This window comes from Canis lupus, chromosome 35 (assembly GCF_011100685.1).
Source record: "Canis lupus familiaris isolate Mischka breed German Shepherd chromosome 35, alternate assembly UU_Cfam_GSD_1.0, whole genome shotgun sequence".
Taxonomy (NCBI): domain Eukaryota; kingdom Metazoa; phylum Chordata; class Mammalia; order Carnivora; family Canidae; genus Canis; species Canis lupus.
The window spans coordinates 26665098-26737186 of NC_049256.1; the positions used below are offsets into that span (position 1 = coordinate 26665098).

General features: G+C 39.1%; 3 protein-coding genes and 4 pseudogenes across 3 annotated transcripts; 6 read left to right on the forward strand and 1 right to left on the reverse strand.

The window, feature by feature from the left end:
• Window positions 66-480, forward strand: OR2W2P (olfactory receptor family 2 subfamily W member 2, pseudogene; annotated as a pseudogene).
• On the forward strand, window positions 12568-13545 carry OR2B7 (olfactory receptor family 2 subfamily B member 7). The gene has a single exon (NM_001388772.1). The coding sequence runs from the start codon at window positions 12568-12570 to the stop codon at window positions 13543-13545; it is 978 nt and encodes a 325-aa protein (NP_001375701.1).
• Window positions 13546-16939: 3394 nt separating this feature from the next.
• On the forward strand, window positions 16940-17057 carry LOC119877888 (annotated as a pseudogene).
• A 14405-nt stretch (window positions 17058-31462) lies between these two features.
• On the forward strand, window positions 31463-32960 carry LOC119877868 (annotated as a pseudogene).
• A 638-nt stretch (window positions 32961-33598) lies between these two features.
• Window positions 33599-34573, reverse strand: OR2B8 (olfactory receptor family 2 subfamily B member 8). Its single transcript, XM_038583980.1, has one exon. The coding sequence runs from the start codon at window positions 34571-34573 to the stop codon at window positions 33599-33601; it is 975 nt and encodes a 324-aa protein (XP_038439908.1).
• Window positions 34574-55497: 20924 nt separating this feature from the next.
• Window positions 55498-57059, forward strand: OR1F41P (annotated as a pseudogene).
• A 6848-nt stretch (window positions 57060-63907) lies between these two features.
• On the forward strand, window positions 63908-72018 carry ZNF165 (zinc finger protein 165). The gene is given in 5 exon segments (XM_038583981.1): window positions 63908-64628; window positions 64978-64995; window positions 69106-69234; window positions 70656-70816; window positions 70818-72018. Coding segments are annotated over 5 exon segments (1773 nt in total). The 3' UTR covers window positions 71562-72018.
• The last annotated feature ends 71 nt before the right edge of the window (window positions 72019-72089 follow it).

The window sequence follows — 72089 nt, forward strand, 5'->3', positions numbered from 1 at the left end:
TCTAAAATTACTTCAAAGTAATGTAAATGTTTCTTTAAAATGGACATAGACTTTATCCAAAGGATAAAGTGGGAGATAGTAAGGTGAAACATTTCCTATGTGAAATTGCCTGTGTGGACACCGTGGCTGTGGAAAGCACTGTTTTCATCTTATCAGTAATGATTGTCCTGCAGCCCCTGGCACTCATCCTGGTCTCCTATGGCTACATTGTCCTGGTGGTGCTGAGCATGAAGTCAGCTATGGGAAGAAGGAAAACTTTCAACACATGTGGGTCCCACTTCACTGTGATCTTGTTTTATGGGAATATTATCTATAAGTATATGCAGCCAGAAAATAATTCTTCTCAGAACCAAAGAAATTTCTCAGAAATTCCTTACCCTCTTCTACAACTTGGTCACCCCCATGTTGAACCCTGTCATTTACACACTGAGAAACAAGGATGTAAAGGGTACCCTGAGGAGGTTCATGTCCAGAAAGTGAGCTGACCATGACTTTTTCTAAGTCTCCTTCTTTTACTTAGTTACCAGAAATAAATAATGCTTGAAATGTAATTCTAGAGTTCGTTTAAACCTTCCAACCTCATTGAGTGTTATATGCAAATGATAAGTTACTGAACACTACATCTGAAACTAAGTATAGTAATACATTAGTTAATTGAATTTAAATAAAATTAAATAAAAAACAAACCCTCCAACCTACTCAATAAAAATTTCCAGGGATGGAGTTTGGGAATATATATTATAAAGCCCCAATATGATGCTGATGATAAACTAGGTTGGACATAAATTTTAATTTGCATAATACCTTATGTCCCCTTCAAATCATTTTTCCTCCTCCTTTCCAAGTGGTCACATCTAATTAAAATCCAACAAAACTATGAATCAATGCTTTAGTACTGTGGGCTGAGAGTGGACTGGCTTAAGTTATACCCAAATAAAATTGTATAAGGATCTTTCCTCTCATTGGTACTTTGTGTAATTATCATTTTTATCACAGAATTAGGCCAATGTAGTGCCAAAATACAATACTTTTTGTATTCTAATAGCTTTAAATTTCACTGTCTGGAGAAGATAGCACCATTACCCTAAACACAGCCCCTGATATTTAAATTATTTGAACTCAGCTTTGTTTCACTGATCAGCTATATTACAATGATCTGGACAGATATTTTGTTTGATTTAAATACAGATTCTCAAGGCTCAGTCACTGAAGCTCTCATTTTAGTAAGTCTAGAAATATTTGTGTTGAAAACTGTCTTGTTTTAACATGGATTTAAGTTTGAAAACAAATAATCCATTCCAGATCCTTCCATTTGACAGATTAGGAAACTGAGGCATGGTGAAACATATTTATAATCAAACAGACACATGAATAATGGAGCCAAAATTTTTTATTGTTATGTGACATATTTTTATTATATTATGAAGTATAGTTGACAATTAATTAATTAATTAATACAATGTATTAATTTCAGGTGTAAAACATTAGGATTCAACAATTCTATACATTACTCAATGCTCTCACCATAAGTATAGTCACCATACAACATTATTATAATATTGCTAATTATATTCCCTATGCTGTACTTCCCATTTTTGTGACTTATTTATTTTATGACTGGAAGTTTGTATCTCTTAATCCCCTTCACCTATTTGGCCCATGCTCCCACCCTCTTCCCCTGTGGTAACCACTAGTTGTCTGTATTTATAAGTCTGTTTCTAGTTTGTTTGTTCATTCATTTGCTTTGTCTTTTAGATTCCACATTTATGTGAAATCATATGGTATTTGTCTCTCTATGTCTGATTTATTTTACTTAGCATGATACCCTCTAGGTCCATCCATGTTGCTGTAAATGGCAAGTTCTCATTCTTTTTTAAGTCACAAGGATGAAAGGTACAGCATAGGGAATATAGTCAATGATATTGTAATAACGTTGTATGGTGACAGATGGTAGCTACACTTGTGGTGAGCATAGCATAATGTGCAGATAAATTGAATCACTATGTTGTACATCTGAAACTAATATAACATCATGTGTCAACTATACTTACATTTAAAAATATTTTTTAAAAATTTCTCATTCTTTTTTATAGCTGAGAAATATAGTAGAGCTAAAATTTTAACATAAGAATCTGAATTATCAGAATGAGTGTAAATGTCCACACTTTTTAAATCCAAATTTTATTGAAAGGCTTATAAAAAGTCGCAATGATAAAAACAAATATGGAAACCATGTATGTGCCACCACATGTTTAGATCTTTATACACACACAAGGCTTAGGAAAGTTTTACAAAGTTATAAGTGACTAATTTTTCCTTAGAAATAAATTCAAGGGGCACCTGGGTGGCACTGTTGGTTGAGCATTCAACTCTCGGTTTCAGCTCAGGTCATGACCTCAGGGCTCTGAGATCGAGCCCCTGGGCCAGGATCCATGCTCAGCCTGGTGTCTAGTTGAGATTCTCCCTCTCTCTCTGCTTCCACTCCTTCACCTCACTAGCACTCTAAATAAATAAATAAATAAATAAATAAATAAATAAATAAATATTTTTTTAAAAAAAAAGAAAGAAATTCAAAAGTGTCTTCTCACTCTGATTCAGCTTAAGAATAAGGGTCTTATCCTAGGGAGCTCTTTAAATAGGTACTTTGTGAATTAAAAATTTCAAGTAGTCAGTGCTAGACATAGCTTTGGAGCAAGCATAAAATAAAAGTTAACCAAATAATTGTATTGTTTTGTTTTCTTTTTACTGGAGATGTTTATTTATATCAATTTTCTTAAAAATTATATTAAGTAGGATTATGGGCTAGATACCACATTAAGTAGCATCCTTTTGTATCCATGCAGAAAAATAGTAAAGGTTATTTTAAAAAATGCCAAAGGAGACATTTCCTGGAGTAAAACCAGATAAAGACAACTTTACTTTTCAATTAAGAAGGGGTTTCTGTAACTGGAGACCCTTACTTTCCTGTCCACAGTCACTCCCACCAGACAGTTCACATTGCTTCATTTTTCCCTCTTAGGCCAACAACCCACAAATCCAAATTCCATGCTAAAAGTTGATTCCAGGGCAGCCCGGGTGGCTCAGCAGTTTAGGGCCGCCTTTAGCCCAGGGCTTGATCCTGGATACCCAGGATCGAGTCCCACGTCAGGCTCCCTGCATGGAGCCTGCTTCTCCCTCTGCCTGTGTCTCTGCCTCTCTCTCTCTCATTCTCTCTCTCTCTCTGTCTTTCATGAATAAATAAATAAAATATTTTTAAAAAATAAAAATAAAAGTTGATTCCAAACACCAGCCATTATATTTCCGATTATTTTCTGGCCTAAATCATACCTGTGTGAACAAATTTAACTTTTATAAATCAAACTCATCCTTCATAAAGCAAAATATTTCTTTGTCTCAATTCATCTCTTTCCTCCAACAGACAGAATGTTTACAAAGATTAAAAACATTAGCCACATTCTTGGCTTCTATCTCTGCCTTCATTTGAAATCCTCAGTGATCAAAATCACTCTGGTCTTAGCATGTAAAAGACATTATACAAATATTTGCTGGTTGAATGAATAAAAAAGTTTATTACCCTGTGTTTTTCTTATGAAAATGATCATGGGGCAGCCCAGGTGTCTCAGCGGTTTAGCGCTGCCTTCAGCCCAGGGCCTCATCCTGGAGACCTGGGATCAAGTCCCACGTCGGGCTCCCTGCATGAAGCCTGCTTCTTTGCCTGTCTCTCTGCCTCTCTCTGTGTGTCTCTCATGATTAATTAAATAAAATCTTTAAAAAAAAAAAAAGAAAATGATCATGTAATGTGTAAGTAATATGACATGTATCTCCTTCTAGAAATCCCTCTATACCTACTTGGCCCACAAAGGTAGGGGAATTCTGACAAGAGACCATCACACAGAGCTGGGGCCTCAAAAGCCTACCACCTTGGGGTAAGGGTGCATAAGAAATGCATCCATATTGCAGAAGACAGAAAAGAAACTTGCTCCTCTTGACTTTGAAGAATAATGGAGTGGCTGGTGGGTGAGGAAAAGGCTTTATCCTGAAAATTTATAACTTCAAGAGTGCCAATGTGTATATCTGCAACCAAAATCCATGCTGTGGTCTGAGAAAACTTGAGAATTGCTCTTTCTCTCAGAGTGCTTTTATAATTTTCTCTGTCTCTGATAGCCTTTTAAAAATAACTGTCTTGGTTTTTTTATTGAGATATAATTGGCATAACATTGTATTAGTTTTAGGTGTACAGAAATGATTTGATGTTTGTATATATTGTGAAATGATCATCACATTAAATCTAGTTAACATATATATATAGTTAAATTATTTTTGTGATGAGAAATTTTAACATTTATTCTCTTAGCAACTTCGAAATATCCAATAAAGTATTATAAACTATTGTCATCTTGCTGTACATTAGACACTCATGACATTTATTTTATAACTGGAAGTTTGTATCTTTTGATCCCTTTCACCCACCCCCTACCCTCCCCACCTGGCAACCACCAATCTGTTAAATCTGTTTTCCATATCTATGAGCTCATTTTTGTTTGTTTTTAAGTTCTTCATATAAGTGAGATCATACAGTATTTGCCTGTCTTTGCCTGTCTTTTTCCACTTAGCAAAATACCTTTAAAGTTTATCCATGTTGTTGTAGATGGCAAAATTTCCTTTCTTATGGCTAAATAATATCCCATTATATATACATACCACAGCTTCTTTATCTATTCATGCATCAATGGACATACCTGTTAGAATGGCTATTCTCAAAAAGACAAGAGACAGTAACTAGTGACCAGGATGTGGAGAAAGGAAACCCTTGTGCCCTGTTGGTGGGAACATAAATTGGTACAGACACTATGGGAAATAGTATGGAAGTTCCTCAAAAAATTAAAAATATAACTACCTTATGATCTAGAAATCCCACTTCTGGGTATTTATCCAAAGGAAATGACTCATTATCTCAAAGAGATATCTGTACTCCCATGTTCATAGTAGTATTATTCACAGTCCCAAGGTATGGAAACAATCTAAGTGTTCACCAATGGACGAATGCATAAAAAAATTGTGGTATAGGGCGCCTGGGTGGCTCGTGAGTTAAGCATCTGACTCTTGGTTTCAGCTCATGTCATGATCTCAAGACTGTGAGATTGAGCTCTGTGTTGGGCTCCCTACTTGGTGAGGAGTCTGTTTGATATTCCTTTCTCCCTCTTCTTCTGCCCCGCTCCCCTCAAAAATAAATAAATAAACCATTTTAAAAACAGAAATTGTGGTATATACATACCATGGAATATTATTCAGCCTTTAAAAAGGAGGAAATCCTTTTTATGACATTTATGACAACATGGGTATACCTGGAGGATGTTATGCTAAGAGAAATAAGCCAGACCAAGAAAGGCAAATACTGCATGGTATCCCTCACAGGTGGCCAGGGGGGAGTACAATTCATAAAAACAGAGTAAAAAAGTGTTTGCTAGGGATTGGAGAATTGCTAGTGGGGAGTGAGGTGGAAATGAAGAGAAGTTGGTAAAAGGGTACAAACTTTCTGTTATTATGTGAGTAAGTTCTGAGTATCTAACATATAGCACAGTGACTATCATTAATAACACTATTGTATAATTGAAATTTGTTAAGAGAACAGAACTTAAATGTTCACACACACACACACAAAGATAAATATGTGAGATGACAGATGTGTTAACTCCATGGGGAAATCCTTTCATAAGGTATATGTATAACATCATGTTGAAGACTTTAAAAATCTTAGTCTTAAAAAAAAATCTTAGTTTTATTTGTCAACTGTACCTCAATAAAGTTGAGGGAGCAGAAAGGATTGCATTGGGACACCTGAAAATGAAGTTTTTATTAACAAAGAGTGAATGTAGTCCCCATGTTTAAGAACTATTATAACAAAAATTTATATACTGGGTATGTGAAATTTTTTGCATAATAAAAACCACTAATTCAAAAATAAAATTTAAAAAAGGACTATAATCTTTGAGCAAAATCTTGAATTAGTAATGGAATATGGTGTATGGGAAAATAGAATAAGATAATACCTTTAAAATGAAGCAAAATAGTAGAATAATAAATGTGTAATGGAATGTTTGCTCCAGTGTTGTTCTCACACATACAGGGTCCATGGAATAAACACAGCTTTATATATTGAAGGTGTGCTTTTTATTAATCTTGTAGACAGTGGTTACCAAGACTATTTTTAGAAAGTAATGATGTGGTTGTGTCAGTTTTAGAAAAAATAATTCAGATAATGCTATAGAAGCTTAGGGTTGGTGTGGTTGGAGGATCTCTTAGGAGATTAATTTAATGGGTTAGACAAGGGTAAAAAGAGCTTAAGTAAACCTTGATAACAAATAGAAAATGTGCACTGCACAGTGAATCTATTCTAAAACTATGTCAGAAAGAATAAGCAAGGCATAGGTTCAGTGGTTGAACAAAAACAGAGGGAAGAATCAGGAATAATTCAGGGGAGTCTTACTGAGGTTGTTAAGGGTTTGGTATTGAGATTCTGAAAGTCTGACATGCAAAACAGCAGCTGCTTTTAGAATATGATACATCAGGTTGTAAAACCATGGAAATTTTAGAGTTCACAAATAATTTTCATACATAGCCAAGATTCCATTTGCTTTTAGTATGGAACTCAAGAAGGGTCTAAATTATGGATGTGGGGATCCCTGGGTGGCGCAGCGGTTTGGCGGCTGCCTTTGGCCCAGGGCGCGATCCTGGAGACCCGGGATCGAATCCCACGTCAGGCTCCCGGTGCATGGAGCCTGCTTCTCCCTCTGCCTGTCTCTCTCTCTCCTTCTCTCTCTCTGTGTCTCTATGAATAAATAAATAAAATCTTTTAAAAAAATAAAATAAATTATGGATGTGGTTTAGAGATTTACCTGATAGATAGATGGCAATTCATACCAAGAAATGACAAAGTATCTCACTGGAGAGAGAAGAGCCAAGGATGGAATCTTGGGAAATTGGAACATTGAAATTTGTGCCCAGTGAGAAAGAAGAAAGAACTGAGAATCAATAACCCAGGAAATAATAGAAAACAGAGAAAAGCTGATCGATAGCATAATTTCGTGAAGGAGGGAAACGTCATCAATGCCATATTACACCAACTAAGATAATGATGAGCCCATCTACTTTGTGTAATGGAAGACTATTAAATGTTTTACAGAAAGCAGCCTCACCAGAGTGGTAGGGGAAGATGTCAAAAGAGCATTTGGAAGTGTTGATGGGAGAAGAAAGAACATGAATAGTCAAAAAGATGAAATTAACAACGAGGATATCTAGAAAACAGTAGGGCAGAAGGAGAGTCTCATTCTAACTTTATTTTTCTGATAAGAGAGAGGAGCGTATTTTTAGACTATGAACAAACAGATAATGGGCTATAAAAAGCTGAAGAAAGAACAGATTAAAGATAACTGAGTAATAAGTTCTCAAAAAAGTTGGAAGTTTCAATAGAGTTGATTTCCAGTGTATCGTGTTGTTCCCACACCTACAGGGTCCATAAAATAAACACAGCTTTATATATTAAAGGTGTGCTTTAACAAAGAAAGGATATGACTAACAGGAGAGGGGAAAGGCATAGAAATGTCCTTTTTCAAGTAGGAAAAGATGACAGTTCTGAAAATAAGGATGGAAAATCTAGAGACTGGCCCAGGGGATGTAACTTACAGCATGGAAACTATACTTAATAACACTATATTGTATGTTTGAAGATTGCTGAGACAATAGATCCTAAAAGTTCTCCTCACAAGAAAATAATGGGAAGAATGTGCAGCATAAATGGTAACTAGACTTACAGTGTTGATCACTTCACAATATATACAAGAATTGAATCCTTACATTGTATGATTAAAACTAACACAATGTTATATGATGACAATTGTATCTCAATATTAAAAAGGAATTTGAGACTAGCAAAAAATATTCTAATACTATTAAATAGGATTGGTAAATGGAAGTTAAGATAGTTTCACTCCAGTCAATTTGGCAGGAAGACATAGACTACCTGTTGATGTCACCTCTCCAGAGCCTTCCTCTTTGGCTGCCTCTGGGGAACCAAACTGACTATTTCAACTGAGGCTAATGAGTTGTATGGAGCAGGACACTCCTGGGGCTACTAAAAATAAACACATCCTCAGTCCCTAAAGCACGTACTTTGACTTTGATGACTTATAAAAATATCCTTCAGACATCATAGTAGCCCTTCTATTCAAGGGCAGATTCCATAGAATTCACAGATTCCAATTTCTGTTTTGCTGTGACTCATTTGTCCACTCTAATTTGTCTTTCCTCTTCTGTGCTGAAACACTTAAATGAGTGGACAGTCTTCCTGGGTAAACCCTGAGGATGAGACAATTTATGCTAACATTAGTTGTAAAGAGATTTGGTACTACCATTAACAGAATTTGAGGGAGAAGTAATTTTTACTTCCCTTGACTTTTAGATTCACCATTTTCAAAGATTATCCTCTCCAAGGATGGCATACTTTAAATACATGAATCTGTATTTATTCTAAGAATTCTGTTCTCCTTCATCCCCTAACACATTTCTACAACTCCATGACCATAAACATCTTGGCAATCACTGTATGCATTAGCAATCCTGGGGGACGAGCAGTCATGCACTTTCATCTGCAGACATTCACTTTGCCATCAATATGCTAATCTCCTCATTTCATTCAACTGTACTGATCCTTCAAAGATCATCTTTCTTCTTCCGAGAGGCAGTTGGATATCCGTAATCTTTGTTATTCTTCCTAGGAAGAAGATGTTATATTCTTATCCTCACATCCATTCAAATGCTCCTACAATGAGATGAAGTTGTTCCTTTTGCTCCTAAGAACTTAGACCCAAAAAGGTGGTGATGTTATCTGCAGAAGTAGTGTCTATGGGTGAGTTTGCTGTTTCCTTAGAGTCACTTGCAGACAGAAATCTGAACTCTAGATTAGCTGAATACCACTTCACTAGTGAAATTATAGAATGTAGTTTCTCTTCCAGCTCAAACCAAATGCTAGGTGGTAGGACTTACAAGCATGCAATCTGTGTTTTTGTTTCAGATCTGTAAAGTGTAACAAATGTATAGGAGAAAAGTCTTCATTGATTATTCACACCACGCAAGGCAGATCTGTTTTTCCTATTACTGTAGGCTTCTGCAATATGAATAAGAGAATAAGAGAACTTGGCATAGGATAGAACTAATACCCTGCATCTTGGTCTTAGCATTGCATGCAGGCATTTATTTATAATAAAGATTTGTTGTCATTTGAAGGGCATAATTGCATTATACTATTGCTATAGGGTTGAATTGCGTCTGCCCACAACCTCCCTGCCCCCCTAAAAAAAGTATGTTGAGATACTAACCCCAGTTTAGGTTAACTGGATTTTATGTGAAAACAGAATTTTTACAGATGTATTCAAATTAGGATGATGGTACACTCAATAGGGTGTGCTCTAATCCAATACAACTGGTATTTCTTATAAGAACAAGAGATGACAGGCAGTAGAGACTGTCATATGCCTATGGAGGCAGTAGATGAAGTGCTATAGCTGCTAGCCAACGAACCCCCAAAACTGCCAGTAAACAAACCTCCAGAAGCTACAAAGGCCCAAGGATGTATTCTCCATATGGCCTAAGAGGCCCTGCTAATGTCTTCATTTAGGATTTCTATTCTCCTGAGCTATGAGACAGTAAGGCTTGTTCTCTCAAACCACCTACTTTGCGGGACTCTGTTATGGAAGTCTAGGAAAATAATACTACATATTGAAATTTATACTAAAATTTCCATGGCCATTTAATTCTCCTTTTCTAGTTACAATGAATTTTAGATGTTCCTTATCAGAATATATGCTTTCTTGGTTCCAATCAGTTTCTGTGCATCACTGACAAGAACAAAATCTTTTAAAATCGTATTCTCGACTGAGTTATGAGATATGTCAGTGATTCCTGAGAAAAAACAACTGACTTGAAAGCCCTGTAAGAGACTTCCACTGGAGACCATGATGGACTGGAGACACCCTTCTCTGACTCTTAAAGCACAAAGAGAGAGGGAAGTACCAGAGCTAAGCCTCAATAACATCTGGTAAGACAAATTCCACTGACTAATGCCTGTTGTTTGATTCTGGATATTTCGGATCAAGGCCTGATAATGTGGAAGATACAGAAATTTAAAACCCATGTTTTCACTTAAGAGCATGCAAGGAGTGACAGGTGCTTCTTTGAAACAGACAACGGATCTATTGAACCATAAATCTACCAGGTTTCAGTAAAGAGCTAAAAACATTATATCTTACATTTCTTACTAAAAGCTAGTAATATCACCTCATTTATTTGGAAGGAGGAAAGGAGTTGAGGAGCAGCCTTCAATATGTCAAAGCTTATTAATAGCGGTAGATTTGTACTTCAAATCCAAGTATCCTGATTCCCATTAATTGCATTTTGAAACATATTATTCCAAATTAATTCTACACTTTGGCAACACCGTAACAACAGCCAACAAAATAATCACCAAAAGGATTTAGGAATAAAAGGAGAAGGGGACTGACAATCCAACAGAAAAGGCAGAAGAGAGAGGTGGTCGAATATCCTCTTGCTGGGTCATGGATTTTGCTGATAGAAAAGTGACATTTACAGAAGATAGATCAAGTCCTGCAAAGTTCTAGACAACACAGGTTTAAAAAAAACACACACACAGTTTGAATATTCAAGGCTATTTATTATCTATTGTTCAAGATTTCCTTTGCTTTGGTATTCTCTCTGAATTTCTGATACCCCTTAGGCTCACTTTCAATAAATTGTTACAGGTCTTAATCTTCCATATTTTCATTTATTCCACAAACATTTTTTGTGATTCTACTACATGCCAGACTCTTTTCGAGGCTATGGTGATACTATGAGATATTACTCTTAAGTTGTATTCACTATCAGACTTATATCATAGGTTGTGGGGATGAGAAGGAGGTTATTTCTAAGAACAAGCCTGATGTTTTATAGAAAACAAAATGATTTCTGTGAGGCTGGTATTTATAGAAATAGAGATTGGGATTTTGAAAAAATATTTTGCTCCAAGCAATGGCCACGATAGCCAAACTGTGGAAGGAGCCTCGGTGTCCAACGAAAGAAGAATGGATAAAGAAGATGTGGTTTATGTATACAATGGAATATTACTCAGCTATTAGAAATGACAAATACCCACCATTTGCTTCAACGTGGATGGAACTGGAGGGTATTATGCTGAGTGAAGTAAGTCAGTCGGAGAAGGACAAACATTATATGTTCTCATTCATTTGGGGAATATAAATAATAGTGAAAGGGAAAATAAGGGAAGGGAGAAGAAATGTGTGGGAAATATCAGAAAGGGAGACAGAACGTAAAGACTGCTAACTCTGGGAAACGAACTAGGGGTGGTAGAAGGGGAGGAGGGCGGGGGGTGGGAGTGAATGGGTGACGGGCACTGGGTGTTATTCTGTATGTTAGTAAATTGAACACCAATAAAAAAAAATATTTTGCTCCATTACATCTAATACGAAAATTTTATTTTTTTGTTTTGTATTAGATTTATTTATTTATTGATTGATTTATTGATTGATTTATTTTACAGAGAGAGTGAGAGAGCAAGCAGGGGAAGGCCCAGGGAGAGGGAGAGAGATAATGCTGAAGAAGACTCCATGCTGATTGTGGAGCCATGACAATCCCAGAACCTGAGATCATGAACTGAGCCACTTAACCTACTAAGCCATCCAGGCACCCTACATTGAAAAAATTTTAAATGGAATTGTAATGTGAGAGAGAAGGAAAGACTAAACATTGGATTGGTGATTTTCTCAGATTTTACTGAAATTAGTGTCAGTAATGATTACTCCGCATTAGTCCTCCTGTAACACAAAGTTTGGACACAATGAATTCTTCAATCATTTCCAATAGGCACTTCCCAGTCAATAATTATAATTTCAGGCTCCATTCCCAAATGTTTCATTAGATTATACATAAAAATACATTGTTCTCTTTGAATAAAATTAGTAATGGAAAATTTTGCTACCTATGCATTTATAGAAAAAATGTATTTTTCTCTACACAAAGCAGAAGTAGGGGAGCCAGTCTGATGTATTTCAATTCTTGATGGAAAATAGAGAAAGGAATAGAGGCAGTACAAATGGGCAACTGATTCAGAACAAATTGATTTAATTTTTGGAGAAACTACAGTGAGCCTCAGAATTCATACAATGATGAAAATACAATATCCCTAGTGGTTAAGAGCTCATGGATTGGGGAGTGCTGTCTGAACCCTGGTGAGTCTCCCTTGGAAAATGATTGAATCTCCTTCATCCTCCATTCCCTCATCTATTCAACGGAGATCATGTACATGCCAACCTCACCGACTCGCTGAGAGAAGAGCCTGAAACACGGAAGAGGATTCTGTCCAGTGGCTATTTATCACCCCCTTCCTCACAAGGAAGGAAGGCACAAGGAAGGCACTGTGCAAACTTAGGCTCACAACCAGACTCCAGCCACCTGCTGTAGGAAAACAGAGGTGGATGGAACACACAATATAAAACAATGGAGTCCTCCTTCTTGCACAGGCAGAGTGCAAGAGAAAGAGCTAATGACAGCACCTTCTCAGGATTCCTTCTTCTAGGATTCTCCAACAGGCCTCAGTTGGAGACGCCTCTCTTTGTGCTCATCCTGATCGTTTACTTCTTGAGCTTTCTTGGCAATGGCACCATCATCCTTCTGTCTTGGATGGACCCTCGCCTGCACACCCCCATGTATTTCTTCCTGTCCAACCTCTCTTTCATGGATCTTTGTTTGACCACCTGCACGGTGCCTCAGACGCTGGCCAACCTCCAGGGGCGGGTCAAGACCATCACGTATGGTGGCTGTGTGACCCAGCTCTTCATCGCCCTGGGGCTTGGGGGCGTGGAGTGTGTGCTCCTGGCCGTCATGGCCTATGACCGCTATGCCGCCGTGTGCCGCCCACTGCACTACCTGGCCATCGTGCACCCGCAGCTTTGCCTGTGGCTGGTGCTAACTGCTTGGTTCACAGGATTCGGCAACTCTGTGCTACAAACGGCTCTGACCATGATTCTTCCCCTGTGTGGGAGAAACCAGCTGGACCATTTCTTCTGTGAAGTTCCGGTGATGCTGAAGCTCTCCTGTGCCGACACCTCCTTCAACCAGGCTGAACTCTTCACGGTCAGCGTCTTCTTCCTCGTTGTGCCCCTGTCTCTCATCTTACTGTCCTATGGCCACATCACCCGGGCAGTCCTGAAGATAAAGTCAGCCCAGGGGAGGCAGAAGGCCTTTGGAACCTGTGGTTCCCACCTCATGGTGGTGGTCATCTTCTTTGGCACACTCATCTCAATGTACCTCCAGCCTCCCTCCAGTTATTCACAGGATGTGAACAAGAGCATTGCACTCTTCTACACACTGGTCACTCCCCTGCTGAATCCCCTCATTTATACTCTGAGAAACAAAGAGGTCAAAGGGGCACTGAGGAGACTGCTGAGGGTGACCATGGACTCCAGAAGGAGCTAATGCAGGCTCGCAGGCTTGACAGTTGGTGCTCGAGGGGACTTCTGGGTGACTCCAAGTGGGTTCTCTCATAATTCAGCAGATCTTCATACAGCATCTGTTCTGGATGAGGTGGTAAACTAGGACTTGAGATGTGTCAGCAACCACAGCAAACACCACTGTCCCCATGGAGCTAAATCTTCCAGTGGAAAGAATATGGGTTTTAAGATTATGTAGAAAAAGAAAGGAAGAAAGGAAGAAAAGAAAAGAAGAAAAGAAAAGAAAGAAAAGAAAAGAAAAGAAGAAAAGAAAAAAAAGAAAAGAAAAGAAAAGAAAAGAAAAGAAAAGAAAAGAAAAGAAAAGAAAAGAAAAGAAAAGAAAAGAAAAAAAGAAAGAGAAAGAAGACAAAACCATGAGAATATCATGTCTTGGAAAACTTTACAAAAATGAGAATACACAAATTATAAGTACAAACAACAACATGAATGATTCTCAAAAACACAATGTTGAAAGAAATAAGATATAAAATGGTCTCCCTCTCTGATTTCATCTTCCTTTATTTTTCCCTCTGTTCCCCTAGGATCCTCTGTTTCTTGCATTTCACATATGAGTGAAGTCATATGAAAACTGTCTTTTCTGATTGACTTATTTAACTTAGTATAATTCCCTTGGAGTTCCTTCCAAGTTGTTGCAAATAGCAAGATTTCATTTTTATGGTAATATTCCATTGTGTGTGTGTGCGAGCACGTGCATCACATCTTCTTTATTCATTCATCTTTTGGTAAACACTTGGGCTCTTTCTATAGTTTGGCCATTGTGGACATTGCTGCTATAAACATTGGGGTGCAGGTGCCCCTTTGGATCACTACATTTGTATCTTTGGGGTAAATAGTAATGCAATTGCTGGGTTGTAGGGTAGCTCTAGTTTCAACTTTTTGGGGAATTCCCATACTGTCTTCCAGAGTGGCTGCACCACCTTACATTCCCATCAACAATGTAAGAGGGTTCCCCTTTCTCTACATCCTTGCAAACATCTTTCATTTCCTGACTTTTTCATTGTAGCCATTCTGACCAGTTTGAGGTGGTATCTTATTGTGGTTTTGATTGTATTTCCCTGATGCCAAGAGATGCTGAGCATTTTTTCTCATCTGTTGGCCATCTGTATGTCTTCTTTGGAGAAATATCTGTTCATGTCTTCTTCCCATTTATTGACTGGATTATTTGTTCTCTGGGTGTGAGTTTGACCAGTTCTTTATAGATCTTGGATACTAGCCCTTTATCTGATCTGTCATTTGCAAATATCTTCTCTCATCCAGTCAGGTGTCTATTGGTTTTGTCAATTGTTTCTTTGGCTATGCAAAAGTTTTGCATCATGATGAAGTTCCCATAGTTCATTTTAACCTTTGTTTCCCGGGCCTTTGGAGACTTGTCTAGCAAGAAGTTGCTGTGGCCAAGGTCACTAAGGTGGCTGCCTGTGTTCTTCTCTAAAATTTTTATGGATTCTTGCCTCCCATTTAGGTCTCAAATCCATTTGAGTTTATTTTTGTGTGTGGTGTGAGGAAATGGTCTAGTTTCATTCTTCTGCATGTGACTGTCAAATTTTCTCAACATCATTTATTGTCTTTTTTCTCATTGGATTGTCTTTCCTGCTTTGTCTTTTTTTCCATTGGATATTCGTCCCTGCTTTGCCAAAGATAGTTGACTATAGAGTTGAGGGTCTATTTCTGGGTTCTTTTGTTCCATTGATCTATGTGTCTTTTTTTGTGCCAGAACCATACTGTCTTTATGATCACAGCTTTGCAATACAGCTTGAAAGTCAGGCATTATGATACTCCCATCTTTAGTTTTCTTTTTCAACATTCCTCTGGCTATTTGGGGTCTTTTCTGGCTCCAAACAAATCTTAGGATTATTTGTTCCAACCTTGTGAAGAAAGGGCATGGTATTTTGATAGGGGTTGCATTGAATGTGTAAATAGCTCTGGGTAGCATAGACATTTTCACAATATTTGTTCTTCCAATCCATGTGCATGGAATATTTTTCCATTTCTTGTGTCTTCCTCAATTTCTTTCATAAGTGTTCTGTATTTTTTAGAGCACAGATCTTTTGCATCTTTGGTTAGGTGTATTCCTAGGTATCTTATGGATTTTGATGCAATTGTAAATGGGATTGACTCCTTAATTTCTCTTTCTCCAGCCTCATTGTTAGCGTATAGAAATACAATTAATTTCTGTGCATTGACTTTGCATCTTGCCATATTGCTGAATTTCTGGATGAGTTCTAGCATTTTGGGGTGGAGTCTCTGGATTCTTTAGAGGCTAAGACTTTTAGTACTATGTTGAACAACAATGATGGAAGAGGACATCCCTGCTTGTTCCTGACCTTAGGGGAAAAGCTCTCAGTTTTTCCCCATTGAGAATGATATTTACTGTAGGCTTTTCATAGATACCTTTTATAATATTGAAGTATGTTCCCTCTATCCCTACGCTATGCAGAGTTTTAGGCAAGAAAGGATGCTCTATTTTGTTAAATGCTTTTTCTTCATCAATTGAGAGGATCATATGGTTCTTATCCTTTGTTTTATTAATGTGATCTATCATGTTGATTGTTTTATGGATGTTGAACCATCCTTGCATCCCAGGAATAAATTCCACTTGGTCATGGTGAATAATCCTTTTGGATTCCATTAACTAGTATCTTGGTCAGTATTTTGACATCCATGTTTATCAGGGATGTTGGCCTATAATTCTCTTTTCATGGGGTTTTGTTCAGGTTTGGGGTCAAGGTAATGCTGACCTCATAGAAATAATTTGAAAGTTTTATTTCCCTTTCTATTTTTTTTTAAACCACTTCAGTAGAATAAGTATTCTTTCTTCTTTTAATGTTTGGTACAATTCCCCTGGAAAGCCATCTAGCCCGGGACTCTTGTTTCTTGGGAAGTTTTTGATGACAGCTTCAATTTCCTTCTTGGTTTTGATCTGTTCACATTTTCTATTTCTTCCTGTTTTAGTTTTGGTAATTTCCAGGAATGTGTCCATTCTTCCAGCTTACCTAATTTGTTGGTATATAATACGTTCTTAGAATCATTCTCATTTCCTTAGTATTGGTATGATCTCTTCTCCTTAATTCTTGATTTTATTAATTTGAGTCGTTTTTCTTTTAATAAGTCTGACTAGGGGTTTATCTATTGTATTAATTCTTTCAAAGAACCAGGTCCTCATTTTGTTTATCTGTCCTACTATTCTTCTGGTCTCTATTTCATTGATTTCTGCTGTAATCTTTTTTATTTCTTTTCTCCTGATTGGTGTAGGTTTTATTTGCTGTTCTTTCTCAGCTCCTTTAGGTGTAAGGTTAGCTTGTGTATTTGAGATTTTTCTAGTTTTTTGTGGGAGGCTTGTATTGCAATGTACTTCCCTCCTAAAGACTATACTTTCAGGAATCATTTCTATAGTTAGTACTTCCCTCCTAGGACAACCTTTTCTGTAATCCAAAGGTTTTGAACAGTTGTGCTTTCATTTTTATAGTTTGCATGAGCCTTTTTAATTCTTCTCTAATTTCCTGTTTGATGTATTCATCTTTTAGTAGGATGTTTTTTCATCTCCAAGTGTTTGAGTTCCTTCCAAATTTCTTCTTGTGATTAAGGTCTTTCAAAGTATTGTGGTCTGAAAATATGCAGGGAATAATCCCAATCTTTTGGTATCAGTTGAGACCTGATTTGTGACCCAGTATGTGGTCTAATCCAGAAAAAGTTCCATGGAAGTTGAGAAGAACATATTCCCTTGCATTAGGATGGAATGTTCTTAATATATCTATGAAGTCCATCTGGTCCAGTGTGTCATTCAAGCCCTTGTTTCTTTGTTGATCTTCTGCTTAGAAGATCTGTCTTTTACTGAGAGTGGATTATTTTTTTTAAGATTTTATGTATTTATTCATGAGAGACACAGAGAGAGAAGAGGCAGAGACACAGGCAGAGGGAGAAGCAGGCTCCATGCAGGGAGCCCGACGATCCTGGGTCTCCAGGATCAGGCCCTGGACTGAAGGCGGCACTAAACCACTGAGCCACCCGGGTTGCCCTGAGAGTGGAGTATTGAAGTCTCCTCCTATTAATGTATTATTATCTATATGTTTCTTTACCTTGGTTATTAATTGATTGATATAATTGGCTGCTCCAACATTAAGGGCAAATAATATTCATAATTGTTAGATCTTCTTGTTGGATAGATCCTCTAAGTATGATATAGTGTTCCTCTTCTCTCAGTGTTTGGTTCAAAACCTAATTTATCTGATATGAGGATCACTACCCCAGCTTTCTTTTGAGGTCGATTTGCATAGTAAATTGTTCTCCACCACCTCACTTTCAGTATGAAGGTGTCTTAGTTCCAAATGAGTCTCTTGCAGACAACATATGGTTGGGTCTTGCTTTTTTATCCAGTCTGATACCCTGTGTCTTTTGATTGGAGCATTTAGCCCATTCACTTTCAGAGTAACTATTGAAAAATATGAATTTAGTGTTACTGTATTACTTGTATGGTCCCTGTTTCTGCATATTGTCTCTGTTTCTTTGGGCTCTCTCTTTACTTACAGGATCCTCCTTAATATTTCTTGCAGAACTGGTTTGGTAGTCACATATTCTTTTAGTTTGTGTCTATCCTGGAAGTTCTTTATCTCTCCCTCCATTCTAAATGACAGTCTTGCTGGATAAAGTATTACTGGCTGCATGTTTTTCTCATTTAGTACCCTGAATATATCATGCCAACCCTTTCTATCCTGACAAGTCTCTGTGGATAGGTCTGCTGTTAGTCTGATATTTCTTCCATTGTATGCCAGGAATCTTTTGTCTCTCACTGCTTTCAGGATTTTCTCTTTATCTCTGATATTTGAAAACTTCACTATTATATGTTTGAGTTTAACTGTTTTTGTTGACTATGGGAGGGGTCCTCTCTATTTCTTGGATATGAATGCCTGTTTTCTTCCCCAGATTAGGGAGGTTCTCAGCTATGATTTGCTCTAATATACCTCCTGGTTCTCTCTCTCTTTTTCTCTCTCTCTCTCTCCACCCTCAGGAGTTCTAATACTATATAGCTTACTTTTTTTTTTCAAACTATCACTTAATTCTCAGAGACTCTCCTCATGGGCTCTTAGTTGTTTTTCTTTTCTTCAGCTTCTTTCCTTTCCATCAACTTGTCTTCTGTCTCACTTATTCTCTCTTCTGCCTCATTTACCCTACTTATTAGAGCATTCAGTTTAGACTGCATCTCAGAGTATTTTTAATTTTGGCCTGATTAGATCTCATTTCTGCAGGAAGAGATTCTCTAGAGTCTTTTATGTTTTTTTCAAGCCGAACTAGTAACTTTTTAATTGTAGCCCTGAATTCCAACATTTTACTTAAATCCATTTCCATTAGATCTGTGGTAGTGTTACCTCTGTTTCTTCTTTTGTGTTGAATTTGTCCTTCTAGTCATTTTGTTGAGTGCAAAATGGCTGTATGAGTGAGCAGAGTCAAAAATATCAAACATGACCCATGCAAAATACACACTAGAAAAATTCCAGAGATGTCAGAAACCAGAAAATAAAAGAAAAAAAAGGAAAACAAATTTAAAAAATAGAAACAAAAAAAGGGGGGCAATGGGATAGGAGAGAGAATATAATCTCAAAGACTGGACAAAACAGGGTGATCCATTTGGTTCTGAGTGTATTTTGGACTGTGTGTTAGAAGATACCAAATTCCAAAATTATAAAATAGCAAAACTTACATATATACAAAAATAAAATTCAATACAGTGAAAGAAAGCCATAACTGAAGAATGTATCTAATACATGTAATTGTAAAAAAATAAAAGTTAAGAAAAAACTTAAAAATGAGGAGTTGATAAAATAAACTAGTTGGTATGGGAATAAAGAACTCTGCTAGTTGATATGATATTGGAATTTTTTTAAGATTTTATTTATTTATTCATGAGAGGCACAGAGAGAGAGAGAGAGAGGGAGAGAGAGAGGCAGAGACACAGGCAGAGGGAGAAGCAGGCTCCATGCAGGGAACCTGAGTGGGACTCGATCCCAGGACTCCATCCTGGGACTCCATCCCAGGACTCCAGTATCACGCCCTGAGCCAAAGACAGATGCCCAACCACTGAGCCATCCAGTGATCCCCGATATTGGAATATTTTAACCTGAAAGATAAATCGTAAGAGAGAAAACTTGGGTTCTATATACTATTTACTCTCAGTCCTGGAGTTATGCAGTCCTGTTTGGTAAGTAAACTTGCAGTCCCCCTGTTATTCCAGCTGATCTGGGGGAGGGGACTGCTGTGCTGATTCTTGTAAGTCTCTACCTGGGGGAACTGTACTGCCCCTCGCCAGGGGGCAGGGTTCAATGTAAGCTGTTTGCTGTGTGAGGTCTTTGTTCCCTGAAGGCTTTCTGCACCTCTTTTGAGGGTGAGTGGGTGGGGGGGGGGGCAGGAATGGCTGTGATGGCTGTGCCCAGATCTCAATCCCCAGAGCTGAGAGATGGTGGTATTTGCCAAACTCTGCAGACTCCTATGGTACATGCTCACTCAGAACCCTCCAGGGGCAGGCGAGGAGGACACTGATTTGTGTAATTTGTAGGATTTTGACAGGAAGAGCCTTTGCCTGCTGGTCCACCCACTTCACCCTTCCTGGAGGAGGCAGAGCATTGCCCCATTTCTGTCCCTTACAGAACCCTGGCGCAGAGAGTGGTCGCCTGGTGGAGTGTCCACCTGCTCATCTTTCCCAGAGAAAGGTGGAAGTTTACTGCATTCTAGTCCTTTGTAGGGACCCACCACAGAGAGTGATCACCAGATCCTGCTGAGGTTTGTGGTTTATAGCATGACAAACTGAGCCTCCTTCCAGGCTCACTGACCTAAACCTGTTTCCCTTGCTCCAATGCTTGGGAACTTTGGAGGCTCAGGCGCCCCTCTTCTTTCTATGCCTCTAGGAATATTGAGACCACACCACCACGCCACCCTCTTGGGATTTTGCCCTGCTTCATCATTGAGCACCTTTCAGGCAGGGAGGTCTGTCATAGGAGCAGATTTCTAAAGGTCCCAATTTTGAGTTCAGGGCTGTATCATTTTCCTGCAGCCAGCTTACAAATGCTCCCTCTCCCTGCTGTTTCTCTTCTCCACACTCCTACCTTGCAAAAAGTGGTCATTTTTCTATTTGCAGAGTTCCAGCCTTTTTTCTTTAAATCTCAGGTTGAATTCATATGTGTTCAGGATGGCTTGATAGTTATTGAGCCAAATTTAGGGGGCCAGATGAAACCAGAACCTCTACTCTTCTGCCATCTTGCCTCTCTTCCCCTTCATGAATTTTTAAAATTCTTAATTTCCTGATTGACCCATTCATTCTTTAGTAGGATGCTCTTTAGCTCCCATGTATTTGAGTTCTTTCCAAATTTCCTCCTGTGACTGAGTTCAAGTTTCAATACATTGTAGTCTCAAAATAGGCAGGGAATGATCCCAATCTTTGATGCTGGTTGAGACCTGACTTGTGACCCAGTATATGATCTATTTTGGAGACTGTTCCATGTGCACTTGAGAAAAATGTGTATTCTGTTGCTTTAGGATGGAATATCTGAATATATCTATGAAGTCCATCTGGTCCAATGTGTCATGCAAAGCCCTTGCTTCCTTGTTGATCTGCTGCTTAGATAACCTGTCCATTGCAGTGAGTGGGATGTTAAAGTCCCCTACCATTATTGTATTATTATCGATGCATTTCTTTAATTTGGTTATTGGTTGGTTTATAGAATTGGCTGTTCCCAAGTTAGGAGCATAAATATTTACAGTTGTTAGATCTTCCCATTGGACAGACCCTTTAATTATGATATAGTGTCCTTCCTCATATCTTATTACAGTCTTGGTTTAAAATCTAATTTATCTGACATGAGGATTGTTACTCCAGCTTTCTTTTGAGGTCAATTTGCATGGTAAATTGTTCTCCACCCCCTCATTTTCAGTCTCCAGGTGTCTTAGGTCTAAAATAAGTCTCTTATAGACAGCATATGGTTGGGTCTTGCTTTTATATTCAGTCTCATACTCTCTGTCTTTTGATCGGGCATTTAGCCCACTTGCATTCAGAGTAACTATTGAAAAATATGAACTTAGTGCCATTGTATTACCTGTAAAGTCACTCTTTCTGTAAATTGTCTCCATTCCTTTTTGGTCTATGTTAGTTTTGGGGTCTTTTTTCTTTTAAAGTTCCACTTCAAAAAATAAATAAATAAAGTTCCACTTCAATATATCTTGCAGGGCTGCTTTAGTGATCACAAATTCTTTTCATTTCTGTTTCTCCTGGAAGCTTTTCATCTCTCCATTTTGAATGACATCCTAGCTGGATAAAGTGTTTTTAACTGCGTATTTTTTCTCATTTAACACCCTGAATATATCACACCAGTCTTTTCTGGCCTGCCAGATCTCTGCAGATAGGTCTGCTGCTAGTCTACTGTTTCTACCTTTGTAGGTTATGGGCCTCTTCCCACCCCTCCACCTCCCCCACCCCCTAGCTGCTTTCACAATTTTCTCTTTGAGATTCGCAAGTTTCACTATTATATGTCAAGGTATTGACCTATTTTTATTGATTTTGAGGGAGGTTTTCTGTGCCTCCTAGACTTGGATGCCTGATTCCTTCCCTACATTAGAGAAGTTCTCTGCTATAATTTGCTCTGATATACTTTCTGCCCCCTTCTTTACTTTTCTTCTGGAATTCTAATTACTTTAATATTGTTTCACTTTATGAGATCACTTATCTCTCAAATTCTCCCCTTCATGATTCAGTAGTTATCTCTCTTCTTCTCAGCTTCTTTATTCTCCATAATTTTGTCTTCTATATCACTAATTCCCTCTTCTGTATCATTTATCCTAGCAGTTAGAGCCTCCATTTTTTATTGCATCTCATTAATAGCCTTTTTTATGTTTACTTGACTAGATTTTAGTTCTTTTATTTCTCCAGAAAGGGATTCCCTAGTGTCTTCTATGCTTTTTTCAAGCCCAGTTAGTATCTTTATAATTATTATTCTGAATTCTAGTTCTGACATCTTACTTATATCCATACAAATTAGATCCCTTGTAGTCAGATCGACTCTTGTTCATTTTTTAAGGTTTTTTCATCTTGTCATTATTGCAGAAGGTGGTTACTTTTCTATTTGTAGAGTTGCAGCTATTTTCTTAGATCTCCAGTTGAGTTCACAAGTGTTCAGAATAATTTAATAGCTATCTATCTGAATTCCTGGCACCAGACAAAACTAAGTCTCCTACTCCTCCACCATCTTGGGCTATCAATACTGTTCACATTTAATTGTATAAAATTTACCCCTTATTTGTGTAAAACTCAAAACCAGGCACAAAGAACCTGTGGTATTGGGAGTCAGAATAGTGGAATCACAAGGGATTTTTTTTATTAGAAGGAGAAATGAGGGAGGGGAACTCTGGGGTTCTGCTTATATTCGATTCTGGGTCTGGTCACTGTTTATGGAAGGTATACAATACTGGAAAATTCATCAAACTTGACGCTGACTCTAGTTCCACCCTCTGTATGTTGTATGTCAAACCATTTACTTTTAAAACATTTGAAATAAACTAGATATTAATATATATTATGATACTAAACACTCACAGTAAGATTTGTGTTCCTTTCAAACTCGATCTGGCTTTCTATTCCAAATGATCCATCTGATTTCTTTCCAATGTGCTGAACTAATAGAATCGAAACTGTTTGATATCCATAATATTTAACCAATGAGAATGAACTTTACCTGGCTTTCCTTTGAAGACCTCAAAGATCATTTGTTCAGTGAGTTATGGTCTCTTCTTCCTTCCAGGTTGATTCGCTATTGTTTTTCTGATCTCATTTATTTCCATTCTGATCATTGTTCTTTCCTTCCTCCTGATAACTTGGAGCTTTTTTTTTTTTTTTTTTTTTACTACCCTACAGGAGTGAAGGTAGGTTATTTATTTGAGAATTTTTTCCTAATTTGGGTTTTATTGCGGTATACTTTCCCCTGAGATTGCAGTATCCCATAAATTTTAGTACTTGGTGTTGTATACACAATCTTTAAAGATATTTTGATTTCTCTCTGATGTTCTTTGATCCATTGGTTTTGGGGTGGAGGATTTTATTTAATTTTTATGTATTTTGAAGTTTTTCAGCTTTTGTTTTGTTATGCTTCTTCATCTTGTATCACTGTGATCACAAAAAGATGAGTTCAATCTTCTTAAATTTGCTAAGACTTGGGACGCCTGGTGAAGCCGAGGTGGCTCAGGGGTTTAGCGCCTCCTTCAGTTCAGGGCCTGATCCTGGAGACCCAGGATCGAGTCCCACATCAGGCTCCCTGCATGGAGCCTGCTTCTCCGTGTCTCTGCCTCTCTCTCTCTCTCTCTCTCTCTCTCTCTCTGTCTCTCATGAATAAATAAATAAAATATATATATATAAAAAAAAGACTTGAGACGCCTGAGTGGCTCAGTGGTTGAGCATCTGCCTTCTGCTCAGGGTGTGACCCCGGGTCGGGGGATCAAGTTCCACATTAGGCCCCCTGCGAGGAGCCTGCTTCTCTCTCTGCCTGTGTCTCTGCCTCTCTCTCTCTCTAATGAATAAATAAATAAATCTTTAAAAAACATTTGCTAAGACTTGTTTTGTAAATTATCTTGTGATCTATCCCAGATAATGTGCTTGGCAAGAATGTGTATCCTGCTGTTGTTGGATGAAATGATCTATATATCTTTATTAAATTTTTTAGTCTAAAGTCTGACTCAAATCCAATATTTTCCTATTGATTTTGTCAGAATGATTTATCCACTGTTAATATTAGAATATTGAAGTCACTATGATTATTATATTGTTGTCTGTTTCCCCCTTCATATCTGTTAGCATTTGCTTAATAAGTTTATGTGATTGAATCTTGAGTTCTAAATATTTACCAGTTATATCTTCTTGATTAATTGACCCCTTCATATAATGATGTATTTTTTTCTCTTGTTACCACTTTTGTTTTAAGATCTATTTTGTCTAATTTATGTTTAGCTACCCCTCCACTCTCAAACATTTACCAAAAAAAATCAGCACCAATTCTTCTTAAATCCTTCAAAAAATTAGGAAGGACATTCCAAACTCATTTTACAAGATTATCATTATCCTGACACTAAACACTGATAAATACTACAAAGAAAAAAAGAATAAATGAAATCTATAGACCTATATCCCTGGTGAATATAGATGCAAAATTTCTCAGCAAAGTATCAGCAAACCAAATTCAAAAGCACATTAAAAGGTTCACACACCATGATCAAAAGGAATATATAGCAGGGATACAGGAAGAGACAAGTACACAGATCAGCATATATGATACACCACACAGTAGAATGAAAGATAAAAATCATACAATTATCTCAATAGATGCAGAAAGGCAGTTAACAAAATATGACATATTTTTATGGTAAACATACTCAACAACATAGATGTAGAAGGAATGTACCTCAACATAATAGAGGCCATATCTGAGAAACCCATGGCTAACATTCAATGACAAAATGTTGAAAGCTTTTCTTCTAAGATTAGAAACAAGACAATGATGCGTGCCTTCACTACTCATACAGAACACAGAACTGTAAGTCCCAGCCTGAGTAATGAGGTAAGAAAAAAAATAAATGGTATCCAAACATTAAAAAAAGAAGTATAATTGTCTTTGCTTAGAAATTATATATATGATTATTTAGAGAAGATCCTAGGTGCCACCAAAAAACTATTAGAAGCCATCAACAAAGTAAAGTTGCAAAACAGAAAATCAACATAAAGAAATTAGTTACCTTTCTATACCATAAGAAAAAACATGTGAAAAGACTTTTTAAATCCCATCCACAATAGCATCAAAACCAAAACACTTAAGAATAAATTGAACAAAGGAGCCAAATGTTCACTATACTTTAAACTATAATGTATTTATGAAAGAATTTGAAGAATTAAGATATCTTATTTTCATGAGTCAAAAGAGTTAATTCTGCTAAGATGTCCACACCACTCAACCATTGATTCAATGCAATCACTATCAAATTTGAGTATTATTTTTTACAGATAGAAAAAAAAGCAATCCTATAATCTATATGTATAGACAAAAGTCTCCAATTATAAAAGTCAATCTGACAAAGAAGAACAAAGCCTGAGGCATCCTGCTTCCTGATTCAAACTATATTATAAAGAAGTAATCAAAACAATATAGTACTGGCTGAAGACACACACACCAAAGGAATTGAATGAAGAGCCCAAACATAAACCCACCCATATACAGACAACTAATATTTGACAAGAGTTCAGAATATTCATGGGGAAACACAGTCTTTTTAATAAATAGTCCCAAGAAAACTGGGTAAGTACATGCAGGGAAGTGAAATTGGAGTTATTACACATCTCACAAAAAATAACTTGAAATGGATTGAGTTGTAAATATAAGACCTGAAACTTTACAACTCCTAGAAGGCAACAGAGAGGAAAAGATTCATGATATTGGACACGTTGACAGCTACCTACCAAATGAGGGTGGTCTAAGCATTATCCTATCTACTAATACAGCCTAGTCTTTATAATCCAAATTTTAATCCAAAGCCAGAATATGTCACCAAACGCACCAGCAACAAAAGCAAAAAATCAAGAAGTGGGACTACATTGAACAAAAAGCTTCTGTACAGCAAAAGCAGCAATCAACAAAATGAAAGATCAACCTATAGAATGTAAGAAAATACACATTTTATACCTGATAAGAGGCTAATATCCAAAATATATAAGGAATTCATGCAATGCAGGAGCAGAAAAACCAGTAATTCCATTGTTTTCAAAAGGACAGAGGAACTGAATAGATATTTTCACAGAGAAGACATACAAAGGGCCAATAGATATATGAAAGGTATCTGACATCACTAGTCATCAGGAAATGCAAACCAAAACAAATGCAAAAGATATCACCTCCCACCTGTTAGCCTGGCTATCATCAAAATGACAAAAGATAACAAGAGTCGGTGAGGGGACACTGACTGTGGGAATGTAAACTGGTATAGCCTCTATGGAAAGCAGTATGGAGGTTTCTCAAAAAATTAATGATAGAACTACTACTTGGATACCCAGCAACCAACTTCTAGGCACACATCCAAAGGAAATGAAGTCAGGATATTGAAGAGATATATACCCTCCCATATTCACTGCAGCATTGTTCACAATAGCCAAGATATGGAAATGACCTAAGTATCCAAACAGATGAATGGATAAAGAGGATGTGGCATACATATCTAAAGGAATATTATTCAGCCAGGAGAAGAAAGGAAATCCTGCCTTTTAGGACAACATGAATGGACCTTGAGGACATTATGCTAGGTGAAATAAGTCAGAAGAGAAAGACAAATACTATGTGATCTCATGTAACTGTGGAGTCCAGAAAACCTGAACCTGTAGATACAGACAGTAGAATGGTGATTACCAGGGACTAAGGAGTAGGAGAAGTGGGAGATGTAGGGCAAAAGGCACCAATTACCAGTCATAAAATGAATAAGTCCTGAAGACCTAATGTATAGCATGGTAGTTATAGTTCATATTATAATATTACAGACTTGAAAGTTGCTAAGGAAGCAGATCTTAAATGTTCTCACCACAAAGAAGAAATGGTAATTATGTCACATGATTGAGGTGTTGGCTGACACTACAATGGCAATCGTTTCATTATGCATATATTCATATTTGTACTCCTACAACTTGCTCAATGTTATATGTCAATTACATCTCAGTATATCTGGCAAAAATAAATAAATACTAAAGATATCATTCATTTCTTTCATCCCACTATTCTTCCTCTCCTGAGACCATATTTTTACTGCTGTTTAATACAAAATTCTCTTTACCAAGTTACTAAATGAGAATGTTGTAGAAATGCCCTATATATAAACACAGCCCACTCTTTCCGATCCAAATTTCAATCCAGAGAATGAAAGAATAGCATTTCCAAACTTTGAAAAAATAGCATTTCTTCAACATATGTGTATCTACTATGACAGCAAAAGGGTTATAGTTTGTTTTATTCAACTCTTTAGTGATGTAAGATTCTACCAAGAGCAGATACCTCCACCACCTCCTGGTTAAGAGTTTGTTTTTTTCTATTCAATGTGACCTGCAGAAATAAACTGTTACCATACACACTTGGGTATACTTGTACACATTTCAAAAATTTTGAAATCATTTATCATTTATAATCACATCATTTATAATTCTGTCACTTCAAAGTAGGATAAGCTAAAGGAAACATATTCTCTTCTACTATTCATCTTCATAAATGGGATAAGAAGTCTGAAGAACTACAAGAGATTGCAGGAGGAGTACATTATTTGTGCATGTGCATATCTTATATATGTGTAATATTATACTACTATATATGTTACTTCAATCTAAATGCAAGCCAAAATGACATGTTCTGTAGAATTTGAGAAACATTTTTCAGTATAAAACGGTCTTTCCCAAAAAAAGCAGTGAATCAAGAGAGAGTTTGAATTCATGCTAAAATGACACATTATACCATGATATTTCCTTTAAATACATTAAAACAAAAAAATAATAATAAATAAATAAATTTTAAAAATAAATAAATACATTAAAACAGAGTTCTCATTTCCATAGATAAATTAATAAAGAAGTTTTCCAAAAAGAATCTTGCAAAACTGTTTCGCTGTTTATAAATACTTGAAAAAGGAATTAATTTTTTTATAGATTTTATTTATTTATTCATAAGAGACACAGAGAGAAAGGCACAGAGACACAGGCAGAGGGAGAAGCAGGTTCCATGCAAGGAGCCAGATGTGGGACTCGATCCTCGGTCTCCAGGATCACACCCGGGGCTGCAGGCGGTGCTAAACCGCTGCGCCACCAGGGCTGCCCGAAAAAGGAATTTAAAAATACATATAAAGCACTATTTGCAATCTGCCACCACAAAATCAGGGGAGCTCCTGAGCAAGGTTTTGACAACTGAACATGGCATCCTATTGATCACGAGGATCCAAAATAACTCAATCATTAGAAATGTCCAGGATGCTCCACTGAGACTAAAGAAATAGATACAATATTGAACAATTTCACTCTCAAAAAGAGATTAAAACTGTCCTCAGAAATGGTTGACTAATCACAAGAATCTTTATACTTCTTAAAGATCAGAGATTTCATTCAGTTCAAATGGTTAAAATAAATCCATACAACAATGGAAATCAATACAATTAAATTTTTTAAACAGAGCAAGTATAGGTGCCCAGGGCAAATCCCAAAATGTTCAGCACGATGCAGAGGGTCTGGAGAGAACGCAGGAAACCTACATTATACACACTGCAGATATGCTAATAAATGACAGTCCTAGAGCCAGAACAGGGCTATGAAGGCAGGGACACATAAATCGAGAATCCCCCAAGCCTATTTGTGCTGACTTGTACCACACAAGTTAGTGCCCACATTCCATTGCAGTGAAGGGGACTCCAAAGCTGTGTTTGAAGGGTCAGAGGCCTCCTGCTCTTGCTATTTGGTATCCTTTGCTAATTGGTAATAAGTCTTCTGCTGGTTAAGAATTGTGTTTCAGGGGCATCTGGGTGGCTCAGTCAGTTAAATGTCTGCCTTTGGCTCAGGTCATGATCCCACAGTCCTGAGATTAAGTCTCACATTGGGCTTCCTGCTCAGGGGGGCGTCTGCTTGTCCCTCTCCCTCTGCTCCTTCCTGTGCTTTCTCTCTCTCACGCTGCTCTCTCTCTCTCTCTCTCTCTCTCTCAAATAAATAAAAATCTTTAAAACAAACAAACAAAAAAAGAACTGTGTTTCACATGAATGACTGACATTTTGTGGTCTACATCACTCACTATCCGAGCTGATGATGTGTCCCTATGTTCCTCAGAAAGCAAAAAAGCTGGAAGAATCCATGAATTGCTCTAGAGCATAATGGTCGTCATGACCTGCAGGTGCTAAAGATGGAATAAAATAATTTAGCCAAGTCTTGGGTACAACTCCTACAGCCATGCAGAGTTATTGGTGAAAATATAAAAGGAAATGATCCAAATAATATTGGTGACAATTTACACAACTATGGAGTCTGTTACAAAGCATTGAGAACATGGGAAACGGATTCTTAACATTAGAAAAATGTTACAGAACAATTCTGAACTTGCGTTTGGTGATTTCTTTTAGCATGGATTTCACAGATTTTTAGTAGTCATAATTTATTGCCATATAACACAAACATGCAAATGCCATTCAAACATTCACTTAAGGAAATAAATCTGTTTCACCCCAGGGCTCTGTATATCTGTAAAAGTAGAGAAGTAGTTGCTCACCCAGAACAATAGGTTGTAACTTCATGAGACCTCGAGGGTTTTTTGCATCAAAGACAGTTCATTTGAGGGATTTTGGAGTAACCATTTGGATATAACTGTTAGGATGTGGTTGAAACATAATGGACAGCCCTGGTGGCGCAGCGGTTTGGTGCACCGCCTGGGGTGTGATCCTGGAGACCTGGGATCGAGTCCCACATCGGGCTCCCTGCTCGGAGCCTGCTTCTCCCTCTCCCTCTGCCTGTGTCTCTGCCTCTCTCTCTGTGTCTATGAATAAATGAATAAATAAATAAATAAATCTTTAAAAAAAAAGAAACATAATGGACAGTGGAGGGGCACCTGCATGGCTCAGTAAGTTAAATATTCAACTCTTGATTTCAATCAGATCATAGCTCATGATCTTGATTTCATAAGATCGAGCCCTACATCGGGCTTCATGCTCAGTGCAGAGTCTCCCTATCCTGCCTGGTCTCTCTCTCTCTCTCTCTTAATTAATTAACTAATTAATTAATTAAATCTTTAAAACAAAAAAAGAGAAATACAATGGAGAATGTAAATTTGTCACCATTGGATATAAACAGTATTACAAAACTGTTTTCCTACTGGTTTACATGAAACATCACTATGGTATCAAGATATATCCCAGGTGTTGATCTCAAGTGAGAATACTGTGATGTTGTCAGTGACACAGGTAGAACCTGACCATGTGCATGATCTCTCCTGGTTGTCATTTCCAGCCTCCAAATGCTGTCTCTGTAGCAAGATCATTTGTCATGAGCATGACCATCTCAGGGGTTCAAGGCACTAGAGGATGCTGGTTAGTTGTCCGAATAGGGAAGAGTACAGTTGTTATGGGTATATGTGTGTGGTCCAAGACACAAATACATTTACCTACACTGGGCTATGTGTTGGGAAAACCTACCAAAATCATAAACATTTCTATGATGATAGCATCGCCAAAGGTCCAACCTCTACGGGAAAATACACTGTCTGTGGCAATACATAAATACAAAAACCCAGATCCATAACCCAAAACATATTTATGTGCAAACTGAGCTTCAGGTAAGATCTAAGGGCTCAAATGTCAGATTTCATTGTTTTGAGATGTTTATATTTGTTTATATTAATTCAGAATTCAGTAACAGTTCATACTAAGATATTTGTAAAGTTTAGACATATTTAGATGCTTAGTAATTAATATACATTTGATTTTTTTCCTTAAATTTTCACTGGTGCATCTGGTAAGCTCCACAGAACATGGGATTTCCTGGGAATAAGAGGTTATTTCCCATATTTTTATAATATGTTCCTGAATTCAAATTGTATGGGGCCCTTGGCAGTTGTGAGACACAAAAGCATTGATCAGATGATACTCGGATCAAAGAATTTATAAAAGGACATGAAAACAGTATCTAAATGTATCTTATGCTTGAAACTTTTGCTGTATTACTGTAGGTAGAATGGGTAGAATATTAAATAGGATCTGAGTCATGTACTGTTCAGATATGATAGTCTTCAAATGTCATTTTTAACCAACACCATGGCTCACAAGCTAAATAAACAATTTGCATACCTCACGTTGGCACTTCTGTGACTATGCACAAAATTACAGGTAAGCACCTGTAGTTATCATCTCATGCTCCCATTATCACTGGCAGGTATGCACCATGCCCTCCACCTTCTATAATATGAATGCTACCTAAAACTACTGTCACACTGGTGACATCACACTAGGGCCTAATACCTGAATGGCTTTTCCAAGATTGATGTTAGCAGGTGTTTCCTTAAAGTAAAAGTAGGTTTTTCCAACCTGCTTCTGGGAAAAAGCTGCAGTACCCCAACCTATGGACCTTGTCATAGAGCCATGATCAAAATGCAAGAACATTTGATATGCCTCCAACAATTGCTTAAAAATGCTAAAATGTTACTATTTCTTATACTGTTTTGTGGTTCGTATTCTTACCTGACTTTATGGTATGTGCCTAAATGTCTCCTTGCAAGTAAAAATGGAAACAGTGTTCCCAAATGGGGGGGGGGGGGGGGCGCGATAAAGAAAACCTGTAGTCCTTTTAAAAATAATAATATGATGCAGGTGCTCTAGGAATACTAAGGCAGCATCTCTGGAGCATGCATGCATCCATGGACTTAGATTTTCAGCACTCGCTTGCATAAAAGGATCGGTTCAGAAAATTCCCTTGAGAGCTCTCAAGAGCCACACTCTGTGGCCCGCAGGCCTCCAGGGGTCCTGCAGGTCAAGAAGCGGGTCAAGAGGCTGAGCGACTACCCCCACTGGGCACTTGTGGCCTTCTTTTGGTCCAGGACCGGATGCATTGGCTTAGCCTATTGGTGGGGGTTGTGAACTTGCATCCTACCCTCTGCATAATCTACTTGCGCCTCATATGGTAGGACAAGTCCATCGGTTATATCAACAAATGGCCCAATAGCTGCTGGAGACAGTTCAATTTTTCAATCCTTTCTTTTCCTCCGGGAACAGCTGACTTTGGCACTGGGTGTTCTCTGTCTGAATTCCTACTCTATAGCTCTGGGAGCAGCATCCTACTTCCCTTCATCCCCTACCCACTAATGAAAAGAATTACATATTGACCTCAATTAGCCTTGAGGTTGACTTTTAATTGGCGGGCATTACTGGATGGTCAGCTACCAAGGGCTCCTGTGATCCATCTCTTTGCCTGCCTCTTTATTTTCTGGAATTATGTGGAGTCTGATATATGATACTATCTACACCCACTCGGACAAAAGAGATGATGCTCTGATTAGTCCCTGGTCCAGGGTGCTGCAGTTCCAGGAAAATACCAAGCGGTGGCTCACTGGCTCTGATATGGTAATGCTGGGGGCACTGAGCCTGGTGGGAGTGAAAGGTGGTCAAACCACACCTACTCCACTGCTCAGGAGCCCATCTAGCACACTAGATTTACACTCTAGGCATTCACAGACGTAAGGATTTTTGGATAAATTTACCTCCAATCCAACACTAGGACTAACAGTTTTGTTAGGGATTGTCCTGGGGAATTTCTAGAAAGAAAAGAAGATGGATGAAGCAAAGAAAAGTGTAGACAGTAGAATAGGAAATTAGGGAATGAAGTTGATCTAGGAATCTTAACAACAAACTTTTACAAAACACTAGGGTCTCGTTACTACAAATTAGATTTGAATAAGCCATCTTGTAATATTTTAAATAATTAACCACCACAAAATGAGGACGTAGACCATATTTGCCTGGACTTAGTTCAAGAATTTACTAGCAAAAAAAAAAAAAAAGAATTTACTAGCAAAATCCTTCCCCTTTCTCAGCAAACAGGAGCACTAGGATTTGAGTGACCTTCACTTTTAAGTTGATGCATTCTTCAGCTCATTATAATTCGTATCTGCACTTATGAGAATGGTATGAGTTTGGGCACTATAAAAGACACCTGACGTGTAGAGGCACCTCATTGGTTCACTTGGTAGAGCATCTGAATCTTGATCCCAGTTTGTGAGTTTGAGCCCCACCTTGGGTGTGGAGACTACTTTAAAAAAATAAAAATAAATAAAAGACACCTGATTTGTATCTCAGCTAAAGGAGTGAATTTGGGAAAACAGAACATTTTAGGGAAAGATAAAAGCTGCTGTAGGGCAAAAAAAGGAAATTTCCTTGAGAATTTTCAGGAGAAATTTTCCATGACACATGCAGGACACAAACATATTTAAAACTTTGGCATTCAAAGTCTCCCATCAAAGGGTCTTTCCCACCCAGTCATCTGGAGTTAGGACTCGCCAAAGCACCTTCTTCATTGCTCCAGTCACATCCTTGTTCCTCAGTGTATATATGACAGGATTGACCATGGGGGTGATGATGGTGTAGAAGAGAGAAATGAACTTGCCCTGATCCTGGGAATAGTTGTTGCTGGGCTGGAGGTAAGCGTAGATGGCTGTACCATAGAACAGGGAGACCACTGTGAGGTGGGACCCACATGTCCCAAATGCTTTCCTTTGCCCTGCAGATGATTTTATTCTAAAGATTGCCCTGACAATCCAACCATAGGAGACGGTGATTAATGTCACAGGTATAAAGAGAATGATCACACTGACAAAGAAGATCTCAGACTCATATATAGTGGTGTCAACGCAGGCAAGATTGAGCAGTGGGGGGATCTCACAAAAGAAATGATCTATTTTATTTCTCCCACAAAGTGGTACAAGGAAGATGAGCACTGTCTGCAATGAGGAGTTGGCAAAACCAATGAACCATGATGCAGAAGCCATCAGGACACAGAGACGGGAATGCATGATCACTGTGTAGTGCAGGGGCCTGCAGACAGCTGCAAAGCGGTCAAGTGCCATGACCCCTAGGAGAATGCATTCTGTGGATCCCAACCCTAGGGATATGAAGAGCTGAACTACACAGCCACCAAAGGAGATAGACTTGTCTGCTCTCCTGAGATGAACCAGGAGCTGAGGGACAGTGCTGGTCGTGTAACACAAGTCCAGAAAGCTTAGGTTGGAGAGGAAAAAGTACATGGGAGTCTGAAGAAGTGGGTCCAGGTGGGACAAGGCAATGATGGTTGTGTTTCCCAGCAGAGTAAACATATAGAAGATCAGAAGAACCACAAAGAGGACTAGCTCCAGTTGAGGCCGCTCAGAGAAACCCAGCAGGATAAACCCAGTGAAAGAACTACCATTGTTCTGTTCCATCCTCTGGTAGCACATGTTTCCTGTCAGGACCAAGCATTTAGCAATTTTTAAAAGAAATCTTCAAAAAAAAAAAAAAAAAAAGACAGTTGGCAGGGGATGGATCTATCATGTTATAAGACATGGCCATGGGATTTTATCGGTAACTATTTCAATAAATTATTGAAACTGACATAGCTTATACCAATACAGTTCCACATTATCACAAAAAGTATACCACTGATATTTAATGTAAGAAAAATGAAATATGGGCCTTGTGTTTGTATTAGTCATAAGTACAAAAGGTCTTTCAGTCTGAGCTTAATAAGACTTAAAGTAGTATAAGTATTTACATACATTTTAGAGAGAAATGGTGATGAGGGAAAAAGAGGGAGAGCAATAAGAATGAATCCGAAAGAGATGCAGACAAAGGGAGAGAAGTAATTGTAAATATGTATCTCATGATTCTACACAACTAAATTTGACACACCTCACACAGAATAGAATAGAATACAACATAAACTTGAAAATGCATTCAGAGATTGGAATTTATGACTTAGAATGTACTTATACAAAGAATTCAATTACATTCAAAATATCACTACTAGCTCTTCATATAAAAATCTAGCATAATTGACTCTAGCTAGTAAGTATATTTATGAAAGCTGCACTGTTAGGTTTTTGGTGGGGTTTTTTGGTATGGTAGCAAAACAATAAATAATCACAGAGAATCAAAAAACATCACCATCTAATTATAGTGCTTAACTTTTCCCTAAAGATGCTTAAAATTACCATACTAATTTAACAGAAACTCCAAAAATTCATTGGTCCTTCATATCTGCTGGATTCAGAACCTTAAAATCCAGGGGCCAAGACTTTCCTCTTCCTTCTGCAGATTTCTGTTTCACACATTACCACGTAGAGCTCATGAAATCCTGAAAGAGGAAGGATTATTCACTATCAACATTTCTAGTCAGAATAAACACTTAAAAAGTAATCCAGTTGTATAATCTATGTACAATGTGCAATGCCTTACATCAGTCTCTATCATAAAATAATTAAATAAATAAATACATAGAGAGTAAGACAGAAACATTCTTAAAGCAAAGACAAGTCAAAGCACTGTAATGGAAACCTTAAAGTACTACAAGGAAATGCATAAAGAAAAGGATATTTTCATATTATACAGAATCTCATCCATCAGCATTAGCCTATCACCTCCCTAGAGCTATCTTGCAGAGATAGTATGAACTAGTCACAACTAGTTCAAACACAGGCGAGTCTGATGACCATCATTATCCAGCTGCTTAGTACTAAAGAAGCATAGTTATACACCAACCAAAGAGGCATCAGAAAATGAGCATTTCAGTTCTCTCTTGTTCAAATGGTTAGGCATACAGTACATTTTTAATTCTTCTAAGACTTTTAAAATCTGAATATCGGGTTTGGATGTAAACCCATGGATGTATGAAAGAAACTGGTACAAACCTGGCATAAATAAATGTAATAAAATCTGAATAGAGAAATTATATATCCTATATTCTACAACCTTTCTATAAGGTTGTGATCAGTGATACCCACAAGAAAAAACATTTATACACAAGTATTTCCTTGATAGAATTAAATATAAAGGTGGGATGCCTGGATGGCTCAGCAATTGAGTGCCTGCCTTTGGCTCAGAGCATGATCCTGGAGTCCCAGGATGGAGTCCCACATCAGGCTCCTTGCATGGAGTCTGCCTCTCCCTTTGCCTATGTCTCTGCCTCTCTCTCTTTCTGTGTCTCTCATGAAAAAATAAAATCTTTAAAAAAAAAGAATTAATTACAAAAGTATTTGAGACAGTGTAAATGTGCAACAAAAAAGCATCCCCTGACTCACACCTGCTCATAGGAGCAAACAAAAACAAACCATGATTCAATCTCCTGCATACATGCACAAATACAGATAAATGATTTGAAATAAATTGCTGGCAACTTTTTAAATGTGCCTTATAAAGGATGTACTTACCAAAGTGAAGGAGGGCAAACATAAAATGCTAACTCATCCAAGGAAAACACCAATATAATAATGGACCATTAGAATAAAATAATGGTATTTTTAACATTAACAAATCAATAAGGACTAAGAAAGCAGATGAGATAAGATAAAACCCTGGACACGAACCTCTACAAATGATTTTGCTGCTTTACAGGATTATATGTGTGTGTGCGTGTGTGTGTGTGTGTGTGTGTGTACATATATATATATAAAAGACTGCTAAATGACTACCTATCTTACAGGTATAATAACGAATAAGATTTTAAGTTGAAAAATAAAATAACAGGCAAAGGAGATGCATGCCAAAAGAGAAAAAGGAATGTGATTGTCTCCAAATGTTACAATTGCTCCCAGTACCATCCTGCAGAGCACACTGGGAGGAAACTAGGAATACTCATTTCATAGTCCACCATCTTACTTTTTTTTTTCTCATTCCATTCAGGAAAATTATTATCCTTTAGTAACACTGGATATGGGAAACAGTAGGCCATGCATTGTATTATCCCATCGATTCTCAAGAGCATGTTCTGCTGATCTGGGTCACTCTATTCTCTTCCTCATCCCCTACTCAGCATCCATCCCTCTCTAATCTGCGCGTACCACCACAGAACACAATCTTCCAAGAGAAAGAATATGTTTAGACTAAGGTTAATAAGAAATTTTGTTTCATTTTCTTATCAAATTTAAAGGATTATGTAATTAGACTAATAACCATCATCTATGTGTAGGTAAACATCAAACCACTGAATCCAGTAAGAGAGATTAATGCTTCTTAAACAAACTGTGGAAATGATTCTGGCTGGAAATATTGAACACATCCATCTTAGGTACAGGAACACAGCATGGTGTCCCTAGTAACTATCATGATATGATATGGTATAGAAAATCCAGTTAAAAATCCACACAGAAATTATTACTTTGCATACAAAAAAATAAATACTTGAAAAAACTACAAGTTATACATAGAAAGAGAAAATATGTTATTAGGTAAAATAACAATAAATAGATTCTACAAACTAAAGAAGATGGTATTCTACGTAATAATTACCATCAAAAAAGAATATAATGGGAAATGACATCTCTCAAAAATACATTTATACAATAATCAAGAGAAGGGGCATCATGGACACCTGAGTGGCTCGGTCCGTTAAGCATCTGCCTTCAGCTCAGGTCACAATCTAGGGGTCCTAGGATCAAGCCCCACATCGGGCTCACTGCTCAGAGAGCAGACTGCTTCTTGCTCTCCCTCTACCTCTCCCCCTCTCTCATGCTCTCTCACTTGCTCTCTCAAATAAATAAAATCTTAATAAATAAAAAAAGAAAGAAAAGAGACATCAAATGAAAGAGGTTATAATGCTTAGTAGCAGCATACATAAGGTGATAAAGCAATTAACTAAGTGCTCAATGCTCACATATAAGTCTAAAAATTTTAATGGAAGAATACGTATTTCAATAAAACCAGATGTTCAGTATGCAAACTACACATTTTAAAGACCAGAGATCTCAAGATAACATCTGTATTGAAGATATTTCAAATATATAACATTCACTCACATATTTGACATACAAACTCTGCCTTATCCAGTTCCTGAATGAATCCTGAAATAATGTTGTTGGTAGGAATGAATCCCTATTGCTTTAATAATGTTTCTGTCTCCTAGGTCTGAGCTGACCCCAGATATATCAGAACAGGTCCCCAGGGACAATGCAGGATGAGCTAATGAGGGGGAATACAGCTATCACAACACTGGAAATGGCAGATCTAATGGACTTGGACAGTCTCTTTATCCTGAGAGCAGGATAAAGGGGATGAGGGAAGCAAAACAGAGCAGAGAGTGTTGCTAAGCAAGGATGTGGTCTCAAGTGGACTATGGCCTGAGCCTGATCCCATAAGAAGCTGGAGCAGACTCTCCAATGCAAGTATCCATCTGTGCTGGTAGAAATACTCTGTCCTCACTGATATAATAGCCACTTTCCACATGTCTCTACCTGAATACTTAAGATATCTTAGGTGAGAAACAGAATTTTAAATTTGATTTAATTTTAATTAATTAAATTTAAGGGACTTCCTCTGGCTACTTATGCTTGTATGGACAGCACAAGAGGAGCATGAATTGCATCAGATTTAGTCCTGCCTTGGCATTGGCAGCCTTTTGTCTACCCCATCAGTCTGTCATTGGTGTGAGCTGCCTCCACCCTGCTCCTGAGACCCCCTGGCAAAGTGGCTCCCTTTCAGCTGAGGGCAAATCTCTGAAGAAAGGATTGGCTATGAACCTTGCAGCCCATATTCCTAACAAATACGGTGAGGATCAGAGCACCAGCCAGATAAAGAACATCTGTGCAGGGCACCAACAGCATTCATCCAAGAGTTCTTCATGATCTTGTGCAAGGATAGAAGGATGGAACACAGTGTACTTTACACATCACTTCGGGGCAATCACACACACACACACACACACACACACACACACACACACAACTTGTCAGTTGCCCTAAATTATCATTAATTAAACATTCAGGTGGTAATCCCTGGGTGGCTCAGCCGTTTAGCATCTGCCTTTGGCCCAGGGCATGATCCTGGAGTCCCTGGATCGAGTCCCACGTCGGGCTCCCTGCATGGAGCCTGCCTCTCTCTCTGCCTGTGTCTCTGCCTCTCTCTCTCTCTCTGTCTCATGAATAAATAAATTTTTTAAAAAATCTTAAAAAAAATTAAACATTCAGGTTTCTTCCTACCTTGTCTTCTTCAGATTGATATTTATACTCACACAAAATATCATTTCTTATTAACACTAATGTCAAAATAAAGATGCATTGACACAATATTTACAAAGTGGAACTACCCTCTTCTTTTTTTTAATTTTAACTTTTATTTATTTATGATAGACATAAAGAGAGAGAGGCAGAGACACAGCAGGCAGAGGGAGAAGCAGGCTCCATGCCAGGAGCCTGACATGGGACTCCATCCCGGGACTCCAGGACTGCGCCTTAGGCCAAAGGCAGGAGTGAAACCGCTGAGCCACCCAGGGATCCCCGAACTACCCTCTTCTATTTCTGACATAGCCTTTTTAAAATTCTGTACATTTTAGGTATTAAATTTCTGTACATTTTAGGTATTAAATTTAGGTATTAAAATTTATTTAAATTTAAATTAAATAAATTTAAATTAAATAAAAACATTTAGGTATTTGAACATTTAGGTATTTACATTACATTAAACATTTAGGTATTTAGGTATTTAATACCTAAATACATTTAGGTATTAAAATTCTGTACATTTAAGTATTTTGGTAACTTATAAGGAAGAAAATGATCATTTAGAAACTATGAATACTGGCAATGAGTTTTAAGTATAGAGAATAAACATTGTCTAATTTCACAACAATAAGAACCAGTGGGAAAGCATGGAAGGATACTCATACTCTCTTATTCTATTACCGAAGGCCGTATTTTATTACCATTAAATATGCATAATTAAACTATTTTCCACATGTGCATACACAGGTATAATGAATATACTACAGTAGAATAAAATGTCTGAGAACGACTTGGTGGAGTCTATAATGTACAATTAAATTTAGTTCTTATATTTAATGAACTTCCATAGTCTGTTTCTCCAGAAAATGGACCATATATGCAAACCAACACAGCTTTTCAAGAATAATCCCAACTGATAAGAAACTAACTTCCAAATTGCATTTCACTCACCTTTATTCGCCTTCTCTGAAGATTCTTATGACTGATTTTTTTTAATTTTTATTTATTTATGATAGTCACAGAGAGAGAGAGAGAGAGAGAGAGAGAGGCAGAGACATAGGCAGAGGGAGAAGCAGGCTCCATGCACCGGGAGCCTGATGTGGGATTCGATCCCGGGTCTCCAGGATCGCGCCCTGGGCCAAAGGCAGGCGCCAAACCGCTGCGCCACCCAGGGATCCCTCTCTGAAGATTCTAAGCAATTTCTCTACCTTCATTCCAAGTCACTATCTAAAGACAGTACTGAGGATTGGCACTTGGACATATAGGACCAGTTGTATGCAGTAAATGCAAAGGTTGACTATACCAGCACTGGGTTATCCATACATTATGTCTAAGCAAAAGGATGCTTTCTCATGATGACCTCACATGTCTTCATGTGATACCAGAGATCTGCATTTGCCTCTAGAAGGTAGGAAATGGAGCCAACTGCAAACCCTAAGGTGGTTTCCTAAATACAAGATCTGCCTGATGACAGTGCCTTATGAGCACAGGAGAGGGTGCTGTGACACTCAGCTGTGGCTGGGCTGGTGCAGAACCCAATGTGTTTCCCTGGCTGAGATCTCTGAGGAACAGATGCCCCACAGAGTTAATGAGCCCGTCACTGAGCTTGTCCAGAGATGGCAATCCTCAAGGAGGAAGATAATCAAGGACAATGCCATCTATCTCTTCTGTTATTTCATAAATTTGACAGAGGACAAATACCTCCCTCCAGCTAGAGGGAGACATCTCCAGCTACCTTAGCTCTCACCTGTGAATTACCTACATGTTTTTTAAAATACTGAAGACTTTTTGGTCACATTTGCCTAAAATATTTGCATATAAATATATAAGTAAGTATCCATTCAGTTACTTAATTTTTTAATTATATTTATTTATTCATGAGAGACCCAGAGAGAGAGAGTCAGAGACATAGGCAGAGGGAGAAGCAGTGTCCATGCGGGAAGCCTGATGTGGGACTCGATCCCGGGACTCCAGGATCACGCCCTGAGCCAAAAGCAAACACTCAACTGCTGAGCCACCCAGGCATCCCAAGTTACTTAATTTTTAATGTAAATATGAAAATAAATTCTTAACTTCAGTCATAACCAATTTATATGGGATCACGGAGCTAATAGGCACATTCTAATCTTTCATTCTATCTTTATGAATATAAAGGAGGACAACCAAATTCTACCAAACTTCTAATGCAGCAAAGGAAAAACAATCTCAAATCCTTTAAAACACTCTTCAGTTTATATCCACAGGTTTTATTTTTATTTTTTTAAAAGATTTTATTTATTTATTCATGAGAGATACAGAGAGAGAGGCAGAGACACAGGCAGAGAGAAGCAGGCTCCATGCAGGGAGCCCGATGTGGGACTCTATCCCAGGTCTCCAGGATGACACCATTGGCCAAAGGCAGGTGCCAAACCGTTGAGCCACCCAGGCATCCCCTATCCACAGGTTTTAATGATGTACTCAAATAATTTTTTAAAATTATCCACATTTTTATTAAATCATGCATGGTTTATTTAATTTCAACCTTCTTTGCATTAAGTTCCAAATCATTCTGACTTTACCAGGATGGTTAAAATAATTACTACAGAAAAATGGAAGGAAGTTGTTGAGTTGTTTGTGGCTGTTTCTCCTAGTTCTGTAAGTAACAGTTTCAGTTATCATGTTTAGCCAAAAGAGATAAACTACTTCCTGTTAAAAACATTCTGGGGAATAAATAAATAAAAAATAAATAAATAAATAAATAAATAAATAAATAAATAATAAAAAAATAAAAAATAAAATAAAATAAATAAAAAAATAAAAATTCTGGGGGCACCTGGGTGGCTCAGTGGTTGAACATCTGCCTTTGGCTCAGATCATGACCCCAGGGTCCTGGGATCGAGTCCTACATCAGGATCCTTGCATGAAGGATCTGCTTCTTCCTCTGCCTATGTCTCTGCCTCTCTCTGTCTCTCATGAATAAGTAAATAAATTCTTTTAAAAAATAACATTCTTATATTTGAATTTTCTCAGTTATTCCCATACCAGGTAGGTCCCATCCTCATAATTACAGGGAGAACTGGCAAAGACAGTACACTCTGGGTGTCCTAAAGAGGGAGGAAATCACAGACCTGCTATTAATGCTTTGCATCCCAGGCCACGCTCACTGGCAGACTTACATGCTCAAATCATTTTGATAATAGTGAGGCATTATCTAGCGATGCTGACCCCCACTTAAATTCCTAGATGCAATATTATCTAGGATACTGCTCTACCACCTACACCAAGATACACATATAAGAATGCTCCACCATAGCACTGCTTGTATTTATGGAAACTAGAAACAATCTAAACGCTCATCATCAGTAAACTGGATAAACTGTGGCCTGTTCTTACAAAAGAACACTCTATAACAATATGAATAAAACTACAGCTAAACAGGGGCACCTGGGTGGCTCATTTTGTTTAGCATCTGACTCTTAAACTCAGCTCAGTTCTTTTTTTTTTTTTTTCCTCAGCTCAGTTCTTGATCTCAGGGTCATGAGTTCAAGCCCTGTGTTGGGCTCCACCCTGGGGTGTGGTGCCTACTTAAAAACAACAACAATTTCAGCTAAGGGGTAGAAACAATGCTTTTCACACAAAGTACTGAGCAAATGATGCCAAGTTACAAAGTAATCCTTCCCTTTACATAAAACTCAAAAACAGGTAAGACAAACTATTTTTTATGAATTCAAATATGGGTGTTAAGACTACAGTTACAGTAAAAAAGTTATATTAAAAACTAAAAATGGTATCAAAAGGCTGATTATAACAAAGTCAAGATCAAAATAGAGAGAAAGATATGCAGCTGAGTAGAGTCTGAGGTTCTATCCAGGTTGTAGTTGACAAGGGTATTAATATCAGGACCATTCACTTTTCCATTTTTTATCAAACTGAACATATTTTTATATGATAGCGTTGTACCCAGTGTTATACATATAACAATAGGAAAGCAGAAAATAAAGAGACTATATAAAAATAATATTAATTATGAGGAGTATTTTTTGAAAGAATGAAAGCTGATAAAATCATTTTTGGGGACACCAGAGTGGCTCAGTTGGTGAAGCATCTGCCTTCAGCTCAGGTCATGATCTCAGCGTCCTGGGAACAAGCCTCACATGGGGTTCCCTGCTTAGCAGGGAGTCTGCTTCTCCCTCTCTCCACTCATGCTCTCTCTCTCTCTGTCAAATAAATAAATAAATAAATAAATAAATAAATAAATAAACAAACAAACAAACAAACAAACAACATATCTGGAAAAGCTAAGTTTAGGCAAAAAAAGAAATATTACTAGGGATTTGTAAGGAATCAGACAGGTGGACTAAAAGGAATACCAGTTGAAATAAGATATTATAGAAAAGTAAGATAATTGGAAAAAGTAGGAGCAGTAATGCTTCTCCAGCAGGAGCCTGGACACCATCCTCTCTGCAAAGCTAGAATTGTGAGGAAAGTCTTTCATCTGAAAGATCCAACTTGCCACCTTGCCAACTTGCTCAGCATATCCTCCAAGGGACTATTTCTGGTCTCTGAATTGCTCCCAACAGTCTGATCCTCTTCCTGACTACTTGTCCTCCATCTGAGGGAGAAACAGTGGGAACAGCCCAGCCTTCCTACTAAGAGACAGTACCGCCCCTACACTGGCCCTGGGTCGGGATCTGTGGTTACCACTAGATAAATGGATAAACAAACTAAGTGGGAAAAGACAGAGAAGACAAATCTAGAAGGACAAATAAGAGAAGCTGAAGGAGACAGGACATACATACAAAGATGCCAGTGACACAGAGAACAGAGAATACTCCCTAAAAGTGAAAACAGAAGGAAAATGAGAAAATACAATAAAATGATGAGCAATACAAACCTCAAAGTTCAAAAAGCTCAGAATGGGTTGAAGTCATTACATATGAGGTAAAACATAGTGCCAGACTACAGAGCAAGCATCTTGTGTAATTATTCCATATTGAGAGTTCACATCTAGAAAGGACTTTCACACACATGCTCATCTTACACAAAAGGTAGGACATCTTGCATATGTTCATCTCCATTTCCACCCAGAGTCAGTGGTAACAAACCAGCTCATTCCTTTTTCAACACCACACAGCCCTTCACCCTCTTCTGCACAAGGTGTAACTCTGAGGCTTTCATGGAAACATTCTCCAAGCCTAAAGCTGGACAATCCACTGCACCTGTAGGGTTCCTGAAGGATCCTCCCAAACTATTTCATCTTTGTGGGAATTTTATGGAACCTAAGCCAACTAGGTATAGTGACTGTGATGAGGATATAACTGAGAGCACTATAAGTCCAAATGTGCGGAAAGAAGTCAAAGAACACTTGCTACATTTCCTTCATCCATGCCCTCCCACTCCCAAACACATAATCATGTTCATGCACACAAAATACGTGCATTAGGAAGCTTCCAAAATTTGGTTTACAATGTCTTCTTTGAACATTTTTGACATGAACAAATTCCTGTTCAGGCTGCTGAATGTTGACAAGAAAAAATACTTTGAACCAATTTCTATTTTCATATATTAAAATTCTTTTACCTTTGGTCATTTGGGGACCAACCCTATAATTCTTGTGTAATTAAATTCTCAATATTATTAACACCTTAATCTTATAAATTATAAACATTACGCTTCTTAATCACAATGAGGAGATCTTTAAACACTCAGCAAGCTAAGACAGTAAGAGCAGTTGGTCACTGCCTTTTGGTGACTTTAGTCTCTACCTGATAAGACTAGGGCTTATTAAAGCAATTAAAAATATTCCAAAGTGGGCAGCCCCAGTGGTGCAGTGGTTTAGTGCTGCCTGCAGCCCGGGGTGTGATCCTGGAGACCTGGGATCAAGTCCCTTGTCGGGCTTCCTGCATGGAGCCTGCTTTTCCCTCTGCCTGTGTCTCTGCCTCTCTCTTGCTCTCTCTGAATAAATAAATAAATAAATCTTTAAAAAAATATATTCCAAAGTCCCATAGAAAGAACATAATTTTGGAGTCCGTATGTCTAAGTCCACATTTTGGCACTATCATTTAAAACTGTGCATTTCGAGGCATCTGGGGGTCTCGGCCAGTTAAGCATCCACCTTAGACTCACATCATGATCTCCAGGTCCCGAGATCAAGACTGCATCAGATTTCAGGCTCAGCAGAGAGTCTGCTTCTCCCTCTGCCTTTGCCATTTCCCCCTACATATGCTGACTCTCACTATCTCTCTCTCTCTCTCTCTCTCTCAAATAAATAAAATCTTTAAAAGATAAAAATGAAAAAAATAAAACATAAAATGACTGTCAGAAGTCAAACAGAACAAAGTCTCATTAAAAGGAACAAATTTGAACCAGTCAGCCTGGTTCCATGTGGCATGTTGGACTGGAATTGCTAAACCACCATAAAGCCAACAAGGGTTAAAAAAAAAAAAAAACTGGGGCACCTGGCTGGCTCTGCTGGTAAAGCATGCAACTCCTGATTTCAGGGTCATGAGTTCAAGCCCTACAGTGAACACAGAGATTACTTGAAACAAACAAAAACTGAATAATTACTGGTGACAATGGTACTGGCACAAAAACAGACACATAGATCAATGGAACAGAATACAGAACCCAGAAATGGGCCCTCAAATCTATGGTCAACTAATATTCGACAAAGCAGGAAAGAATAGCCACTGGAAAAAGGACAGTCTCTTCAATAAATGGTGCTGGGAAAATTGGACAGCCACATGAGGAAGAATAAAACTAGACCATTCTCTGACACCATACACAAGATAAGCTGAAAATGGTTGAGAGTCTATATATGAGACAAGAATCCATCAAAATCCTAGAGAAGAACACAGGCTAGAGCAACTTCTTGCAAGATACATCTATGAAGGCAAGTGAAACAAAAGCAAAAATGAACTATTGGGACTTAATCAAGATAAAAAGCTTCTGCACAGCAAAAGAAAGCAGTCAACAAAACTAAAAGACAACCTACAGAATGGGAGAAGATATTTGCAAATGACATATCAGATAAAGGGCTAGTACCCAAGACCTATAAAGAACTTATCAGGGATCCCTGGGTGGCGCAGCGGTTTGGCGCCTGCCTTTGGCCCAGGGCACGATCCTGGAGACCCTGGGATCGAATCCCACATCGGGCTCCCGGTGCATGGGGCCTGCTTCTCCCTCTGCCTGTGTCTCTGCCTGTGTCTCTGCCTCTCTCTCTCTCTCTCTGTGTGTGACTATCATAAATAAAAATTAAAAAAAAAAAAAAGAACTTATCAAACTCAACACCAAAGAAACAAAAAAATCTGATCATGAAATGGGCAGAAGATATGAACAGAAATTTCATCAAAGAAGATATACATGTCACCAACAAGCACATGAAAAAATGCTCCACATCACTTGCCACCAGGGAAATACCAATCAAAACCACAATGAGATACTACCTCACACCACTGAGAATGTTGAAAATTAACAAGATAGGAAACAACAAATGTTGGACAGGATGTGGAGAAGGGGGAATCTTCTTGCACTGTTGGGAATGCAAACTGGTACAGCCATTCTGGAAAAGTGTGGAGGTTCTATTTTTCCTCTAAAAATAGAGCTACCCTACAACTCAGCAATTACACTATTGGGTATTTACCCCAAAGATACTGATGTAGTGAAATGCCAGGACACCTGCACCCCAATGTTCATAGCAGCCATGTCCACAACAGCCAAACTGTGGAAGGAGCCATGATATCCTTCTACAGATGAATGGATAAAGATGTGGTATAGATAGATAGATAGATAGATAGATAGATAGATAGATAGATACATACATACATACATACATACATACAATGGAATATTACTCAGCTATCAGAAGAGACGAATACCCACCATTTGCTTCAATGTGGATGGTTGAACTGGAGGGTATTATGCTGAGTGAAATAAGTCAATCAGAGGACAATCATCATATGGTTTTACTCATACATGGACTATAAGAAATAGTGAAAGGGATTATAAGGAAGAGGAGGGGAAGTGAGTGGGAAAAATTAGAGGGAGACAAATAATGAGAGACTCCTAATTCTGGGAAACAAAGAGTTTCAGAACAGGTGGGTGGGGGGATGGGGTAATTGGGTGACAGGCACTGAGGAGGGCACATGATGGGATGAGCACTTGGTATTATACTATATGTAGGCAAATTGAATTTAAAAATGTTTAAATGTAAAATAATAATAATAATAATTACTGGTGACAAATTCAACCCAAAGAGAAGTTCTGGATTTTACTGGAAGGAGGAAAGAGAGGTAGGTTATCTTTATCTTCCTAGACCTTCCCTCAGTGCTCTGCACATAATGGATATCCAACACATATTTCTTTGAGTGATTAATTAATTAGATTAAAAAAATCAAAAATTGATAGCTATTTATTCCAGAAGAAGATAGAAGGTAATGTGAATACTAAAGAAGAAATGAAGGGTTTCATCAGGGACACAAATAAGTGTTTGTTTGTATATATGAAATAAAATTGTTAATTGGAATGGATTTTTTCAATATAAAAAGTGAAGTAACAATAAGGAGGCACATGCTAGGAAATATATATCAAAAGCTTGGCTGGGGATCCCTGGGTGCCGCAGCGGTTTGGCGCCTGCCTTTGGCTCAGGGCGCGATCCTGGAGAACCGGGATCGAGTCCCACGTCGGGCTCCCGGTGCATGGAGCCTGCTTCTCCCTCTGCCTATGTCTCTGCCTCTCTCTAGCTCTCTCTCTGTGTAACTATCGTAAATAAATAAAAATTAAAAAAAAAAAAAAAAGCTTGGCTGATGTCTAATTAAATGCCTTGTGGGGGCGTCTGGGTGCCTTAGTTGGTTAAGCCTACCTTTGGCTCAGGTCAGGTCAGGTCATCTCAGGATCCTGGGATGGACCTCCAAGTCCCTGCTCAGAAGGGAGTCTGCTTCCCCCTCTCCACCTGCCTCTCTCTGTCTGCTCATTCTCTCTCTCTCTCTCTCTCTCTCTCTCTCTCATAAATAAATAAAATCTTTTTTAAAATAAATAAATGAAAATAAAAGTATATCATTTGGGGAAATGGTAAAATATATATATTTCCTACTTCCATCCTTGGTTGATTGCAAAACTGCCCACAATTTTGCCCTTCTCCCCGAATCTATGTCTTTTTGCAATGTGACTTTGAAGCTCCTCCACCAGTATGTAGAGTCTTTACCCATCCTTTGAAACTGGGTTGGTCTTGTGACTTTCACTGGCTAACAGTATGCAGTAGAAGTAACACTGTGCCAGTTTCGAGCCTAGACTTTAAGACGCCTTTCACGGTTCTACTTTCTTGGAAATCTGCCCCTACCATATGAACAACCCAGGCCACACTTCTGGAGGATGAGAGATCACATTGAACAGACAGGGGTCATCCCAGCTGTGGCCATGCTAGGACACTAAATGAGCCCTAAATGAACCCAGTTGATAACTGCAGGCATTTGAGTGAGTCTAACCAAGATCAGAATAACTTGCCCAGCTGAGCCTAGCCCAAACTGTGGACCCACATAATTGTGAGATAAATAATGGTTGGTGTTTTAAGCTTCTAAGTTTTAAAACTTTAAGTTCTAAGTTTTGTTATATAGAAAAATGTTAACAGACACACACTCTTTGGCATCTAGACAGGTTGTAGCACTGAGGACTTACTACCATATATGGTCATTTTTCCATGTGTATACAACATCCTGGAATATAGCATCCCCAAACTTCTGGGTGTCATCCCCAACCTGACATATTAGCTGAGGCTTTACAAGGCCATTTCACTGCTATATCGGGCTGAGTGTTTTGTGGGATGGAGTACATGTTAAAACTAGCAAATCCTGATCATGCGCCAATTGTCTCATCTCCTTTGTCAAAAAAAATGGGCCCTCTTATCTCAGGCAACATTGATAAATCAAGCATACAGAAGCCCAAGGATGGTGGTGTTGAGAGTGCTGCAATAAAGGAAGACAAAGAATAAGTCAACCCATGCTGGAAAAGGTTATATGTTTTTGGTATAATGTTTGATATTTGTTGTTTTGGGACTTCTTGGAAGGTGAAGGAGGAGATATGTTACAACTCTTCCTGTGAGCCTGTGGGAACAATTTCCAGATATTTTAATTCTTTGAATCTCTCTGGAGGATTATCTGCCAGGTACATTATCCCTAGGTTTACAATTGGTAAACCCACAAAGGGGATAAAGTAATTGTCACTGGAATTGAGAGAGCCTGATAAGATTTGGTTCCCAAGCACTGCAAAGAAGCTATAAACTCTAGCACTGAGGAGTCCTGAGGTCACTGTAGCTCTCACTATACCATTCTAGCTCTCATTGTACCACTTATACCTGTCCCAAGAAGCATTCCAACTGCCATCCTTGTACATCCTGGAGGAGGAGCAATATTCCTTTTTTTTTTTTTTTTTTTTCCCATTACCTTTGAGACTTAGAAGCTAAAGTCTCTTCTCAGAAGATTCCTGATATGAGCATCTGGTAAGTGTGGTAGAAAGTGAGCAGATTTGAGAAAAATGGAGGAAGCAAGTCTATTTAGATAAATAAGACAAATTCAGGTTCTACTCAAGGCCATCAGGATTGTCTAACATATGGTAGGTGCCTAATACCAACTGTGGGCTGAACAATTTGATTAATAAATGGGAGCCCTCTCTGTGAAGGTATAAAATTTATAGATTCCGTTGTGGCTTAGTGAAAAGTGGACTAGATTTAAAATCAATTAATTCAGGTCCTGGCTCTGCTAACACTCAGTGTCTATATAATGAGGATATGTGACCTATATTACAGAGGTGTTATGAGAAATAGAAAATTATGAGAACATTTAGTGTGGCATAGAATACTTGATAGTGGTAAGCCTTGTATTTATAGTTTTTCTACCTTGGTGAAAATTTTATTATTTTTACACAATTACAGAATTTACTCAGCTGATTTCACCTACTTTCCACTGTTTTATCAAGTTTCCAATAGTGAAAAGTGATTGATAGATAGCTGAGGATAATCTCCTATAGATTATTGAAAAACTCTGCTGCCTCCAGATATTTCTTTTCTGGAATTGTACATTCTCTGTAAATGAATGTTTCAATATTCAGATCAGTTCTTTAACAGAATCATACAAAAAGTTTAGGATAACAGTTAACGATAGGCTTGGATTGGGGCACGCACCTGTGTGGCTAAGTTGGTTAAGCATCTGCCTGAGACTCAGGTCATGATCTCAGGGTCCTGGAATCAAGCCCCCGTGTCGGGGATCCCTGCTCAGCGGGGAGGCTGCTTCTCTCTCTGCCCCTTCCCCTGCTCATGTTTCTCTCTCTCTCTCTCTCTCTCTAAAAGATAAGTAAAATCTTTAAAAAATAAAATCTTAAAAAAACAATAGGGATGGGTCAAAATGAAAGAATACTCGAAAGATATGTATCTGTAGTTGAAAGAGTTGGGTAAATGAGGACCGAAATGTTAATTGGTATGAACTTGGCTCAAGCTAGGAAAAAAGAGAAGGAATCTGTGTCTTCAGAAGTAAGTTTATAAAGAGTTGCTAGGTCAGGAAGGTTCAAGGTGCAAAGGTGAGAAGGAAAATAAATAGAGGATATCCTTTTAGATGGACAAAGCAATTAAAAAATGAGTCAGAGTTGAAGTAGAGCACTATGTGACTCCCCCCTTTTCCTGAAAAAGCATCTATATTATTCTTCCCTCTCTGCAGGCTGGTTTCCTCTGTTATTCAGTCCATGTAGGAGAACATGGCAATAGCCCAAATTCTAAATTTTTCTTTCTCCTCTGTTGAAAAACTAAGCTGCTTCACCTAGCCACTCCCCAACCATCTGCAAAGCTCCTGGAGTGACAGGGCAGGACTTTGATGGATGAAGAGAGAAGACTACAGGGGCTATTTTCTCTTGGGGGTTTCAGCAAGTGTCAAGGCAGAGAGGCATTGTACCACATATGCGTAGGGTGGAGAAAGGCATGGCATTTTGCATCCAAAGAACCCAGGGCTCATTCACATTAGTGTGTAGAATGCCTTTCACACTTCTGTTATTCAATCACTGAAAAAATAGTCCAACAGACTACCTCTATTTCCTTTAGTTTCTGTCACCAGACTCTCCACTGCCTTGGCTAAGATACAAGACAAGGGGCTAGGTGGAGAACCAAGAATAGAATCCCAGATGGTGTTGCCTTGAATACTCTGGCATGAAGCTCACTCCATTCAAAAAATCAGTCTGTCTTCATAGGCATATATAAATCATTGTTTGGAAAACTGGGTTTCCCTATGCAAAGATGAATAAGATTCAGTCTATGTGTTCTCCAAAATAACTTTGCAAGCAAGGAAGAATCATGAAAGCAAAACAAAAGTAAATATATAAATATTTATATCTATTTATATATGTATTCTCAAATGCTATATAGCCTAGAATAAACATCACTATAAAGTATACATTGAAGACACTGCTATCTAAGAAAAAGCTTCCTGAGTCTCTTAGAGGATATGTTCATTTATTCAACAAATACATGTTGATCAGTATGTCTGCTGTATTGTCAGGCATATTCCACACATACAGTGGCTTAAAAAAAAAGACAAGTTTCCTGCTCTTGTACACCTTATGCTTTATTGATGCATTTTAGAATACAAATAAATTACTTTATAAGAAACAAGAAAATTCCAGGTGGTGAGTAATATGAAGACAAAAAGCAGGACTCTGCAACAGAGAATGTCTTGAGGGAAGCTTTAAGTAAGGTGGTCAGAGGATTTCAAAGTGAGAAAAGCTAGAGAGACAAAGTTTCAGTGTGTGTCATGAAATTCTAAGGGTGGGAAATTAGTCACAGCAAGAGATAAGACTAGACAGGTAAGAAAGAGGTAATGAAGAACCTTGTGTGTCATGATAAAGTATTGGGAATTTGGGTTGCAGGCAACTGAAAACTATTGGAAATTTTTAAGAAGGGAAGGAGGGAAATTCTTGTTTTAGAAGAATCATTCTTTAGTAAGTATGAAGGAGGATTGAAAGGGGAAGACTGTACGAAGGAAGACCGTTATGAAGATTATTGCAAGTATCTGCACGAGAGATAATGAGAGTCTGACATAGTATAATTAAGAACAAAGAAAATCAGTATAGGTTGAGAAAATTCAGAATATCAATATGGCTTGGTCATAAACGATGAATCCAGGATGACTCTGAAGTTTCTGGCTTTGATTTAAAGCTTCTCAAGGGTAGAGACCATGCCTCTCTTATTCATTGCTATTTCCCAATGCCTAAAACAGTGTTTTAGTTGTGGTAGATGTTAAAAACCTATTTGTTTAGTAATAATATTCTGAGTCTCAAAAAATAACATCAGTAGGAATTAACAATTGATTGGATGTACACGTAAAGGGGAGAGAGAAGTCCTGGGCTGACTCACAAGTTTCCTTTTCTTGAATGACTGGACAAATTGTGGCGCTGTTCGTTGATAAAGGGCACATGGAGGGAGGAACAGTCTGTGAGCAGGGAGAATATCAGTTTGCAAAGTATTAGACATAGGATGCCTGTGACTTCCAAGTAGAAACATCTAGAGAGCACTGGAAATATGAGTCTGAAGAGAGAGAATTGTACTAGAGAAATAATTTAGGAGAGACTGGCATATGAATAGAATAGAATAAAAGCCATGGGAGTGAATAGCATCATACAAGAATATGTGTAGGATGAAAAGAAAAGCAAGCATAAGACACAAACAAACAAAAACAAAACAGCAGGATGCCTGCATTTTACAGGCTGTCAAAAGAAGTGAATTTTGCTAAAGCAGCTGAAAAAGAATGGCCAGATAGATTTGACGAAATCTGAAAATAAATCCAAGGAAGGGTTTCTCAAGGAAAAAATTCTAGGAGGTCTAAAAACATAAGGACTAAGAAGTGAACATAGGGTTTTTCAAGACTTCAAAAAGCAATTCATTGGGGGCAGCAGGGGCAGCAGCAGATTGGCATGTGGGTGTGAGGAAATGAAGTCCGTGAGGGGTTGTGCAGTGGGGAGAGAATCAGGGGGATACCCAGAGGTAAACACAGATAGGGAAGGGGAGCCAAAGGTGAGAGAGACTTTAGCTGAAAGTCAGGGTCCTACACAACAGGAGAACATTTAGGTTACAGAAAGAAGAGTGGGGGTATCTGGCTGGCTCAGTCAGTAGAGTAGGTGACTCTTGATCTTAGAGTTGTGAGTTTGAGCCCCACATTGGGGGTAGAATTTACCTATTTGGAAAAAAAAAAAAAGGAGTAGCTAAAGCTCTGGAGACCTGGAACAGGAGGAAAGGAAAGAAGGAAGGATGAGTGGAGGCGCAGGTAAGTTTCCCGCATTGGTGGCAGGAAGTTGAACACATCCATCTGACCATTGTTCTGTTTTCTCTGTGAACATAAGAGAAGTAATGTGAAGGCACATGCTTGAGGTTTGAGAAGGGAAGATTTAAAACAGCTGCTGTGGAGACTGCGAAAGAACCTTGACCTACCACCAGCAACTTGCATTTATTAAGTAATCATTATTTGCTGAGAGTTTTGCACATGTTGACTCGTTTCACTTTCACAACAACTTTTAAGGCAAATGCCATCATCCTACAAGGGAGAACTAAGATTCGGGTGATTAAGTGCCTTGGTCACCCAGCCCACAAGTGATAGAGTCTGGTTCCAACTGGGCCAACCAGAGCCCACATTCTCCAAGACCTTTTCTATCTCTCAGGGAGCCCTTCATTCATGAGCAACTATCTCTTCTGTGTATGTGAATTTTGTCCTCTTCATTGTTTTCCATGATAGTATTTTTCATACACATCCTAATCCAAGTTTCAGGAACTCTTCATTGCATTGCGTTTTCTACAACTCCAAGATATGCAGCACCCAAAGTAATCATGATACCTTATAAACATGAACCCCTTTTTTTGTAGTTATGGTTAAAATAATACAAAACCGTTAAAAGGGAATTTTGTAAATTTGCCCCTACTTTGACATAACTTTCTCTGAGTTCTTTTAGTTTTATCTACATGTATTATTATATAATTACACGTGTTATATAACTTTTTGACTTATTTGTAAGTATTTTCCTATGTGCCTCATAGTCTTCATGTAAACTATTTGGGGGATGCTTAACTTTTTACACTTGTCAGGTGTGTTACTGTATTTTTCTTTTGAATCATAAAAAGCTAAGATGGTTTATCTTCTTCTTATAAATCCAAAATGGCAAATGTCTGACCAGTTTCCAAGAAGGATGCTTCATAGGATATTAGATAAACATCTGGAATAATTTTCTCACTTAAATCTCAAGTGAGATTTGGGACACCTGGGTGACTCAGTCGGTTAAGTATCTGCCGTCAGGTCAGGTCATGGTCCTGGGATTGAGTCTGGAGTCAGGCTCCCTGCTCATCAGGAAGTCTGTTTCTCCCTTTCCCCCTGCCCCCTGCTCTTGCTGTCTCTCAAATAAATAAAATATTTTTAAAAAGTAAAAATAGGGATCCCTGGGTGGCGCAGCGGTTTGGCGCCTGCCTTTGGCCCAGGGCGCGATCCTGGAGACCCGGGATCGAATCCCACGTCGGGCTCCCGGTGCATGGAGCCTGCTTCTCCCTCTGCCTGTGTCTCTGTGCCTCTCTCTCTCTCTGTGACTATCATAAATAAATAAAAAATAAAAATAAATAAATAAATAAAATAAAAAAATAAAAAGTAAAAATAAATCTCATAGTTTGGCTTAGAGTCAGTTAGTATGTCAGACTCACAGATGTGTTCCAATGCACAGCTGGCAGCCAGGCAGCCACACAAAGTGCAGAATGTACAAGAGCCACTATTGATATCACTGATAGGAAGAGGGGAGAGGTTTGGAGGTCCCTTGAAAGTCCTGGTGAGGTGCTGTTCCAGTAAGGGAGGATAAATAAAAAGTCAGCTGATGAAACGGAAAGACATACCCACAGTCAGTGAAGCTTAGAAGAGAGTATCAGGAGGAGGTAGGATGGCCTAAAGGAAGGGCAGCCTGGGTTAGCACCACTCTTAGCCCAAGGCCTGATCCTGGAGACCCAGGACCGAGTCCCACATCAGGCCCCCTGCATGGATCCTGCTTGTGTCTCTGCCTCTCTCTCTCTCTTTGTGTCTCTCATGAATAAATAAAGTCTTCAAGAAAAGAAAATATTTAGTAAATGGAACAAGATTAGGTGAATGGACAAAAAAATAAAAAGGAAAAATTTTTTTCTGTCAAAAATATTTCAACTCTTCGTTTTCATGCAGATATTTCCAAGCAATAGAAAAAGGAAATCAAATCAGTGTCTCTGACTTTCTTCTCTTGGGCTTCTCAAGCTGGCCAGAGTGACAGGCTCTCCTTTTCATACTTTTCCTGTGTCTCTACTTAACAGGGCTGTTTGGAAACTTGTTCATCTTGCTAGCTATCGTCTCAGACTGCCACCTCCACACACCCATGTATTTCTTCCTTGCCAATCTGTCTGTGGTAGACCTCTGCCTTCCTTCATCTACAGTCCCCAAGATGCTGCTGAACATCCAAGCACAGACTCAGACCATCTCCTATCCTGGCTGCCTGGGCAGATGTATTTCTGTATGATGTTTGCTAACATGGACAAATTCCTTCCCACAGTGATGGCATATGACTGTTATGTGGCCATCTGTCACCCTTTGTGTTACTCCACCATTATGACTCAGCACCTTTGTGCCTCTCTGGTGACTGTGCCTGGGTTCTTTGCCACTTTGTATCCCTTCTTACACACCCTTATGCTCACCTGTCTGCACTTCTGCTCTAACTCTCTCCTCCCCCTCTCCTGTTCTGACACCAGTCTCAATCAGTTCATCGTTCTGGCTGCAGTGGGATTGATCTTTGTGGTACCTTCAGGGTGTATCCTGACATCCTATAGCTTCATCATCTCCTCTGTGATGAAAATCCCTTCTGCCCAAGGAAAACTCAGGGCTTTCTCCACCTGTGGATCTCACCTTGCCTTGGTCATTCTTTTTCTACAGCGCAATCACAGGAGTCTATATGAGCCCCTCATCCAACCATTCATCTGAAAAAGACTCAGCCACATCACTGGTCTGTGGGACCCAGGAAATTTAACAAAATCCCCTACCCCTGGACAAGCAGAGCAGGACTGACTCTATTTTGGGCTGCACCCGCCTTGTGCTGACCGGCTTATTACTTAGGCCACTGCCCCGCCCTAATCAAAGACCAGGACACACCCTAATCGGAAATACGGCTCAGGGATACTGCCCCGCCCTAGTCAGAGACCAGGGCACACTGTAACCGGAAATCCGGCTCAGCGGACCAACATGACTGTGCATCTTTCTGTGTATCCCATTGGCCACTGGCCCCTATAAAGTTGCTAAGCTTCTTAGTCTCGGGGTCCAAGTCCCTGTTTCTGCTACGTCGGATATACTTGGTCCCAGGCTCGAGCCTGTAATAAACCCTCGTGTGATTGCATCGGTGTCGGCTCCTTGGCGGTTTCTCGGATTCGCGATCTTGGGCACAACATGGTCTTCATGGTCATAGCCCCTATGTTGAATCTCTTCATATACAGTCTAACGAACAGTGAGCTGACAGGGGCATTAAAGAAGGCTGTGTGCCAGACCAAAACCTTCTCCCAGTGATTTGTACTGACTGAAAGGAGTTCAACAGGAGGCAAATTCTTATTAGCTCATTTTCATTCTAGCCACAGTTACAAAGATGTTACATAGATGTTACAAAATACCTAAATAAACTTAGTGATAAGCTAAATTTGCTACTTAATCACAGGCCTGAAAATCATAGTAAAAATACGAAATCAACATTTGAATGCATTGTTAAGAACTCCCAGGTGGCTGAGATCAACACAGAAACATACCATGGGGAGTACAGAATAGAGAACTCTTGCAGGCCTGTCCTCCTAGAGTAGACAGGAGTGACATAACCATGTTGTCATGCATGAAAAACAGTGAGAGAGTGGGGATCCCTGGGTGGCGCAGCGGTTTGGCGCCTGCCTTTGGCCCAGGGCACGATCCTGGAGACCCGGGATCGAATCCCACATCAGGCTCCTGGTGCATGGAGCCTGCTTCTCCCTCTGCCTGTGTCTCTGCCTCTCTCTCTCTCTGTGACTATCATAAATAAATAAAAATTAAAAAAAAAAAAAAACAGTGAGAGAGGATATGAGAGACACAGAGAGGAAGGCAGAGACACAGGCAGAGGGAGAAGCAGGCTCCTTGAAGGACCCAGGACCCTGGGATCACGACCTAAGCCAAAGACAGATGCTCAACCACTGAGCCACCCAGGTGCCCTGCTCATTTTCTTATAGGTAGTAACTGACAGGCAGAAATAGAGATAAAAAGATTTTCTTTTTTAAACATCCTGCTATAAATATGTTTGTTTGTTTTGTTTATGATTACAAGTTACCCTTGTGTTTTTTTACTTTTTTCTTATGAGACAGATCAGAAAACTTTTCTGGGAGCTTCTAAGGACCAATGTAAGTAGCACGTGGTGGGATAGAGAAGCAATGGCAATAATGGAACAATGAAATCCCAATTAGTTATCTCTTTAAAGATCTTTGTATGCATCAGATATCTTAGTTGCAAAGAAAAAGAAATCAATGCTGCTTAATTATAAAAGAATTTAGTAAAAGCTGGATAGTTCATAAAATTGCTGGCAGCATTGGAGAACCAGCCTCCAAGGCTCCCATCCAGACCACAATCAAATCAACATGTGTAAAGATCCTATGAGTTGACCAACATCACTGTCATTAAACAGTCTGTGTTCAACTTGACTCACTGATGCTGCCTTCACAGACACTGGATGCCTAAGCTGGCCTGGTCCACAGCTACTGTTTGTGTATCACTATCCTGGATTCAAACTGCAGAGAAGCTGTATCCGACTGGTCAAACCTAGAGTTTGTTTAAAGACGGCTGAGAATGAGAATACCTCAGATTTCCCCTGTAGTGAATACTATGCTATGCCTCCCAGACTCCCTCTCTGGACTGACAGACTTATTCTCCCAGTTGCTGGGAGTGTGCTGGCTGGTAACCCTCAGCCCCCTTCAGAAATCACCTTCAGCTGGAAAGAAGAGGTGGGTCTAGGGTAATGACCCCTCCCTAGGGGCCAGGTGCATCCAAAGACTGGTCGCCTGAGGGCATGTAAAAACCTTACCCTTCAAACCAATTCAGGGCAACCCTGAAGGGCCATTGTTGTACTTTAGGAGCAGCAGGGCTTTGGCCCTGAGCGCATCACAGCCCAACTTCTATTTAGTTCTGCTGCCTCACAGGTGTTATTATTCCCACACATGTGTTAATCCCAAAATCACTACATACAAATTTCCTGCATACTTTTCTTTACCTCAGAGTATGATTCTCTTGGAAGCCAACCAGACACCACTTATAATGAAATAGTTAAGACAACATTCTCTGAATACCTTTCAGTAAAACAAAAAATGAATGACACATTCAGAAACAGAAAAGTCCTCCACTTGAAATGTTTTCATTCTCTTACGTAACTTAATCACAGGCCTGAAAATCATAATAAAAATATGAAATCAACATTTGAATGCATTGTTAAGAACTCCCAGATGGCTCAGATCGCACAGAAACATACCATGGGGAGTACAGAATAGAGAACCCCCGCAGGCCTGTCCTCCTAGAGTTCACAGAGGAAATGTAAATATTTGAGAATATCTGGAATAATCAAAGATACATAACCAAAGCACCATGAGTGAGCAAGCATGGGAACAGCAATGTGCGAGGAGAATTCTCAGTCATAAACATCTAAATGGAATGTAGAATAAAGCAAAAAATAATAAATGGAATGTAGATAAATCTCATTAATTAAAGATCCACCTGAAAAATTAGAAAAGGATAGCAAAATAAACTAAAGTACTCCGACAGAAATTAATGAATCGGATAACAGGAAGGAAACTTTAAAAAATAAATCCAAAAGATGGATATTTTATTTAAGAGATGTGTCTTTTAAAAACAATTAGTAAGATTGAGAAACTGCCACCTAAACTAATTAATAGAGGAGAGCACAAAGATACAAAATAATGTTTTAACTACGTAAGTTTTTTTAAAAACAAAAAATAACTTCTACATGGCAAATACATCAAAATGAACATCAAAAAATGCAAAATAGGGCAGCCCCAGTGGCTGCCTTCGGCCCGGGGTGTGATCCTGGAGACCCAGGATCGAGTCCCATGTTGGGCTCCCTGCATGGAGCCTGCTTCTCCCTCTGCCTCTCTCTCTCTCTCTCTCTGTGTCTGTCATGAATAAATAAATAAAATCTTTTTTAAAAAATGCAAAATATTTTCATCTCACATTAAAGACAAAAGCCTAAAAAATCTCTAGAAGTAGATAAAGAATAGAATAATAGCTAATAGAAAAATGGCAAAAATATTAGTGGGCAATTCAAAGAAAAAATGCAAATGACTCCTAAACACATGAATACTCAGCATCACTTATAAAAGTGAAAGTTCAAGTTGCAGTGGAATATCTGTAAGACTTTTTGAAATCATGAACTTGTGATATTCTCAGTGAGACATTGGTGAAAAGATGTATCATATATTATCATCATGGTGTAAATTGGTACAATTACTATTATTGGTAAATTGACAGATGATAGACGATATGCAAACTGTAAATATAACTGTATACATCCTTTGACTCAACAATTTCCCTTTGGAGAATTTACTCTTTAAATATAATTGAGCATGTATGTCATGTGATTTGAAGTAGGGGTCTGGGAGCAAATGGTCAAGAAAGAATTCTTGAGATGTTTTCAATGCAACAAAAAGGTGGGTTTTTAAAAGCACAGGGGCAGGACCCAAGGGCAGAAAGAGCTGCCCTGGGCCTGAGAAGTGATTGATTAACATCCTTTTAAGTTGGGAGGGGCAGAGATAAAGGACGTTTCTAAAAGGATTTTCACATTGTTGAAGAAGACTTACAGGATTCTAGAGGCCTGACTATTGTCAAGCTAACATTACTTTTTCCTCTAGCAAAGCATTAACATCAAGACAGTTGGGAGTTCCTGGAGGATGTCATTCTCTACCGGTCTCAAGCATTCGTCAATGGGCTGCAAGTTGTAAGGAAATTTATCTACATTTCTCTGAGCCTTGGTTCTCCATCAGTATATAGTGCACTACCTTTTGGATAAAACAAAAATGTATATTTGCTTGGGTATGCATAAAATGACACTAGAAAGATATTCAACAAGCTAATAGGAATGGAGATCTAGGACAAGTATTGGAAATTGAGAAAAGAGCAAGGGTAAAAGGAAAAATTTTTACCATGTGCCTTCTCGTGTTTAAGCCATATAAATATATTTACTTTTGCAAAGAAACTGTTTAATTTAAAAGAAAAGAATAACCAAAAAAGCAAGATACCTAGGAATAAATATAAAATATTTTCTGTAAGTTTTTATGGGTTTAATTATAAAACTTCATCAAAGATTATCAAATAAGATGTAAATAATTGAACATACCATATACATGGATAGAAAAAAAATATCAAAAACACGTCCATTCTTCTAAAAATATCTATAATTTCATTGTAATTCCAGCCAAAAATCCAAATGCAGTTTTTCATTGAATTTGCCAAGTTAATTCTAAACTGTAATAGGAGAAGCAAAGGACAAAGAATTAAGGAAGAATTACAGTGATGGGGGTAGGAGTGCTTTTTCTATGTGATATTAAGATATATGGTATTAACTCTGGGATAGGCAGAGAGACCATGGAACAATAGAGACCCAAAACATACCTACACATACATAAAAAGTTTCTATGACAAGGGTGACTTCCAGATCAGTAGGAAACTTAGGCTATTTGATAAGTATTACTGGGACAATCCACGTGTTAAATATATAAAATTGTATCTCGGGATGCCTGGGTGGCTCAGCGGTTGAGCGCCTGCCTTCAGCTCAGGGTGTGATCCTGGGGTCTTGGGATCGAGTCCAACATCGGGCTCCCTGCATGGAGCCTGCTTCTCCCTCTGCCTGTGTCTCTGCCTCTCTTTCTCGCTCTCTCTCAATCTCTCTCTTAAAAAAAAAAAAAAAAAAAAAATTGTATCTCTATCCAATCTGTCCAGATAGCTTCAGGAATGTGAAAATCAAAACTTTCAAGCTTTTTAGAGAAAAAAAACAAAAGGATATCTTTGTAAAAGCAACCCACACAAAGATTGATTAAACAATATCATTTCAGGGACGCCTGGGTGGCTCAGCAGTTTAGGGCCTGCCTTCATTCCAGGGTGTGATCCTGGAGTCCTGGGATCAAGTCCCACATCATCGGGCTCCCTGTGTGGAGCCGGCTTCTCCCTCTGCCTGTGCCTCTGCCTCTCTCTCTCTGTGTCCCTCATGAATAAATAAATAAAATCTTTTTTTTTTTTTTAACTTTTATTTATTTAGGATAGGCACACAGTGAGAGAGAGAGAGGCAGAGACACAGGCAGAGGGAGAAGCAGGCTCCATGCACCGGGAGCCCAACGTGGGATTCGATCCCGGATATCCAGGACCGCGCCCTGGGCCAAAGGCAGGCGGCAAACCGCTGCGCCACCCAGGGATCCCTAAATAAATAAAATCTTTAAAAAATATATCATTTCATACATATTAGATGGTAAAAATTAATAACCAAAGAACCAAGTGTTGAGTAAGATATGGAATAATTGTAACTCTTACATGCTGCTAATGGGAATGTAAATTGATACAACGTTTGAAAACAATTTGGCAGTATTACTGACTTGAAGGTATTAACACTCTAAAACCCCAAAATTTAATTTCTAGGTATGTATTCTAGAGAAATTCTCATACATAAACAAAAGGGAAGATATACAAGAAGGTTCACAGCAGATTGTGTGGTCCAAAAATCAAAGACAATTTAACGTCCATTATCAGTAAAACAGACAAACTCATACTGTTGTAGAGTATTATTCCATATTTAGAAGATGTAAAGGTAATACTCTACAATAGTGAAAATGAATGGCAAATATTACAAGCATAATTTTGACCTAGGACTTTTTCCTTCTATGTTTTCTTCTATGTATATTCTCTGTATTTCTCTTCTATGTATAGTCTCTTCTAAACATATACATGTTCTAGCAAAAAGAAAAAAGAGTATATATATTAAATGCACACCATCTGGAAAATGGTTGAACTGAGTAGCTACATTTTGATGCATTTCTACAACGAAATATTCTACTGTGTTTAAAATGAATGAACTACATATATATGGAAAAGTTTAAACATTTCAAAACTATAATGTGGAATGAAAAACCAAGGGTGAAAGTTGCAGTCCAATTTTCATTTTTATAGATTTAAAATCCACAGAACACAAGTACTTATGGCAAAATGTACACCCAAATTGGAATGCTAAATAATGAATATATGTTGGAATGGAGCTAAGGAGATGGAATGCAGAAATGCAGAGAAGGTCTCATGCACCTGCAATGTACACTTCTTTTAAAAAGTAAAATATAGGGGATCTCTGGGTGGCTCAGCGGTTTAGCACCTGCCTTCAGCCCAGAGTGTGATCCTGGAGTCCTGGGATCCGTCTGGCATCAGGCTCCCTGTATGGAGCCTGCTTCTCCCTCTGCCTGCATCTCTGCCTCTCTCTCTGTATCTCCCATGAATAAATAAATAAAATCTTTAAAAGTAAATTTAAAAAATAAAAATAAAGTATAGCGACGCCTGAGTGGCTCAGCTGTTGACCCACAGCTCAGGGCATGATCCTACAGTCCCGGGTAGTCCCACATCGGGCTCCCTGCATGCATGGAGCCTGCTTCTCCCTCTGCCTATGTCTCTGTCTCTCTCTTTCTGTATCTCTCATGAATAAATAGAATCTTAAAAAAAATAAAAATAAAATATATATCTGAGGGGTGCCTGGGTAGCTCAGTCCGTTGAATACCTGACTCTTGATTTATGCTCAGGTCATGATCTCAGGGTCTTAAGACCCAGCTCTAGGCGGGCTCCACGCAGTGGGGAGCCTGCTTCTCCCTCTCTCCCTCTGTCATCCTCCGCCAACTCGTGCTCCCTTGCAGACGTGCGCTCTCTCTCTAAAATAAATACATAAATCTTAAATAAAAAGATAAATATTGTTAAAATAAAATATATATCCGAAACAAATTGGGTATAGTGTCAAAAGTGCAAGAAGCTAGGTGTTGTGTGCATGAAGTTTACCGTTTTTTTTTTTTTTATCAATGTTTGAATCCATTCACAGCTTTTAGAAAAATGAAAAGAAAATGAGAAGTAGATATTATGCAAAAAAAATACTTTGGGGTAGGTGTGGGTGGCTCAGTGGTCAGGATGTGATCCTGGGGTCCTGAGATCCCACAGGGAGTCTGCTTCTTTCTCCCTCTGCCTATCGTTCTGCCTTTCCCTGTGTGCCTCTCATGGATAAATAAAATCTTTTAAATCAATTAATTAAAAAATAAAGACCTTCAAACAAACTCAGCTGAATTTTGGTTAACACCGCAGATGAGATGAGGCAGTGAGAGGAAAGAGCAGCAGTAAACCTCAGTTAGCTCCTAGTAGTTACACATCCGCCCGCCGACTCGGGAAAGTCCACGTTTCGGGCCGTTGTGAGGCGGGGTTACAACCAGCCACGTTTTGCACACCCTTTTGCACACCTTCATTCCCGGAAGCCGAGGAAGGATTCCCAGGTGAGGTCTGAGCGAGGTGCATGCGCTTCCGTTCCACCTCCCAGACTGATGTCCGGGAGAGGCCGCGTCGGCGCAGCAGAAGCCAGTTTCCCGCCACAAACGGGCGCAAGGACCCCGCCCCGGAAGCCCTAAGAACTCCGAGAGCCGGCGAGGCATCCTGGGAAACCGAGTCTGGGCGCGAGAAAGACGCCAAGACTTCTGGGAGTCACAGTCCTGAGCCAGGCCTCCTTCTGCGCAGGTTCAAAGTCCCCGAGCCGGCGCGGCGCGGTCCCCCCACCGGAAGTGTCCGATCGGAACCATCCCGTAGGAGAGGGGAGTCCGGGCTTGAGGATCCACGGGTCCGACCTTTTGTCCCCTCCGAGCATTGCAGTCCCTGCCACTTTATTTGGGGTCGCAGCCGCCCCGCAGCGAGGTCCTGTAGCCAGCACCGCGGAGGCATCCCGAGGAAAGGCGTGCGGAAGGCATTGCGCCCGCCTACTCCGAAACGCGCCTCGGTTTCCATGGTTACCCGCCCGCGCGTTACGTCATGGCGGGGGGCGGGGCGCCGGGCTGGGGTCCCTGATGGCCTTGGAGCGCGGCGTTGGCCTCGTGGGGCTGCTTCCTCCCCTCCCGGAGGAGTTCCCGGGACCCCGTCCCACGCGCGCTGCTCGCGGGAGGGGTCCTCGCCTTTCCGTGGAAGACGCGGGGCGGCCCACGGCTGTCGGGCGTCCACGCAGGGGAGCCCGTGGTGCCCGCGGCCCGGTACCGCTGCCCCGTCCTCCTGGGGCCGAGACCTGGAAGGAACCGCCAGAACTAAAAACAGTTCGGGGACGAGGCGATGTGTCCGCAGACGTCATGCGTCAGGAGCTGTAGGAGCCCCGTGGGAAGGAGGGGAATTGAATTCTTAGTCCCATCCAGTACTCCACCCTGCGAGCGTCCTGTGTTCGTCATCCCTCTTCTCAGTTCTTCCCGCTTTGTCTCGTCCAGCTTCAGCCCTCTCCATCCCTGCAAGTATTTGCTCTTGCACGTCCACCTACGCGGTCTCCCTGCTCTGACCCGGTGAGGTACTGATGCCTCAACCGTCCAGCTGGTTTAGTCCTTCCGTTGTCAGCATTTCAGTGCGTGCCCAGTGAGTTATTTAATATGCCGTATTAAGTTATTTAAGTGCTTTTAATCCACGTGGGTTCTATGGCCTTTTTCCCCCCAACTATTTCGCAAACTCAAGCACCATTTAATTCCTTACAGCTGTACATCAGAATAGGGATTTTCCAGGTATACCCAGACTGACCGAGACAGCATCCCAGGAATCTAACAGTTTCTACATGATTAATTATCTAGTTAATCAGCTGCAAACTCAGACTTTCTTGGAAACCATTGCTGTACAACTTCTAGCCCAGAGCTTTACTGTGTTGATTCCTTTTTTTTTTTTTTTTTTTAAGATTTTATTTATTTCAGAGAGAAAGTGAGATGGAGCAGGAGCAGAGAGGGAGGGGCAGAGGGACAAGCAGGCCCCCCCACCCCCCACCCCGCTGAGCCGGGAGCTGATGTGGCACTGAATCCCAGACTCTGAGATCATGACCCCAACCAAAGACAGATGCTTAACCAACTAAGCCACCCAGGCGCTCTTTGTGTTCAGATTCTTAATAAAGTACATGTCAGTGCAACAATCAACAGTTAACTGGTGAAATGTTTAGTAGAAGGCCCTGAAAGATCTTTGCATTCTGCTCTTGTACTCTAGGGCTTCATATCTACATTCCTGTTACTCAGTTTTTCAGTGCAGAAACCAGACATTCCTGTGTGATAAAACTCTAGGAACTGGTATTTAATAACAAGATTCATAGTAGACAGATAAGCAAGTCATGGTGCCAGTTTATTATATTTAACTTAATGTCCAATGACATGCGAAAGACATTAGGATTTGAAGCCAACGGCCAAGAAAAAAGTCTTGAGATGTCTTAAGTGCAAAAAGGTGGTTTTATTAAAGCAGAGAACAGGACCCATGGGCAGAAAGAGCTGCACTGGGGTCTTGAGGAATGGCCCATTATATAGTTTGAAGTTGGGAGGGCATTAGGGATAGTGTAAGCAAGTCTCCAAGGTATTTTGGAAACAAGGTTTCCAGGATCCTGCAGAGGCTAGCTATTGTTAGGGTCATTTGTTACTGTTTAGTAAAAACTCAGTCATGAAACCCTTCAGATGTGTATCAGGGACCTTTATATGCTTGGGGGATGATTGCCAACATGTATCTCTGGGGAGTTTAGAGATAAAGGAAGTTTCCAAAAGAATTTCTATATGTTCAAGTATACTTACAGGGTCCTGGGGGTCGATTACCTTTTGCCCTTAGCAAAGTATCAACATTGAGGCAGCTGAGTCCCTAGACGAATGTCACTAAGGCTGTTTTAGGACTTTTCAGTGGGCTGTGGATAGTAAGGAAATTTCATAATTTTTCTTCTGCCTTCGTTTCCCACATCATCCAAGATATGAACTGAGCCACAAAACTAGGAAAGTAGAGAAGGAACTGTTGGGATAAAAGGAAACCTATTTGAAACCTTTCAGGAAAGAATGAGTTAACGCTGGTGGAAACTGTTAGCCCTGGCTCTCAAGAAAAGTTGCCTTGGGGACCCAGCTGGCTCAGTTGGTGGAACAGGTGACTCTTGATCTCGAGTTGTGAGTTCCATCCCTACGTTTGGTGTAGAGATTACTCAAAACCTAAAGGAAAAAGAAAAGTTACCCTTGTTACTTAAGAGATTTATAAATAATCCTAGTTCCAGATTTTGAATTAATAATTATCATTCCAACCTTATTATTTTCTTCACACTTGTATTGAGTACAAACGTGACGTTTCTCGGCGTTTCTCTTTTTATATTGTAGTCCATCCTAGAAATGAACAACATATTAACTCCACAAACAGTATTGTCAGGTCATCTGCTCAGAAGCTTTCCTTGGCTTCCCAGTACCTAAAGGATAAACTCTGAATTCAGGATCTTGGCATTCGAGGCTTTCTATCGTAGCACTTTGCCTCTGTGATTTCCTTATACAAACTTACCAAACTTTTTGCTTTCCCACTTTTGTGATCCTACCATTAACCAGTTGTTCAGGGTGTTTCCTTGTTTGTAATTTCCTATTTTTCTCTCTTCCACATCCTATCAAGTCCTTTCCATTCTTCAGAAGTTAATCCATTAATTAAGTTTTCCCTGCCCATTGCAACGTGCTAGGCTCCTTTGTATCTCCAACTTTATGAAGCACTTTGTCATTTTTCTATGCTGATCCTTATTGTCTTTATGACTTACATATAATTTAATTGCATGTAGCATGTTTAACATGAAGCATTGCCTTAAATTTATAAATCTTACATTCTTTTCTTTTTTTAAAGATTTTATTTATTTACTCATTAGAGACAGAGAGAGAGAGAGAGAGAGAGGCAGAGACACAGGCAGAGTGAGAAACAGGCTCCATGCAGGGAGCCTGATGTGGGACTTCATCCCAGGACTCCAGGATCACGCCCTGGGCCAAAGTCAAGCACTAAACCACTGAACCACCAAGGTGTCCCTAAATCTTATATTCTATTTTCAAAATACTTCCATTTTGAAGTATTTTGTTTTTAGGGATGCCTGGGTGGCTCAGTTGGTTGAGTCCATCTCCTGATTTCTGCTCAGGTCAATCTTAGGGTCGTGGGATTTAGCCCAGACTTGGGCTCCAAGATGGGCTAGGAGTGTGCTGGAGATTCTCTTCCTCTCCCTTTGTCCCTCTATCTCTCTTTCTAAAATAAATCTTTTTAAAAAAGGTATTTTGGGGCAGTCCAGGTGGCTCAACAGTTTAGCACCACTTTCAGCCCAGGGCGTGATCCTGAAGACCCAGGATCGAGTCCCGCATCCAGCTCCCTGCATGGAGCCTGCTTCTCCCTCTGCCTGTGTCTCTGCCTCTCTCTTTCTCTCTCTCTCTCTCTCTCTTTCTCTGTGTCTCTTATGAATGAATAAAAAAATACTTTAAGAAAAGGTATTTTGTTTTTAGTTTTTTAAGATTTTATTTATCCATTTGAGAGAGAGTGAGTGAGAATGAGAAAGAGAGCAGGAGCAGGGGTAGGGGCAGAGGGAAAGGGAAAAGCAGGCTGTCTACTGAGCAGGGAACCTGCCTCAGGGCCAGATCACAGGACTCTGAGAGATGATGACCTGAGCCTAAGTCAGATGCTTAACCGACTGAGCCACCGGGAGTCCCAAGTTATTTTGTTTTATTTATTTATTTATTTATTTATTTATTTATTTATTTATTTATTTATTGTATTTTGTTTTAAATTTAAATTTTAAACTGCTTTAAGGTAGAAATTTTGTAACACTTATATCCCACAAAATAAGTATTTCAGTGCTTTTACGTATAATAAATGCCCACTACACTTCTGTCTAATGGAAAATTACTATTGTATGATCTTTCTTCTTCGTAGACAGTAATAGTTATTTCTCATCCCTTAGAAGAGCTCTTGAAACTAAATAAGACCCTTCACAAAGCAGAAAGGGGTTTCCTGGTAATACATTTCATCACAAAATGACAACAGCTACAGTTCAGAACCTTCAGGAGAATGAAGAACTTGTGATAGTGAAGATAAAAGAGGAAGATTTTGTCTGGAGGCAGGACACTTGCCTCCAGAGAAGCAATCCCCTCAGGCAAGAGCTGTGCCGACAGCTTTTCAGGCAGTTCTGCTACCAGGATTCCCCTGGACCCTGAGAGGCACTGAGCCCGCTCCAGGAGCTCTGCCATCAGTGGCTACAGCCCGAAACCTACAGCAAGGAGCAGATCCTGGAGCTGCTGGTGCTGGGGCAGTTCCTGACCATCCTGCCTGAGGAGCTCCAGGCCTGGGTACAGGAACATGATCCAGAGAGTGGAGAGGAGTGGTTACCATACTGGAAGATTTGGAGAGAGGTGCCAATGAAGCGGTAGTCCGGATACACAATGGGATGGGAGATCTAAGACCTCCACATGGATGGAGTCTCACAGTAGGAAGAAAAGGCCTGAGATTGAACACCTGGTGAGACCTGCAGGGGCTGTTAGTTCAGTGTGCCTTTATGTCTCCTATCCATTGCATTTGATGCTATGCCACATTTTACAGTTGAATCAGACTTAATCCATCCTTCTGCAGTTTTGTATTCCTACAGGAGGTTCTCTTTACTTTTGGAAGATGTTCAAATCCCCAAACAAGGATTCTCTCACAAGCCAAAATGTACTCTATTTTTTTTTCCTCGGGTTCCAGTCCATGCACATGGACAAGAGATATTCAGGAGAAAGGTGGTACCTTCTGGACCAGTACTTAGTGTCCACTTGCAGCCAGTGGACCCCAATGCCCTTCATGGTTCTTCAGCACCCCTTCTTCTGGACCGTGGTAAGGGGCAGTATTGCGTGCAATTCATGTCACTGAAAGAGTGGGACTGTGAATCTTCTTTCTCAGAGTAGCCTCAGTCACTATAGGTGGTCCTTTATCACCCCATGAGAAGTAGAGAACTTTTTCCCTATGTGTCATTGGTCAATTAAAATAAAAACAGAGAAAACCTGATTCCTTATACAGAATATTTATGTTTTCCTATTTGTTCTTCATCCAGACTATTTCCAAAACACAGTATATTTTTGTGAGTAAATTAAAGAAAAATGAATGCATAAGAAAATGTCAGGGAAAAAGTAAAGAAACAAAAGAAAAAGAGGAAGAAACATATCAAGAGAAACAAAATGTGTTAGTAGAGAAGCAGATACACAATGATATACTCAGAAGTGGAATGTAATTCACGGATTTATAGAACAAGATATGCGTTGTTGTCTTTTTTTTTATTGTACTTTCAGTCTTCCAAAACTTTCATGTTTTTGTAGGAAGTTTTGGGTTTTTTTTTTTGTTTTTGTTTTTATAGGAAGTTGGATGTACTTCTGGTGACTACCCCCATGGAAATACTTATTGCTGTTCTAAAACGCCTCTATTTAAAAAGTCCATGGACTCAATATCACTTTAGGTGTAAATGATCTCAAAATTAAACTCAAGAATAAATTACAGTCAGTTTTTATAAAAATACCCAAATTCTGCTTTCCAGTTTTTTTTTTGGAGACATTTCTATCCACCCCATCCAAAATCATACATTTCCCCCACCCTAAGACCAGCACTGCCTAACCACCCTTCCTGCTCTACCATATTCTAGACAAAGGAAATCCTACAACAAACAGGGGATGCCGGATTGCAGCACAATACAGAGTTGTAGTCATAGAATAAATTTGTGAGCCAGAAGGCGGGAATTGTGAAGACTAGATCATAAATGGACTCTGGAAACCAGGCAGAGGAGTTAGGTGTGTTGTGGAAGAAAAGAGAGGGAAGGTTTCTGAGTAGGATATAGGTGACAGAATATTAACAACAGTTAGTCTCGTGAGGGTATTCAGAATGCCTAAGAAGAACAGCTCAGAGTCAGAACAGTGGGAGGCTGTGACAGTCTCCTAGATAGGAAGAGTGATAAGAATGGGTGGTAGTAGCAGAAATGTAAAAAGGGGATGCATTCAGGGGACATTTAGCTGAAAGTGGTTACAGAACTTGATCAGTCATGGATGATGAAGAAATGGGTGGTTGGATAGATGGGCATTCTACTTGCTTTTACCAACTTTTCTCTTTTGTGTCCTTGTCCATCACACCTATCACCTGAAAGGCCACATTTTTAGAATGGCCAATTCAAGTACCAATATGTAACTAACTGTCTTGGGTATATCTCAAAATTTTCTTTTCTTCCAATGCAGCAAACAGGTATTTACCACTTTGTCTTTTCATTTTTTTAGATAAGGAAAGTGAAAACAATGGATCTGTGCCAAAGTTGGACATTTGTGAAAAAATTGAATCACAAAGAATTCTATCAGGAAGAATTTCAGGATTCATGTCGGAAGGATCTGCTGAGCCTCAAGACATCTGTAAGTCTGCAGGCAGGTTAAAGAGGCAGTGGGGAAAAAGAATCAGGAGGGTCTCAGAGACCATCATCTTCTCAGGATGGAGGTTATAATAAAATCCTTACCCACAAAAATATACTTACAGGTGAAATTGGCCATGATAGATGTGAGAGAAGCTTAAACCTAAATTCAAGTGAATTGGTACACCAGAAAACTTGTAAACACAGTACCTATGACCAAAATTTCAAATGGAATCCAGATTTTATTAAGCATCAAAGAATTTATGCTGGAGAAAGAATTCACCAATATGGAAAATCTCTCAAGAGCCCAAACCTTATTAAACATGCAGCAATTTTTAATGGGGAGAAAACCCACCAGTGTAATGAGTGTGGGAAAGCTTTCAGACATAGCTCAAAGCTTATCAGGCATCAGAGAATCCACACTGGAGAAAGGCCCTATGAATGTAGTGAGTGTAGGAAAGGCTTTGAGGGGAGCTCAGATCTTATTAGACACCAGAGAATTCACCCTGGGGAAAGACCCTTTGAATGCAAAGAATGTGGGAGAGCATTCAGTCTGAACTCACATCTTATCCTGCATCAGAGAATTCACACCAGAGAGAAACCCTATGAACGTAGTAAATGTGGGAAAACCTTCAGAGTGGGCTCACACCTCATTCGACATCTGAGAATCCACACTGGAGACAAACCCTATGAATGCAGTGAGTGTGGAAGAGCCTTCAGTCAGAGTTCCCACCTTCGTCAACACCAAAGAATTCACAAGAGGGAAAACCTGTTAATGTAAAGAACTTAAGTTTTTATGGAAAGGAGAAAGAAATAGCAACATGAAAAATATTGAATAAAAAATATGGAGTGAGATGAATGACTGAAAAACTATGATCTCTTTTCTCATTCTCTGGCTTGTGTTCTGTGAATGGTCTTCACCTGTGGGGAGCAGGGGGCTTTCTGTGAGACAGGATTTGCCTCTCTTCCATTGACTGCTGAAGTCAAGAGCAGAACTTAGAGGGGAGCTAATAAATAGGCTACTCTGTGGCAATGGAGATACAGAAAAAAAAGGACTGTCTTGGAAGTAACCATGATTACTATGTGGAGAGGAGAGGATTCGGTAAAGCTGATCATCAACACTAGTAAATGATGCTCCACAAGAAGAGGTAGTCTAAGCTCTCTAAGCGGAATAACTTGGGAAATACACAACAGAGCTTTCAAAACATTCCTTTAAATGAAGGACAACCAAACTACATTAGAAAGTCATGTCAAAGAAGAGGACTTGAGCAATGGTGGCATTTTAATACGCAGACCAAAATCTAGATCC

Bases quoted from the DNA above. Each gene is read 5' to 3' on its own strand.
- OR2B7 (NM_001388772.1), top strand. From the start codon at position 12,568: ATGGAGTCCTCCTTCTTGCACAGGCAGAGTGCAAGAGAAAGAGCTAAT.
- OR2B8 (XM_038583980.1), bottom strand. From the start codon at position 34,573: ATGTGCTACCAGAGGATGGAACAGAACAATGGTAGTTCTTTCACTGGG.